Source organism: Rhinoderma darwinii, unplaced genomic scaffold (assembly GCF_050947455.1).
Source record: "Rhinoderma darwinii isolate aRhiDar2 unplaced genomic scaffold, aRhiDar2.hap1 Scaffold_1016, whole genome shotgun sequence".
Lineage (NCBI taxonomy): Eukaryota > Metazoa > Chordata > Amphibia > Anura > Rhinodermatidae > Rhinoderma > Rhinoderma darwinii.
Genome location: NW_027461897.1, coordinates 1,463 through 73,551, shown reverse-complemented (window position 1 = coordinate 73,551; position 72,089 = coordinate 1,463). Strand labels below are relative to the sequence as shown.

The following is a 72,089-nucleotide window of genomic DNA, read 5'->3' as shown; positions in this document are numbered from 1 at the left end:
CTCCCCATACAGTGTCAGCCAGTGTTTACTCCCCATACAGTGTCAGCCAGTGTGTCCTCCCCATACAGTGTCAGCCAGTGTTTCCTCCACATACAGTGTCAGCCAGTGTGTCCTCCCCATACAGTCTCAGCCAGTGTTTCCTCCCCATACAGTGTCAGCCAGTGTTTCCTCCCCATACAGTGTCAGCCAGTGTTTCCTCCCCATACAGTGTCAGCCAGTGTTTCCTCCCCATACAGTGTCAGCCAGTGTTTCCTCCACATACAGTGTCAGCCAGTGTTTCCTCCCCATACAGTGTCAGCCAGTGTGCCCTCCCCATACAGTGTCAGCCAGTGTGTCCTCCCCATACAGTGTCAGCCAGTGTTTCCTCCCCATACAGTGTCAGCCAGTGTGCCCTCCCCATACAGTGTCAGCCAGTGTTTCCTCCCCATACAGTGTCAGCCAGTGTTTCCTCCCCATACAGTGTCAGCCAGTGTTTCCTCCACATACAGTGTCAGCCAGTGTTTCCTCCACATACAGTGTCAGCCAGTGTTTCCTCCACATACAGTGTCAGCCAGTGTTTCCTCCACATACAGTGTCAGTCACAGTGTAACAGGTTTCTTCTGTCTTGTGGGACATGTAACGCCATTGTTGCTCGCCTTATCTATAGAAATATTCCTAGTATAAAAAGTAGCACTTGATGGACTCGGTCGCCTACGTGTCAGTAGAAACTTCCATTACAGTGTGCTATCATTTCACTAGTTTACATGTCTGAGCAGATGAGACGTCATTGATCACATGGTCAGTCACGTGATCTTCACTTAGCGTTGTGTATGTTACGGTTATGTGTATTTGGCACAGATGGCGGATTCATTGTCTCTTTCTCTTCTACAGGTCGTGGCCTGGGTGCTGTTTGTGGGTGTTTTGTCCTATGTGAAGGTGATAATAGGAGTGATCCTGCGGGGTGAAGGACACAGCGCCCTCGTGTGGTGTGGTGCAGTGGTGCAGCTGGGCTCTATGTTGGGAGCTCTCACCATGTTCCCATTGGTAAACGTCTACGCCACGTTCCTGTCGGGTGATCATTGTAATCAGAGGTGCCCCTATTAAATGCACCCAAAGTGTCGTCCGCTCCAGTGAGTCAAGTTCTGTGGACATGAGATGAGATGACTTAGGACAGGGCAAGATCTGAGTGGGGGGGGGGGGGGACATGAGGTGTCATGTGATTATAGGAATAATTGAGACTTATAGGAGAAGTTATAGGAAGAGATGTATGGAGCATTGGAGAAGTTTCATGGAGTAGTGGGAGGAGTTACATGAGTAATAGGAGGAGTTACATGAGTAATGGGAGGAGTTACGTGAGTAATGGGAGGAGTTACATGAGTAATAGGAGGGGTTACATGAGTAATGGGGCGAGTTACATGGGTAATGGGAGGAGTTACATACGTAATGGGAGGAGTTACATGAGTAATGGGAGGAGTTACAAGGAGTAATGGGAACAGAGATAGGGAATATTGGGAAGAGTTGAATGGAATAGTGGGAGGAGTTACGTGAGTAATGGGAGGAGTTACATGAGTAATAGGAGTTACATGGAGTAATGGGAGGAGTTACATGAGTAATAGGAGTTACATGGAGTAATGGGAGGAGTTACATGGAGTAATGGGAGGAGTTACATGAGTAATAGGAGGAGTTACAAGGAGTAATGGGAGGAGTTACATTGAGTAGTGGGAGGAGTTACATGAGTAATAGGAGGAGTTACATGCCATAGTGGGAGGAGTTACACGAGTAGTGGGAGGAGTTACATGAGTAATAGGAGGCGTTACATGGCGTAGTGGGAGGAGTTACATGGAGTAATGTCCATGTAGACATGAACTGCTCATCCTGAGGGGTCTCTGAAGACGGTTGATGGGCAGTGTCCTGTACGTAGCTGTTGAAATAAAGGACTATGCTGGTAAATTGTATGCGTCTCAATTACTGAACTTATTAGGTAAAGAAAAAAAAATAATTAAAACACAAACACCGCAGCCTCCACCCCCCCCCCCAGCATCAGGCAGCGGGTGTACCATATATGACAGTAACGGTCAGGCAGATGACACTATGGGGATTGTGGTGTGGTCAGCGGAAGAAACAAACCCCATTCACACCACCTGGAGAGGACAATCCGCTGTATATGGGGGGGGCAGGTCCAGCACCCGACCAACGGATGGTGTTCATCATGACCGAGGACGGGCAACGTGGGGGGTTTTCACTTCAAGGGAATAGTCTTCTCTGGACAACATGGAAATACGTCGTAGGCGTCATCCACACAGTGCCGGGGTCACCAGGCCGTGCGGCTATATCAGCAGACATTGCCTGGAGTTAAGAAAATCCAAAAGGACTATATGAAGTATAAGACGGCTAGAAAAATGAGAACAAAAAAGGCGCCACATGGAGGGTCAGTCAGACCAGGGAGAACGTTCTCTGTCCAGCAGGGGGAGCGGAGGCTCACCGGTCATTGTGCGCGGATCGGCACCACACTATTGCAGAGCGTGATATTCGGTAGGTGCTGCTGGAGTCGCTTTCCTCAGGGGGCCTCAGGTGCCAACCTCACCGGGGAGTAGATGGAGGTAGATAAAGAATGGAGACCAAGTAAGGATCCGCTGTAAAGATAAGACGCCATCAGGCGAAAATCCGCCACGACAATAAAACTTTAAGGACTTCTATTTTATTGTGTTTTGTGCAATAAAAATCTTTCCCCAGCACCAGAGTGGTGTCAGATCGTGGCCTGGACGGTGTCTTGTTGTTACCGGGTCTCCATTCTTTATCTACCTCTGAGAAGACCGTATGGAGACAGTCCAAACCATGTCAAAAAAGGGGCTCCTTGTGAAACAGCCGTAGTGCCATGAAGGGGGCCGCCCGGCGAGGTACGGGCAATCCTGCGCACCAGCCACTGATAGATGTAAGGGAGGTCGAGCTGCCCCTGCGAATCCTCCGGGCCGGGGATATTACCCCTTCATTTGTGAATCCTCCTGGACCGGAGCTGCCATATTAAGGAGGGTTTTTACATGTGGACAGAGGTTTGGCCAGGCGGAGGTCCTCACAATCAGTACCATGGGGTGGCATTTTAGGTAATGTTACTCTCAGCATGAATCAAGAAGACATCTAAAAAAAGCAGAAGACTGTAAGGAGAGGACCGTCTCCGGTCTACAATCCCCCATGAAGAAAGACAGCGGGACCACTAAATCCCCCCCATCGCTGCCCCAAAATCATATCAGACTGGCGGCCCCATACTATGGGTATAACAAGAAGATAAGAGCATGGAAGCCGCGCTCACCGGAAAAGTGACTTTATTCACCCAACAGATGCAACGTTTCACTTCAAGCAAACAGTGGTAGTAACACAGAGGTATAAATACAAAGAACATAGGTCAGGAAACAAGGGTTATAATTAATAGAAATTTATACAAAACCTATAAAAATCGCACAGTGTGACCACGTACAAGAGACATGAGGCTTAAGAGTCCAACCTGGACGGGTAATGTTACAAAGTGTAAATGTGAAATGTCCGCCATATAGATGTGACGACGAATATTCTGTAGATCGGGTGTCAATAGTGAATAAATAATGAAACATAAAACAGGCGACACTCCGCAAGCTGCGCTGGATGATCCTCCGGCACTGATGACTCGTGTGCCGATTACTAGAATCTCGTACGGCGCGTCCCACGTCCCAGCCGTCTATTGGGTAAGGCCGTCCTCGTGTTCTATGGTCGCCATGACAAAGCACAATAACGAGGTGTCAAACAGCAGCTCAAAAGGCCGTTCCAGCCGCGCGGTCGCTTTCAGGTAAATGTGCTGTGCACCACCATCTTTATTAAGGGCAAAATGCCAATATATATCAATCTATGTGGATTTCATCACAAAGGGGTTATACCTGAATCAGGGATATCATCATGCCGTGCGGACTCCTGCCGTATATCATCATGCCGTGCGGACTCCTGCCGTATATCATCATGCCGTAAGGACTCCTGCCGTATATCATCCTGCCGTGCGGACTCCTGCCGTATATCATCATGCAGTGCGGACTCCTGCCGTATATCATCATGCCGTGCGGACTCCTGCAGTATATCATCCTGCCGTATATCATCCTGCCGTGCGGACTCCTGTCCTATATCATCATGCCGCGCGGACTCCTGCCGTATATCATCATGCCGCGCAGACTCCTGCCGTATATCATGCCGTGCGGACTCCTGCCGTATATCATCCTGCCGTGCGGACTCCTGCCCTATATCATCATGCCGTGCGGACTCCTGCCGTATATCATCATGCCGTGCGGACTCCTGCCGTATATCATCATGCCGTAAGGACTCCTGCCGTATATCATCCTGCCGTGCGGACTCCTGCCATATATCATCATGCCGTGCGGACTCCTGCCGTATATCATCATGCCGTGCGGACTCCTGCCGTATATCATCATGCCGTGCGGACTCCTGCAGTATATCATCCTGCCGTATATCATTCTGCCGTGCGGACTCCTGCCCTATATCATCATGCCGCGCGGACTCCTGCCGTATATCATCATGCCGCGCAGACTCCTGCCGTATATCATGCCGTGCGGACTCCTGCCGTATATCATCCTGCCGTGCGGACTCCTGCCCTATATCATCATGCCGTGCGGACTCCTGCCGTATATATCATCTTGCCGTGCGGACTCCCGCCGTATTTCATCATGCCGTGCGGACTCCTGCCATATATCATCCTGCCATGTGGACTCCTGCCCTATATCATCATGCCGTGCGGACTCCTGCCGCATATCATCATGCCGTGCGGACTCCTGCCGCATATCATCATGCCGTGCGGACTCCTGCCGTATATCATCCTGCCGTGTGGACTCCTGCCCTATATCATCATGCCGTGCGGACTCCTGCCGTATATCATCATGCCGTGCGGACTCCTGCCGTATATCATCATGCCGTGCGGACTCCTGCCGTATATCATCCTGCCGTGCGGACTCCTGCCCTATATCATCATGCTGAGCGGACTCCTGCCGTATATCATCATGCCGTGCGGACTCCTGCCATATATCATCATGCCGTGCGGACTCCTGCCGTATATCATCATGCCGTGCGGACTCCTGCCGTATATCATCATGCCGTGCGGACTCCTGCCCTATATCATCATGCCGTGCGGACTCCTGCCGTATATCATCCTGCCGTGCGGACTCCTGCCCTATATCATCATGCCGTGCGGACTCCTGCCGTATATCATCATGTTGTGCGGACTCCTGCCGTATATCATCATGCCGTGCGGACTCCTGCCGTATATCATCCTCCTGTGCGGACTCCTGCCCTATATCATCATGCCGTGCGGACTCCTGTCGTATATCATCATGCCGTGCGGACTCCTGTCGTATATGATCCTGCCGTGCGGACTCCTGTCGTATATCATCATGCCGTGCGGACTCCTGCCCTATATCATCATGCCGTGCGGACTCCTGCCGTATATCATCATGCCGTGCGGACTCCTGCCGTATATCATCATGCCGTGCGGACTCCTGCCGTATATCATCATGCCGTGCGGACTCCTGCCGTATATCATCCTGCCGTGCGGACTCCTGCCGTATATCATCCTGCCGTGCGGACTCCTGCCCTATATCATCATGCCGTGCGGACTCCCGCCGTATATCGTCATGCCGTGCGGACTTCCGCCGTATATCGTCATGCCGTGCGGACTCCTGCCGTATATCATCATGCCGTGCGGACGCCCGCCGTATATCATCATGCCGTGCGGACTCCCACCGTATATAATGCAGTGCGGACTCCCGCCGTATATCATCATGCCATGCGGACTCCCGCCGTATATCATCAAGCCGTGCGGACTCCTGCCGTATATCATCCTGCCGTGCGGACTCCTGCCCTATATCATCATGCCGTGCGGACTCCCGCCGTATATCATCATGCTGTGCGGACTTCCACCGTATATCGTCATGCCGTGCGGACTCCTGCCGTATATCATCATGCCGTGCAGACTCCCGCCGTATATCGTCATGCCCTGCGGACTTCCGCCGTATATCGTCATGCCGTGCGGACTCCTGCCGTATATCATCATGCCGTGCGGACTCCTGCCGTATATCGTCATGCCTTGCGGACTCCTGCCGTATATCATCATGCCGTGCGGACTCCTGCCGTATATCATCCTGCCGTGCGGACTCCTGCCGTATATCATCCTGCCGTGCGGACTCCTGCCCTATATCATCATGCCGTGCGGACTCCTGCCCTATATCATCATGCCGTGCGGACTCCTGCCCTATATCATCATGCCGTGCGGACTCCTGCCCTATATCATCATGCCGTATGGACTCCTGCCGTATATCATCATGCCGTGAGGACTCCTGCCGTATATCATCATGCCGTGCGGACTCCTGCCGTATATCATCATGCCGTGAGGACTCCTGCCGTATATCATCATGCCGTGAGGACTCCTGCCGTATATCATCATGCCGTGAGGACTCCTGCCGTATATCATCATGCCGTGCGGACTCCTGCCGTATATCATCATGCCGTGCGGACTCCTGTCGTATATCATCATGCCGTGCGGACTCCTGTCGTATATGATCCTGCCGTGCGGACTCCTGTCGTATATGATCCTGCCGTGCGGACTCCTGTCGTATATCATCATGCCGTGCGGACTCCTGTCGTATATCATCATGCCGTGCGGACTCCTGTCGTATATGATCCTGCCGTGCGGACTCCTGTCGTATATCATCATGCCGTGCGGACTCTTGTCGTATATCATCATGCCGTGCGGACTCCTGTCGTATATGATCCTGCCGTGCGGACTCCTGCCGTATATCATCATGCCGTGCGGACTCCTGTCGTATATCATCATGCCGTGCGGACTCCTGCCGTATATCATCATGCCGTGCGGACTCCTGTCGTATATCATCCTGCCGTGCGGACTCCTGTCGTATATCATCCTGCCGTGCGGACTCCTGCCGTATATCATTATGCCGTGCGGACTCCTGTCGTATATCATCCTGCCGTGCGGACTCCTGTCGTATATCATCCTGCCGTGCGGACTCCTGTCGTATATGATCCTGCCGTGCGGACTCCTGTCGTATATCATCGTGCCGTGCGGACTCCTGTCGTATATGATCCTGCCGTGCGGACTCCTGTCGTATATCATCATGCCGTGAGGACTCCTGTCGTATATCATCATGCCGTGCGGACTCCTGTCGTATATCATCATGCCGTGCGGACTCCTGTCGTATATGATCCTGCCGTGCGGACTCCTGTCGTATATCATCCTGCCGTGCGGACTCCTGTCGTATATCATCCTGCCGTGCGGACTCCTGCCGTATATCATCATGCCGTGCGGACTCCTGTCGTATATCATCCTGCCGTGCGGACTCCTGTCGTATATCATCCTGCCGTGCGGACTCCTGTCGTATATGATCCTGCAGTGCGGACTCCTGTCGTATATCATCATGCCGTGCGGACTCCTGTCGTATATAATCCTGCCATGCGGACTCCTGTCGTATATCATCATGCCGTGAGGACTCCTGTCGTATATCATCATGCCGTGCGGACTCCTGTCGTATATCATCATGCCGTGCGGACTCCTGTCGTATATGATCCTGCCGTGCGGACTCCTGCCCTATATCATCATGCCGTGCGGACTCCTGTCATATATGATCCTGCCGTGCGGACTCCTGTCGTATATCATCATGCCGTGCGGACTCCTGCCGTATATCATCCTGCCGTGCGGACTCCTGCCCTATATCATCATGCCGTGCGGACTCCTGTCGTATATGATCCTGCCGTGCGGACTCCTGTCGTATATCATCATGCCGTGCGGACTCCTGCCGTATATCATCCTGCCGTGCGGACTCCTGCCCTATATCATCATGCCGTGCGGACTCCTGTCGTATATCATCATGCCGTGCGGACTCCTGTCATATATGATCCTGCCGTGCGGACTCCTGTCGTATATCATCATGCCGTGCGGACTCCTGCCCTATATCATCATGCCGTGCGGACTCCTGCCGTATATCATCATGCCGTGCGGACTCCTGCCGTATATCATCATGCCGTGCGGACTCCTGCCGTATATCATCATGCCGTGCGGACTCCTGCCGTATATCATCCTGCCGTGCGGACTCCTGCCGTATATCATCCTGCCGTGCGGACTCCTGCCCTATATCATCATGCCGTGCGGACTCCCGCCGTATATCATGCCGTGCGGACTTCTGCCGTATATCGTCATGCCGTGCGGACTCCTGCCGTATATCATCCTGCCGTGCGGACTCCTGCCCTATATCATCATGCCGTGCGGACTCCCGCCGTATATCATCATGCCGTGCGGACTTCCGCCGTATATCGTCATGCCGTGCGGACTCCCACCGTATATAATGCAGTGCGGACTCCCGCCGTATATCATCATGCCATGCGGACTCCCGCCGTATATCATCAAGCCGTGCGGACTCCTGCCGTATATCATCCTGCCGTGCGGACTCCTGCCCTATATCATCATGCCGTGCGGACTCCCGCCGTATATCATCATGCCGTGCGGACTTCCGCCGTATATCGTCATGCCGTGCGGACTCCTGCCGTATATCATCATGCCGTGCGGACTCCCGCCGTATATCATCATGCCGTGCGGACTACCGCCATATATCGTCATGCCGTGCGGACTCCTGCCGTATATCATCATGCCGTGCGGACGCCCGCCGTATATCATCATGCCGTGCGGACTCCCACCGTATATCATGCCGTGCGGACTCCCGCCGTATATCATCATGCCATGCGGACTCCCGCCGTATATCATCAAGCCGTGCGGACTCCTGCCGTATATCATCATGGCGTGCGGACTCCTGCCGTATATCATCATGCCGTGCGGACTCCTGCCGTATATCATCATGCCGTGCGGACTCCTGCCGTATATCATCATGGCGTGCGGACTCCTGCCGTAGATCATCATGCCGTGCGGACTCCTGCCGTATATCATCATGCCGTGCGGACTCCTGCCGTATATCATCATGCCGTGCGGACTCCTGCCGTATATCGTCATGCCTTGCGGACTCCTGCCGTATATCATCATGCCGTGCGGACTCCTGCCGTATATCATCCTGCCGTGCGGACTCCTGCCGTATATCATCCTGCCGTGCGGACTCCTGCCCTATATCATCATGCCGTGCGGACTCCTGCCCTATATCATCATGCCGTGCGGACTCCTGCCCTATATCATCATGCCGTGCGGACTCCTGCCCTATATCATCATGCCGTATGGACTCCTGCCGTATATCATCATGCCCTGAGGACTCCTGCCGTATATCATCATGCCGTGAGGACTCCTGCCGTATATCATCATGCCGTGAGGACTCCTGCCGTATATCATCATGCCGTGAGGACTCCTGCCGTATATCATCATGCCGTGAGGACTCCTGCCGTATATCATCATGCCGTGCGGACTCCTGCCGTATATCATCATGCCGTGCGGACTCCTGTCGTATATCATCATGCCGTGCGGACTCCTGTCGTATATGATCCTGCCGTGCGGACTCCTGTCGTATATGATCCTGCCGTGGTGACTCCTGTCGTATATCATCATGCCGTGCGGACTCCTGTCGTATATCATCATGCCGTGCGGACTCCTGTCGTATATGATCCTGCCGTGCGGACTCCTGTCGTATATCATCATGCCGTGCGGACTCCTGTCGTATATCATCATGCCGTGCGGACTCTTGTCGTATATGATCCTGCTGTGCGGACTCCTGCCGTATATCATCATGCCGTGCGGACTCCTGTCGTATATCATCATGCCGTGCGGACTCCTGTCGTATATCATCATGCCGTGCGGACTCCTGTCGTATATGATCCTGCCGTGCGGACTCCTGTCGTATATCATCATGCCGTGCGGACTCCTGTCGTATATCATAATGCCGTGCGGACTCCTGCCGTATATCATCATGCCGTGCGGACTCCTGTCGTATATCATCATGCCGTGCGGACTCCTGTCGTATATCATAATGCCGTGCGGACTCCTGCCGTATATCATCATGCCGTGCGGACTCCTGTCGTATATCATCCTGCCGTGCGGACTCCTGTCGTATATATCATCCTGCCGTGCGGACTCCTGCCGTATATCATTATGCCGTGCGGACTCCTGTCGTATATCATCCTGCCGTGCGGACTCCTGTCGTATATCATCATGCCGTGCGGACTCCTGTCGTATATGATCCTGCCGTGCGGACTCCTGTCGTATATCATCATGCCGTGCGGACTCCTGTCGTATATGATCCTGCCGTGCGGACTCCTGTCGTATATCATCATGCCGTGAGGACTCCTGTCGTATATCATCATGCCGTGCGGACTCCTGTCGTATATCATCATGCCGTGCAGACTCCTGTCGTATATGATCCTGCCGTGCGGACTCCTGTCGTATATCATCCTGCCGTGCGGACTCCTGTCGTATATCATCCTGCCGTGCGGACTCCTGCCGTATATCATCATGCCGTGCGGACTCCTGTCGTATATCATCCTGCCGTGCGGACTCCTGTCGTATATCATCCTGCCGTGCGGACTCCTGTCGTATATGATCCTGCCGTGCGGACTCCTGTCGTATATCATCATGCCGTGCGGACTCCTGTCGTATATGATCCTGCCGTGCGGACTCCTGTCGTATATCATCATGCCGTGAGGACTCCTGTCGTATATCATCATGCCGTGCGGACTCCTGTCGTATATCATCATGCCGTGCGGACTCCTGTCGTATATGATCCTGCCGTGCGGACTCCTGCCCTATATCATCATGCCGTGTGGACTCCTGTCGTATATGATCCTGCCGTGCGGACTCCTGTCGTATATCATCATGCCGTGCGGACTCCTGCCGTATATCATCCTGCCGTGCGGACTCCTGCCCTATATCATCATGCCGTGCGGACTCCTGTCGTATATGATCCTGCCATGCGGACTCCTGTCGTATATCATCATGCCGTGCGGACTCCTGCCGTATATCATCCTGCCGTGCGGACTCCTGCCCTATATCATCATGCCGTGCGGACTCCTGTCGTATATCATCATGCCGTGCGGACTCCTGTCGTATATGATCCTGCCGTGCGGACTCCTGTCGTATATCATCATGCCGTGCGGACTCCTGCCCTATATCATCATGCCGTGTGGACTCCTGCCGTATATCATCATGCCGTGCGGACTCCTGCCGTATATCATCATGCCGTGCGGACTCCTGCCGTATATCATCATGCCGTGCGGACTCCTGCCGTATATCATCCTGCCGTGCGGACTCCTGCCGTATATCATCCTGCCGTGCGGACTCCTGCCCTATATCATCATGCCGTGCGGACTCCCGCCGTATATCATCATGCCGTGCGGACTTCTGCCGTATATCGTCATGCCGTGCGGACTCCTGCCGTATATCATCCTGCCGTGCGGACTCCCGCCCTATATCATCATGCCGTGCGGACTCCCGCCGTATATCATCATGCCGTGCGGACTTCCGCCGTATATCGTCATGCCGTGCGGACTCCCACCGTATATAATGCAGTGCGGACTCCCGCCGTATATCATCATGCCATGCGGACTCCCGCCGTATATCATCAAGCCGTGCGGACTCCTGCCGTATATCATCCTGCCGTGCGGACTCCTGCCCTATATCATCATGCCGTGCGGACTCCCGCCGTATATCATCATGCCGTGCGGACTTCCGCCGTATATCGTCATGCCGTGCGGACTCCTGCCGTATATCATCATGCCGTGCGGACTCCCGCCGTATATCATCATGCTGTGCGGACTTCCGCCGTATATCGTCATGCCGTGCGGACTCCTGCCGTATATGATCATGCCGTGCGGACGCCCGCCGTATATCATCATGCCGTGCGGACTCCCACCGTATATCATGCCGTGCGGACTCCCGCCGTATATCATCATGCCATGCGGACTCCCGCCGTATATCATCAAGCCGTGCGGACTCCTGCCGTATATCATCATGGCGTGCGGACTCCTGCCGTATATCATCATGCCGTGCGGACTCCTGCCGTATATCATCATGCCGTGCGGACTCATGCCGTATATCATCATGGCGTGCGGACTCCTGCCGTAGATCATCATGCCGTGCGGACTCCTGCCGTATATCATCATGCCGTGCGGACTCCTGCCGTATATCATCATGCCGTGCGGACTCCTGCCGTATATCGTCATGCCTTGCGGACTCCTGCCGTATATCATCATGCCGTGCGGACTCCTGCCGTATATCATCCTGCCATGCGGACTCCTGCCCTATATCATCATGCCGTGCGGACTCCTGCCCTATATCATCATGCCGTGCGGACTCCTGCCCTATATCATCATGCCGTATGGACTCCTGCCGTATATCATCATGCTGTGAGGACTCCTGCCGTATATCATCATGCCGTGAGGACTCCTGCCGTATATCATCATGCCGTGAGGACTCCTGCCGTATATCATCATGCCGTGAGGACTCCTGCCGTATATCATCATGCCGTGCGGACTCCTGCCGTATATCATCATGCCGTGCGGACTCCTGTCGTATATCATCATGCCGTGCGGACTCCTGTCATATATGATCCTGCCGTGCGGACTCCTGTCGTATATCATCATGCCGTGCGGACTCCTGTCGTATATCATCATGCCATGCGGACTCCTGTCATATATGATCCTGCCGTGCGGACTCCTGTCGTATATCATTATGCCGTGCGGACTCCTGTCGTATATCATAATGCCGTGCGGACTCCTGCCGTATATCATCCTGCCGTGCGGACTCCTGCCGTATATCATCATGCCGTGAGGACTCCTGCCGTATATCATCATGCCGTGAGGACTCCTGCCGTATATCATCATGCCGTGAGGACTCCTGCCGTATATCATCATGCCGTGCGGACTCCTGCCATATATCATCATGCCGTGCGGACTCCTGTCGTATATCATCATGCCGTGCGGACTCCTGTCGTATATGATCCTGCCGTGCGGACTCCTGTCGTATATCATCATGCCGTGCGGACTCCTGTCGTATATCATCATGCCGTGCGGACTCCTGTCATATATGATCCTGCCGTGCGGACTCCTGTCGTATATCATCATGCCGTGCGGACTCCTGTCGTATATCATCATGCCGTGCGGACTCCTGTCGTATATGATCCTGCCGTGCGGACTCCTGCCGTATATCATCATGCCGTGCGGACTCCTGTCGTATATCATCATGCCGTGCGGACTCCTGTCGTATATCATCATGCCGTGCGGACTCCTGTCGTATATATGATCCTGCCGTGCGGACTCCTGTCGTATATGATCCTGCCGTGCGGACTCCTGCCATATATCATCATGCGGTGCGGACTCCTGTCGTATATCATCATGCCGTGCGGACTCCTGTCGTATATCATAATGCCGTGCGGACTCCTGCCGTATATCATCCTGCCGTGCGGACTCCTGTCGTATATCATCCTGTCGTGCGGACTCCTGCCGTATATCATCATGCCGTGCGGACTCCTGTCGTATATCATCCTGCCGTGCGGACTCCTGTCGTATATCATCCTGCCGTGCGGACTCCTGTCGTATATGATCCTGCCGTGCGGACTCCTGTCGTATATCATCATGCCGTGCGGACTCCTGTCATATATGATCCTGCCGTGCGCACTCCTGCCCTATATCATCATGCCGTGCGGACTCCTGACGTATATGATCCTGCCGTGCGGACTCCTGTCGTATATCATCATGCCGTGCGGACTCCTGCCGTATATCATCATGCCGTGCGGACTCCTGTCGTATATCATCATGCCGTGCGGACTCCTGTCGTATATGATCCTGCCGTGCGGACTCCTGTCGTATATCATCATGCCGTGCGGACTCCTGCCGTATATCATCCTGCCGTGCGGACTCCTGCCGTATATCATCCTGCCGTGCGGACTCCTGTCGTATATCATCATGCCGTGCGGACTCCTGCCCTATATCATCATGCCGTGCGGACTCCTGCCGTATATCATCATGCCGTGCGGACTCCTGTCGTATGTCATCATGCCGTGCGGACTCCTGCCGTATATCATCATGCCGTGCGGACTCCTGCCCTATATCATCATGCCGTGCGGACTCCTGTCGTATATGATCCTGCCGTGCGGACTCCTGCCGTATATCATCATGCCGTGCGGACTCCTGCCGTATATCATCCTGCCGTGCGGACTCCTGCCGTATATCATCCTGCCGTGCGGACTCCTGTCGTATATCATCATGCCGTGCGGACTCCTGCCCTATATCATCATGCCGTGCGGACTCCTGTCGTATGTCATCATGCCGTGCGGACTCCTGTCATATATCATCATGCCGTGCGGACTCCTGTCGTATGTCATCATGCCGTGCGGACTCCTGTCGTATATCATGATGCCGTGCGGACTCCTGTCGTATGTCATCATGCCGTGCGGACTCCTGCCCTATATCATCATGCCGTGCGGACTCCTGTCGTATATGATCCTGCCGTGCGGACTCCTGCCGTATATCATCATGCCGTGCGGACTCCTGCCGTATATCATCCTGCTGTGCGGACTCCTGCCGTATATCATCCTGCCGTGCGGACTCCTGTCGTATATCATCATGCCGTGCGGACTCCTGCTCTATATCATCATGCCGTGCGGACTCCTGTCGTATGTCATCATGCCGTGCGGACTCCTGTCGTATATCATCATGCCGTGCGGACTCCTGTCGTATGTCATCATGCCGTGCGGACTCCTGTCGTATATCATGATGCCGTGCGGACTCCTGTCGTATGTCATCAAGCCGTGCGGACTCCTGTCGTATATCATCATGCCGTGCGGACTCCTGTCGTATGTCATCATGCCGTGCGGACTCCTGCCCTATATCATCATGCCGTGCGGACTCCTGTCGTATGTCATCATGCCGTGCGGACTCCTGTCGTATATGATCCTGCCGTGCGGACTCCTGCCCTATATCATCATGCCGTGCGGACTCCTGTCGTATATGATCCTGCCGTGCGGACTCCTGTCGTATATCATCATGCCGTGCGGACTCCTGCCGTATATCATCCTGCCGTGCGGACTCCTGCCGTATATCATCCTGCCGTGCGGACTCCTGTCGTATATCATCATGCCGTGCGGACTCCTGCCCTATATCATCATGCCGTGCGGACTCCTGTCGTATATCATCATGCCGTGCGGACTCCTGTCGTATATGATCCTGCCGTGAGGACTCCTGTCGTATATCATCATGCCGTGCAGACTCCTGTCGTATATCGTCATGCCGTGCGGACTCCTGTCGTATGTCATCATGCCGTGCGGACTCCTGTCGTATATGATCCTGCCGTGAGGACTCCTGTCGTATATCATCATGCCGTGCGGACTCCTGTCGTATATGATCCTGCCGTGAGGACTCCTGTCGTATATCATCATGCCGTGCAGACTCCTGTCGTATATCATCATGCCGTGCGGACTCCTGTCGTATGTCATCATGCCGTGCGGACTCCTGTCGTATATGATCCTGCCGTGAGGACTCCTGTCGTATATCATCATGCCTTGCGGACTCCTGTCGTATATCATCCTGCCGTGCGGACTCCTGTCGTATATCATCATGCCGTGCGGACTCCTGTCGTATATCATCATGCCGTGCGGACTCCTGTCGTATATCATCATGCCGTGCGGACTCCTGTCGTATATCATCATGCCGTGCGGACTCCTGTCGTATATCATCATGCCGTGCGGACTCCTGTCGTATATCATCATGCCGTGCGGACTCCTGTCGTATATCATCATGCCGTGCGGACTCCTGTCGTATATCATCATGCCGTGCGGACTCCTGTCCTATATTATCATGCCGTGCGGACTCCTGTCGTATATGATCCTGCCGTGAGGACTCCTGTCGTATATCATCATGCCGTGCGGACTCCTGTCGTATATCATCATGCCGTGCGGACTCCTGTCGTATATGATCCTGCCGTGCGGACTCCTGCCCTATATCATCATGCCGCGCGGACTCCTGCCGTATATCATCATGCCGTGCGGACTCCTGTCGTATATCATCATGCCGTGCGGACTCCTGTCGTATATCATCATGCCGTGCGGACTCCTGTCGTATATCATCATGCCGTGCGGACTCCTGTCGTATATCATCATGCCGTGAGGACTCCTGTCGTATATCATCATGCCGTGCGGACTCCTGTCGTATATCATCATGCCGTGCGGACTCCTGTCGTATATCATCATGCCGTGCGGACTCCTGTCGTATATCATCATGCCGTGCGGACTCCTGTCGTATATCATCATGCCGTGCGGACTCCTGTCGTATATCATCATGCCGTGCGGACTCCTGTCGTATATCATCATGCCGTGCGGACTCCTGCCGTATATCATCATGCCGTGCGGACTCCTGTCGTATATCATCATGCCGTGCGGACTCCTGTCGTATATCATCATGCCGTGCGGACTCCTGTCGTATATCATCATGCCGTGCGGACTCCTGTCGTATATCATCATGCCGTGAGGACTCCTGCCGTATATCATCATGCCGTGCGGACTCCTGCCGTATATCATCATGCCGTGCGGACTCCTGCCCTATATCATCATGCCGTGCGGACTCCTGTCGTATATCATCATGCCGTGCGGACTCCTGTCGTATATGATCCTGCCGTGAGGACTCCTGTCGTATATCATCATGCCGTGCGGACTCCCGCCGTATATCATCATGCCGAGCGGACTCCTGCCGTATATCATCATGCCGTGCGGACTCCCGCCGTATATCATCATGCCGTGCGGACTTCCGCCGTATATTATCATGCCGTGCGGACTCCTGTCGTATATGATCCTGCCGTGAGGACTCCTGTCGTATATCATAATGCCGTGCGGACTCCTGTCGTATATCATCATGCCGTGCGGACTCCTGTCGTATATGATCCTGCCGTGCGGACTCCTGCCCTATATCATCATGCCGCGCGGACTCCTGCCGTATATCATCATGCCGTGCGGACTCCTGTCGTATATCATCATGCCGTGCGGACTCCTGTCGTATATCATCATGCCGTGCGGACTCCTGTCGTATATCATCATGCCGTGCGGACTCCTGTCGTATATCATCATGCCGTGAGGACTCCTGTCGTATATCATCATGCCGTGCGGACTCCTGTCGTATATCATCATGCCGTGCGGACTCCTGTCGTATATCATCATGCCGTGCGGACTCCTGTCGTATATCATCATGCCGTGCGGACTCCTGTCGTATATCATCATGCCGTGCGGACTCCTGTCGTATATCATCATGCCGTGCGGACTCCTGTCGTATATCATCATGCCGTGCGGACTCCTGCCGTATATCATCATGCCGTGCGGACTCCTGTCGTATATCATCATGCCGTGCGGACTCCTGTCGTATATCATCATGCCGTGCGGACTCCTGTCGTATATCATCATGCCGTGCGGACTCCTGTCGTATATCATCATGCCGTGAGGACTCCTGCCGTATATCATCATGCCGTGCGGACTCCTGCCGTATATCATCATGCCGTGCGGACTCCTGCCGTATATCATCCTGCCGTGCGGACTCCTGTCGTATATCATCATGCCGTGCGGACTCCTGTCGTATATGATCCTGCCGTGAGGACTCCTGTCGTATATCATCATGCCGTGCGGACTCCCGCCGTATATCATCATGCCGTGCGTACTCCCGCCGTATATCATCATGCCGTGCGGACTCCCGCCGTATATCATCATGCCGTGCGGACTTCCGCCGTATATCGTCATGCCGTGCGGACTCCTGCCGTATATCATCATGCCGTGCGGACGCCCGCCGTATATCATCATGCCGTGCGGGCTCCCACCGTATATCATGCCGTGCGGACTCCCGCCGTATATCATCATGCCATGCGGACTCCCGCCGTATATCATCAAGCCGTGCGGACTCCTGCCGTATATCATCATGGCGTGCGGACTCCTGCCGTATATCATCATGCCGTGCGGACTCCTGCCGTATATCATCATGCCGTGCGGACTCCTGCCGTATATCATCATGGCGTGCGGACTCCTGCCGTAGATCATCATGCCGTGCGGACTCCTGCCGTATATCATCATGCCGTGCGGACTCCTGCCGTATATCATCATGCCGTGCGGACTCCTGCCGTATATCGTCATGCCTTGCGGACTCCTGCCGTATATCATCATGCCGTGCGGACTCCTGCCGTATATCATCCTGCCATGCGGACTCCTGCCCTATATCATCATGCCGTGCGGACTCCTGCCCTATATCATCATGCCGTGCGGACTCCTGCCCTATATCATCATGCCGTATGGACTCCTGCCGTATATCATCATGCCGTGAGGACTCCTGCCGTATATCATCATGCCGTGAGGACTCCTGGCGTATATCATCATGCCGTGAGGACTCCTGCCGTATATCATCATGCCGTGAGGACTCCTGCCGTATATCATCATGCCGTGCGGACTCCTGCCGTATATCATCATGCCGTGCGGACTCCTGTCGTATATCATCATGCCGTGCGGACTCCTGTCGTATATGATCCTGCCGTGCGGACTCCTGTCGTATATCATCATGCCGTGCGGACTCCTGTCGTATATCATCATGCCGTGCGGACTCCTGTCATATATGATCCTGCCGTGCGGACTCCTGTCGTATATCATCATGCCGTGCGGACTCCTGTCGTATATCATAATGCCGTGCGGACTCCTGCCGTATATCATCCTGCCGTGCAGACTCCTGCCGTATATCATCATGCCGTGAGGACTCCTGCCGTATATCATCATGCCGTGAGGACTCCTGCCGTATATCATCATGCCGTGAGGACTCCTGCCGTATATCATCATGCCGTGCGGACTCCTGCCGTATATCATCATGCCGTGCGGACTCCTGTCGTATATCATCATGCCGTGCGGACTCCTGTCGTATATGATCCTGCCGTGCGGACTCCTGTCGTATATCATCATGCCGTGCGGACTCCTGTCGTATATCATCATGCCGTGCGGACTCCTGTCATATATGATCCTGCCGTGCGGACTCCTGTCGTATATCATCATGCCGTGCGGACTCCTGTCGTATATCATCATGCCGTGCGGACTCCTGTCGTATATGATCCTGCCGTGCGGACTCCTGCCGTATATCATCATGCCGTGCGGACTCCTGTCGTATATCATCATGCCGTGCGGACTCCTGTCGTATATCATCATGCCGTGCGGACTCCTGTCGTATATGATCCTGCCGTGCGGACTCCTGTCGTATATGATCCTGCCGTGCGGACTCCTGCCATATATCATCATGCGGTGCGGACTCCTGTCGTATATCATCATGCCGTGCGGACTCCTGTCGTATATCATAATGCCGTGCGGACTCCTGCCGTATATCATCCTGCCGTGCGGACTCCTGTCGTATATCATCCTGCCGTGCGGACTCCTGCCGTATATCATCATGCCGTGCGGACTCCTGTCGTATATCATCCTGCCGTGCGGACTCCTGTCGTATATCATCCTGCCGTGCGGACTCCTGTCGTATATGATCCTGCCGTGCGGACTCCTGTCGTATATCATCATGCCGTGCGGACTCCTGTCGTATATGATCCTGCCGTGCGCACTCCTGCCCTATATCATCATGCCGTGCGGACTCCTGACGTATATGATCCTGCCGTGCGGACTCCTGTCGTATATCATCATGCCGTGCGGACTCCTGCCGTATATCATCATGCCGTGCGGACTCCTGTCGTATATCATCATGCCGTGCGGACTCCTGTCGTATATGATCCTGCCGTGCGGACTCCTGCCGTATATCATCATGCCGTGCGGACTCCTGCCGTATATCATCCTGCCGTGCGGACTCCTGCCGTATATCATCCTGCCGTGCGGACTCCTGTCGTATATCATCATGCCGTGCGGACTCCTGCCCTATATCATCATGCCGTGCGGACTCCTGTCGTATGTCATCATGCCGTGCGGACTCCTGTCGTATATCATCATGCCGTGCGGACTCCTGTCGTATGTCATCATGCCGTGCGGACTCCTGTCGTATATCATGATGCCGTGCGGACTCCTGTCGTATGTCATCATGCCGTGCGGACTCCTGCCCTATATCATCATGCCGTGCGGACTCCTGTCGTATATGATCCTGCCGTGCGGACTCCTGCCGTATATCATCATGCCGTGCGGACTCCTGCCGTATATCATCCTGCCGTGCGGACTCCTGCCGTATATCATCCTGCCGTGCGGACTCCTGTCGTATATCATCATGCCGTGCGGACTCCTGCCCTATATCATCATGCCGTGCGGACTCCTGTCGTATGTCATCATGCCGTGCGGACTCCTGTCGTATATCATCATGCCGTGCGGACTCCTGTCGTATGTCATCATGCCGTGCGGACTCCTGTCGTATATCATGATGCCGTGCGGACTCCTGTCGTATGTCATCATGCCGTGCGGACTCCTGTCGTATATCATCATGCCGTGCGGACTCCTGTCGTATGTCATCATGCCGTGCGGACTCCTGTCGTATATGATCCTGCCGTGAGGACTCCTGTCGTATATCATCATGCCGTGCGGACTCCTGCCGTATATCATCATGCCGTGCGGACTCCTGCCGTATATCATCCTGCCGTGCGGACTCCTGCCGTATATCATCCTGCCGTGCGGACTCCTGTCGTATATCATCATGCCGTGCGGACTCCTGCCCTATATCATCATGCCGTGCGGACTCCTGTCGTATGTCATCATGCCGTGCGGACTCCTGTCGTATATCATCATGCCGTGCGGACTCCTGCCCTATATCATCATGCCGTGCGGACTCCTGTCGTATGTCATCATGCCGTGCGGACTCCTGTCGTATATCATCATGCCGTGCGGACTCCTGTCGTATGTCATCATGCCGTGCGGACTCCTGTCGTATATCATGATGCCGTGCGGACTCCTGTCGTATGTCATCATGCCGTGCGGACTCCTGCCCTATATCATCATGCCGTGCGGACTCCTGTCGTATATGATCCTGCCGTGCGGACTCCTGCCGTATATCATGCCGTGCGGACTCCTGCCGTATATCATCCTGCCGTGCGGACTCCTGCCGTATATCATCCTGCCGTGCGGACTCCTGTCGTATATCATCATGCCGTGCGGACTCCTGCCCTATATCATCATGCCGTGCGGACTCCTGTCGTATGTCATCATGCCGTGCGGACTCCTGTCGTATATCATCATGCCGTGCGGACTCCTGTCGTATGTCATCATGCCGTGCGGACTCCTGTCGTATATCATGATGCCGTGCGGACTCCTGTCGTATGTCATCATGCCGTGCGGACTCCTGTCGTATATCATCATGCCGTGCGGACTCCTGTCGTATGTCATCATGCCGTGCGGACTCCTGTCGTATATGATCCTGCCGTGAGGACTCCTGTCGTATATCATCATGCCGTGCGGACTCCTGTCGTATATCATCCTGCCGTGCGGACTCCTGTCGTATATCATGATGCCGTGCGGACTCCTGTCGTATGTCATCATGCCGTGCGGACTCCTGCCCTATATCATCATGCCGTGCGGACTCCTGTCGTATATGATCCTGCCGTGCGGACTCCTGCCGTATATCATCATGCCGTGCGGACTCCTGCCGTATATCATCCTGCCGTGCGGACTCCTGCCGTATATCATCCTGCCGTGCGGACTCCTGTCGTATATCATCATGCCGTGCGGACTCCTGCCCTATATCATCATGCCGTGCGGACTCCTGTCGTATGTCATCATGCCGTGCGGACTCCTGTCGTATATCATCATGCCGTGCGGACTCCTGTCGTATGTCATCATGCCGTGCGGACTCCTGTCGTATATCATGATGCCGTGCGGACTCCTGTCGTATGTCATCATGCCGTGCGGACTCCTGTCGTATATCATCATGCCGTGCGGACTCCTGTCGTATGTCATCATGCCGTGCGGACTCCTGTCGTATATGATCCTGCCGTGAGGACTCCTGTCGTATATCATCATGCCGTGCGGACTCCTGTCGTATATCATCCTGCCGTGCGGACTCCTGTCGTATATCATCATGCCGTGCGGACTCCTGTCGTATATCATCATGCCGTGCGGACTCCTGTCGTATATCATCATGCCGTGCGGACTCCTGTCGTATATCATCATGCCGTGCGGACTCCTGTCGTATATCATCATGCCGTGCGGACTCCTGTCGTATATCATCATGCCGTGCGGACTCCTGTCGTATGTCATCATGCCGTGCGGACTCCTGTCGTATATCATGATGCCGTGCGGACTCCTGTCGTATGTCATCATGCCGTGCGGACTCCTGTCGTATATCATCATGCCGTGCGGACTCCTGTCGTATGTCATCATGCCGTGCGGACTCCTGTCGTATATGATCCTGCCGTGAGGACTCCTGTCGTATATCATCATGCCGTGCGGACTCCTGTCGTATATCATCCTGCCGTGCGGACTCCTGTCGTATATCATCATGCCGTGCGGACTCCTGTCGTATATGATCATGCCGTGCGGACTCCTGTCGTATATCATCATGCCGTGCGGACTCCTGTCGTATATCATCATGCCGTGCGGACTCCTGTCGTATATCATCATGCCGTGCGGACTCCTGTCGTATATCATCATGCCGTGCGGACTCCTGTCGTATATCATCATGCCGTGCGGACTCCTGTCGTATATCATCATGCCGTGCGGACTCCTGTCGTATATCATCATGCCGTGCGGACTCCTGTCCTATATTATCATGCCGTGCGGACTCCTGTCGTATATGATCCTGCCGTGAGGACTCCTGTCGTATATCATCATGCCGTGCGGACTCCTGTCGTATATCATCATGCCGTGCGGACTCCTGTCGTATATGATCCTGCCGTGCGGACTCCTGCCCTATATCATCATGCCGCGCGGACTCCTGCCGTATATCATCATGCCGTGCGGACTCCTGTCGTATATCATCATGCCGTGCGGACTCCTGTCGTATATCATCATGCCGTGCGGACTCCTGTCGTATATCATCATGCCGTGCGGACTCCTGTCGTATATCATCATGCCGTGCGGACTCCTGTCGTATATCATCATGCCGTGCGGACTCCTGTCGTATATCATCATGCCGTGCGGACTCCTGTCGTATATCATCATGCCGTGCGGACTCCTGTCGTATATCATCATGCCGTGCGGACTCCTGTCGTATATCATCATGCCGTGCGGACTCCTGCCGTATATCATCATGCCGTGCGGACTCCTGTCGTATATCATCATGCCGTGCGGACTCCTGTCGTATATCATCATGCCGTGCGGACTCCTGTCGTATATCATCATGCCGTGCGGACTCCTGTCGTATATCATCATGCCGTGAGGACTCCTGCCGTATATCATCATGCCGTGCGGACTCCTGCCGTATATCATCATGCCGTGCGGACTCCTGCCCTATATCATCATGCCGTGCGGACTCCTGTCGTATATCATCATGCCGTGCGGACTCCTGTCGTATATGATCCTGCCGTGAGGACTCCTGTCGTATATCATCATGCCGTGCGGACTCCTGTCGTATATGATCCTGCCGTGAGGACTCCTGTCGTATATCATCATGCCGTGCGGACTCCTGTCGTATATCATCATGCCGTGCGGACTCCTGTCCTATATCATCATGCCGTGCGGACTCCTGTCGTATATCATCCTGCCGTGCGGACTCCTGCCGTATATCATCATGCCGTGCGGACTCCTGTCGTATATCATCATGCCGTGCGGACTCCTGTCCTATATCATCATGCCGTGCGGACTCCTGTCGTATATCATCATGCCGTGCGGACTCCTGTCGTATATCATCATGCCGTGCGGACTCCTGTCGTATATCATCATGCCGTGCGGACTCCTGTCGTATATCATCATGCCGTGCGGACTCCTGTCGTATATCATCATGCCGTGCGGACTCCTGCCGTATATCATCATGCCGTGCGGACTCCTGTCGTATATCATCATGCCGTGCGGACTCCTGTCGTATATCATCATGCCGTGCGGACTCCTGTCGTATATCATCATGCCGTGCGGACTCCTGTCGTATATCATCATGCCGTGAGGACTCCTGCCGTATATCATCATGCCGTGCGGACTCCTGCCGTATATCATCATGCCGTGCGGACTCCTGCCCTATATCATCATGCCGTGCGGACTCCTGTCGTATATCATCATGCCGTGCGGACTCCTGTCGTATATGATCCTGCCGTGAGGACTCCTGTCGTATATCATCATGCCGTGCGGACTCCTGTCGTATATGATCCTGCCGTGAGGACTCCTGTCGTATATCATCATGCCGTGCGGACTCCTGTCGTATATCATCATGCCGTGCGGACTCCTGTCCTATATCATCATGCCGTGCGGACTCCTGTCGTATATCATCCTGCCGTGCGGACTCCTGCCGTATATCATCATGCCGTGCGGACTCCTGTCGTATATCATCATGCCGTGCGGACTCCTGTCCTATATCATCATGCCGTGCGGACTCCTGTCGTATATCATCATGCCGTGCGGACTCCTGTCGTATATCATCATGCCGTGCGGACTCCTGTCGTATATCATCATGCCGCGCTGACTTATTTGAAGAGTTTGTAAATGTTTATACAGAAAGGAAATCAAATGATCTAATTGAAAACGCATTCAGAAGAATCGTGGCCTCACAAGAAGACGGGAGAAAAGAAAGGTCATCACCGCGTCCGGCGCCGGCAAGAGATTCATTCCAAACTCCAGGGAGGCGCCTGAACCCCCGACTCTCAGTAAGAAAATCCCTAAAAATCCGATCCAATATCACTAAAGAGGAACTGACTATAAAACCCTTTATGAACCGTCGCTCGGACTATGTGGTGTCGGATACATTGGGAGAACGACCCAACCTTCACGGTGCGGACGGAGCAGCCGCCGCACCACAGCCGGGCATCTGAAGCTCAGATTATACAGACACAATATCAGAACTCATCATTTGCCAATATTCAAATCTCTCCAATAGAACAAATCTCACTGAATACACAGAACCGTTGCTTGTGGTGTTCCCTTGTTCTGCGGCGTGGCCAAACGCAGGTGTGAACAGGGAGCAGGACAACGGAATGACAGGAGATCACAGCAGTGACGTCAGACAGGGGCGGGGCTCCTCCGTCAGGGGCGGGGCTCCTCAGTCAGGGGGACGGTGCTCCTTCGTCAGGGGGCGGGGCTCCTCTGTCAGGGGGCGGGGCTCCTTCGTTAGGGGCGGTGCTCCTCCGTCACGGGGCGGGACTCCTCAGTCAGGGGGCGGGGCTCCTTCGTCAGGGGTCTGTCATTCACTTCAGTTTCATCTTTCCCGCCGCTTCCTAGTTTGCTTTCTCTCGTACGCTTGATCACGTGGTGCACACAGATCAGCTGACCTCGCGTCTACGACCTACTGCAGGTCGGGGGTGTGGTCACTATTGAGTCTGCGCAGTCAAATGACCAGAGGAAGACAGGCATGTTCCCGATACCGGTGAGTACGGAGAGAGACGGACAGAGCCTGAGAGACGGGCGGCCACAGGGAGATAGACAGCGAGAGAGACGGACAGGGAGAGAGACGGACAGGGAGATAGACAGGGAGAGAGACGGACAGAGCCTGAGAGACGGGCGGTGACAGTGAGATAGACAGCGAGAGAGACGGACAGAGCCTGAGAGACAGCGAAAGAGACGGACAGAGCCTGAGAGACGGGCGGCGACAGGGAGATAGACAGCGAGAGAGACGGACAGAGCCTGAGAGACGGGCGGCGACAGGGAGACGGACAGAGCCTGAGAGACGGGCGGCGACAGGGAGATAGACAGCGAGAGAGACGGACAGGGAGATAGACAGCGAGAGAGACGGACAGGGAGATAGACAGCGAGAGTCGGACGGAGACGGAGGCAGCCAGCGAGACATCTGGGGACCTGTGAGACGTTTGTGTTCCGCTCTCTCCCATTATTCATGATGATAACTCGTCCTCCAGCGCTGCACACAATCCTGATCCCTGTCCCCAGGAGCTGACACTCTAAACATGACCACACACCTACGATAAAAGAATGGAAGAGAGTACATGGGTGTGTGGTGGGGGGACGGTGGGGTCTGGAGGGGGTACGTGGGTGTGTGGAGGGGGTACGTGGGTGTGTGGAGGGGGACGGTGGGGTCTGGAGGGGGTACGTGGGTGTGTGGAGGGGGGACGTGGGTGTGTGGAGGGGGACGGTGGGGTCTGGAGGGGGCACGTGGGTGTGTGGTGGGGGGACGGTGGGGTCTGGAGGGGGTACGTGGGTGTGTGGAGGGGGACGGTGGGGTCTGAAGGGGGTACGTGGGTGTGTGGAGGGGGACGGTGGGGTGTGTGGAGGGGGTACGTGGGTGTGTGGAGGGGGATGGTGGGGTCTGGAGGGGGCACGTGGGTGTGTGGAGGGGGACGGTGGGGTGTGTGGAGGGGGTACGTGGGTGTGTGGAGGGGGACGGTGGGGTCTGGAGGGGGTACGTGGGTGTGTGGAGGGGGACGGTGGGGTGTGTGGAGGGGGTACGTGGGTGTGTGGAGGGGGATGGTGGGGTCTGGAGGGGGCACGTGGGTGTGTGGAGGGGGACGGTGGGGTGTGTGGAGGGGGTACGTGGGTGTGTGGAGGGGGACGGTGGGGTCTGGAGGGGGCACGTGGGTGTGTGGAGGGGGGACGTGGGTGTGTGGAGGGGGACGGTGGGGTCTGGAGGGGGCACGTGGGTGTGTGGAGGGGGACGGTGGGGTGTGTGGAGGGGGACGGTGGGGTGTGTGGAGGGGGACGGTGGGGTCTGGAGGGGGACGGTGGGGTCTGGAGGGGGCACGTGGGTGTGTGGAGGGGGGACGTGGGTGTGTGGAGGGGGACGGTGGGGTCTGGAGGGGGCACGTGGGTGTGTGGAGGGGGACGGTGGGGTCTGGAGGGGGCACGTGGGTGTGTGGTGGGGGGACGGTGGGGTCTGGAGGGGGTACGTGGGTGTGTGGAGGGGGACGGTGGGGTCTGAAGGGGGTACGTGGGTGTGTGGAGGGGGACGGTGGGGTGTGTGGAGGGGGTACGTGGGTGTGTGGAGGGGGATGGTGGGGTCTGGAGGGGGCACGTGGGTGTGTGGAGGGGGACGGTGGGGTGTGTGGAGGGGGTACGTGGGTGTGTGGAGGGGGACGGTGGGGTCTGGAGGGGGTACGTGGGTGTGTGGAGGGGGACGGTGGGGTGTGTGGAGGGGGTACGTGGGTGTGTGGAGGGGGATGGTGGGGTCTGGAGGGGGCACGTGGGTGTGTGGAGGGGGACGGTGGGGTGTGTGGAGGGGGTACGTGGGTGTGTGGAGGGGGACGGTGGGGTCTGGAGGGGGCACGTGGGTGTGTGGAGGGGGGACGTGGGTGTGTGGAGGGGGACGGTGGGGTCTGGAGGGGGCACGTGGGTGTGTGGAGGGGGACGGTGGGGTGTGTGGAGGGGGACGGTGGGGTGTGTGGAGGGGGACGGTGGGGTCTGGAGGGGGACGGTGGGGTCTGGAGGGGGCACGTGGGTGTGTGGAGGGGGGACGTGGGTGTGTGGAGGGGGACGGTGGGGTCTGGAGGGGGCACGTGGGTGTGTGGAGGGGGACGGTGGGGTGTGTGGAGGGGGACGGTGGGGTGTGTGGAGGGGGACGGTGGGGTGTGTGGAGGGGGACGGTGGGGTGTGTGGAGGGGGACGGTGGGGTGTGTGGAGGGGGTACGTGGGTGTGTGGAGGGGGACGGTGGGGTGTGTGGAGGGGGACGGTGGGGTGTGTGGAGGGGGCACGTGGGTGTGTGGAGGGGGACGGTGGGGTGTGTGGAGGGGGACGGTGGGGTGTGTGGAGGGGGACGGTGGGGTGTGTGGAGGGGGTACGTGGGTGTGTGGAGGGGGACGGTGGGGTGTGTGGAGGGGGACGGTGGGGTGTGTGGAGGGGGTACGTGGGTGTGTGGAGGGGGACGGTGGGGTGTGTGGAGGGGGACGGTGGGGTGTGTGGAGGGGGTACGTGGGTGTGTGGAGGGGGACGGTGGATGTGTGGAGGGGGACGGTGGGGTCCGGAGGGGGACGGTGGGGTCCGGAGCGGGTACGTGGGTGTGTGGAGGGGGACGGTGGGGTCCGGAGGGGGTACGTGGGTGTGTGGAGGGGGATGGTGGGGTGTGTGGAGGGGGATGGTGGGGTGTGTGGAGGGGGGCGGTGGGGTCTGGAGGGGGTATGTGGGTGTGTGGAGGGGGTACGTGGGTGTGTGGAGGGGGACGGTGGGGTCTGGAGGGGGTACGTGGGTGTGTGGAGGGGGACGGTGGGGTGTGGAGGTGGTACGTGGGTGTGTGGAGGGGGACGGTGGGGTGTGGAGGTGGTACGTGGGTGTGTGGAGGGGGACGGTGGGGTGTGGAGGTGGTACGTGGGTATGTGGAGGGGGTACGTGGGTGTGTGGAGGGGGATGGTGGGGTGTGTGGAGGGGGTGTGTGGAGGGGGACGGTGGGGTCTGGAGGGGGTACGTGGGTGTGTGGAGGGGGACGGTGGGGTCTGGAGGGGGTACGTGGGTGTGTGGAGGGGGACGGTGGTGTGTGGAGGGGGTACGTGGGTGTGTGGAGGGGGACGGTGGTGTGTGGAGGGGGTACGTGGGTGTGTGGAGGGGTTACGTGGGTGTGTGGAGGTGGTACGTGGGTGTGTGGAGGTGGTACGTGGGTGTGTGGAGGGGGTACGTGGGTGTGTGGAGGGGGTACGTGGGTGTGTGGAGGGGGACGGTGGGGTGTGGAGGGGGTACGTGGGTGTGTGGAGGGGGACGGTGGGGTGTGTGGAGGGGGACGGTGGGCTCTGGAGGGGACGGTTGGGTCTGGAGGGGATAGGTGGGTGTGTGGAGGGGGACGGTTGGGTCTGGAGGGGATAGGTGGGTGTGTGGAGGGGGACGGTTGGGTCTGGAGGGGATAGGTGGGTGTGTGGAGGGGGACGGTGGGGTCTGGAGGGGGTACGTGGGTGTGTGGAGGGGGACGGTGGGTGTGTGGAGGGGGACGGTGGGGTCTGGAGGGGGTACGTGGGTGTGTGGAGGGGGACGGTGGGGTCTGGAGGTGGTACGTGGGTGTGTGGAGGTGGTACGTGGGTGTGGAGGTGGTACGTGGGTATGTGGAGGTGGTACGTGGGTGTGTGGAGGGGGTACGTGGGTGTGTGGAGGTGGTACGTGGGTGTGTGGAGGTGGTACGTGGGTGTGGAGGTGGTACGTGGGTATGTGGAGGTGGTACGTGGGTGTGTGGAGGGGGTACGTGGGTGTGTGGAGGTGGTACGTGGGTGTGTGGAGGGGGTACGTGGGTGTGTGGAGGGGGTAAGTGGGTGTGTGGAGGGGGTACGTGGGTGTGTGGAGGGGGACGGGTGGGTGTGTGGAGGGGGACGGTGGGGTGTGTGGAGGGGGACGGTGGGCTCTGGAGGGGACGGTTGGGTCTGGAGGGGATAGGTGGGTGTGTGGAGGGGGACGGTTGGGTCTGGAGGGGATAGGTGGGTGTGTGGAGGGGGACGGTTGGGTCTGGAGGGGGTACGTGGGTGCGTGGAGGGGGACGGTGGGGTCTCTCCGCGCCCGCGCGCTCTCTCCGCGCGCGCTCTCTCTCTCCGCGCGCGCTCTCTCTCTCCGCGCGCGCTCTCTCTCTCCGCGCGCGCTCTCTCTCTCCGCGCGCGCTCTCTCTCTCCGCGCGCGCTCTCTCTCTCCGCGCGCGCGCTCTCTCTCTCCCCGCGCGCTCTCTCTCTCCCCGCGCGCTCTCTCTCTCCCCGCGCGCTCTCTCTCTCCCCGCGCGCTCTCTCTCTCCCCGCGCGCTCTCTCTCTCTCTCGCGCCCTCTCTCTCTCGCGCTCTCGATTCGCGGCCCCAGCACAGATCCGTAAAAACCACTGTTGTTAGCACGAGGCCTAAAGTGTATGAAATGTTTTCTATGTATTTGGGTTCTGGTGATTTGATATGCGCGATCATTATTAGTAGTATTTGTATTATTGTTATTATTATTCTCAGTATTATCCTCAGTATTATTAGTACTCTTAGTATTATTCTCAGTATTATTATTATTATTATTCTCAGTATTATCCTCAGTATTATTAGTACTCTTAGTATTATTCTCAGTAGTATATTGGTATTATTATTATTATTATTATTCTCAGTATTATCCTCAGTATTATTAGTACTCTTAGTATTATTCTCAGTAGTATATTGGTATTATTATTATTATTATTATTCTCAGTATTATCCTCAGTATTATTAGTACTCTTAGTATTATTCTCAGTATTATTATTATTATTATTCTCAGTATTATCCTCAGTATTATTAGTACTCTTAGTATTATTCTCAGTAGTATATTGGTATTATTATTATTATTATTATTCTCAGTATTATCCTCAGTATTATTAGTACTCTTAGTATTATTCTCAGTATTATTATTATTATTATTATTCTCAGTATTATCCTCAGTATTATTAGTACTCTTAGTATTATTCTCAGTATTATTATTATTATTATTCTCAGTATTATCCTCAGTATTATTAGTACTCTTAGTATTATTCTCAGTATTATTATTATTATTATTCTCAGTATTATTAGTACTCTTAGTATTATTCTCAGTAGTATATTGGTATTATTATTATTATTATTATTATTATTCTCAGTATTATCCTCAGTATTATTAGTACTCTTAGTATTATTCTCAGTATTATTATTATTATTATTATTCTCAGTATTATCCTCAGTATTATTAGTACTCTTAGTATTATTCTCAGTATTATTATTATTATTATTCTCAGTATTATCCTCAGTATTATTAGTACTCTTAGTATTATTCTCAGTATTATTATTATTATTATTCTCAGTATTATTAGTACTCTTAGTATTATTCTCAGTAGTATATTGGTATTATTATTATTATTATTATTATTATTCTCAGTATTATCCTCAGTATTATTAGTACTCTTAGTATTATTCTCAGTATTATTATTATTATTATTCTCAGTATTATTCTCAGTATTATTCTCAGTATTATTATTATTATTATTATTCTCAGTATTATCCTCAGTATTATTAGTACTCTTAGTATTATTCTCAGTATTATTATTATTATTATTATTCTCAGTATTATCCTCAGTATTATTAGTACTCTTAGTATTATTCTCAGTATTATTATTATTATTATTCTCAGTATTATCCTCAGTATTATTAGTACTCTTAGTATTATTCTCAGTATTATTATTATTATTATTCTCAGTATTATTAGTACTCTTAGTATTATTCTCAGTAGTATATTGGTATTATTATTATTATTATTATTATTATTCTCAGTATTATCCTCAGTATTATTAGTACTCTTAGTATTATTCTCAGTATTATTATTATTATTATTCTCAGTATTATTCTCAGTATTATTCTCAGTATTATTATTATTATTATTATTCTCAGTATTATCCTCAGTATTATTAGTACTCTTAGTATTATTCTCAGTATTATTATTATTATTATTATTCTCAGTATTATCCTCAGTATTATTAGTACTCTTAGTATTATTCTCAGTATTATTATTATTATTATTCTCAGTATTATCCTCAGTATTATTAGTACTCTTAGTATTATTCTCAGTATTATTATTATTATTATTCTCAGTATTATTAGTACTCTTAGTATTATTCTCAGTAGTATATTGGTATTATTATTATTATTATTATTCTCAGTATTATCCTCAGTATTATTAGTACTCTTAGTATTATTCTCAGTATTATTATTATTATTATTATTCTCAGTATTATCCTCAGTATTATTAGTACTCTTAGTATTATTCTCAGTATTATTATTATTATTATTCTCAGTATTATCCTCAGTATTATTAGTACTCTTAGTATTATTCTCAGTATTATTATTATTATTATTCTCAGTATTATTAGTACTCTTAGTATTATTCTCAGTAGTATATTGGTATTATTATTATTATTATTATTATTATTCTCAGTATTATCCTCAGTATTATTAGTACTCTTAGTATTATTCTCAGTATTATTATTATTATTATTCTCAGTATTATTCTCAGTATTATTCTCAGTATTATTATTATTATTATTATTCTCAGTATTATCCTCAGTATTATTAGTACTCTTAGTATTATTCTCAGTATTATTATTATTATTATTCTCAGTATTATTCTCAGTATTATTAGTACTCTCAGTATTATCCTCAGTATTATTAGTACTCTTAGTATTATTCTCAGTAGTATATTGGTATTATTATTATTATTATTATTCTCAGTATTATCCTCAGTATTATCCTCAGTATTATTAGTACTCTTAGTATTATTCTCAGTAGTATATTGGTATTATTATTATTATTAGTATTATTATTAACAAAACTGAACGGAGCCGCATGAATCAATAATAACCACTAAATTATGCAAAATGAAAAATAAGTAAAGTCGAATAACGGGGGCTGATCCCCAAAAGCATCGCAATGGAATATATATAACCTAGAAAGGGAGGACGCTCAGAAAGAAACACGATGTACAAAGAGTAGAAAAAAACTTTATTAACATATATAATAAAAGACAGTAAACAATGTATAAAAAGAATCCATAGACCGACAGCTAAAAAGGGCCACGAGGCTGCGTGTCTATCAAACATACGTAAATGGCAGACGAATATCTATAATTAGACTTCCAAACAGAGACATATGTAATGCAAGGCCAAAACATGAGAGATGTATAATGTGTAATGTGTATAAAGTCCAACCCTCAGAATAATGACAGATATATGACATGGCCATGATCTGTATAGCAGTACACAGGAGTAAACAGACCGCGCATCTAGCACAGCCATAACATTGTATACATATATGTAGTCACCGTGCACGTAAGGGTATGTTCACACAGCGGGGGTCCGTAACGGCTGAAATTACGGGGATGTTTCAGCCTGAAAACATCCCCGTAATTTCAGCCGTACCGGCATGTGCAGGCGCTTGAACGCCGCGTCAATTACGGCCGTAATTGGCGCTGCTATTCATTGGAGTCAATGAATAACGGCTCCAATTACGGCCAAAGAAGTGACAGGTCACTTCTTTGACGCGGGCGTCTATTTGCGCGCCGTCATTTGACAGCGGCGCGTAAATATACGCCTCGTGTGAACAGACAAACGTCTGCCCATTGCTTTCAATGGGCAGATGTTTGTCAGCGCTATTGAGGCGCTCTTTTCGGGCGTAATTCGGGGCAAAAACGCCCGATTTACGTCCGTAAATAGGCCGTGTGAACATACCCTTAGAAAGGAAGTCCATATACATGCAATAGAAATGGCCTATGTAAGGGATCAAACATACCCATATTGAGGTGCCAGGAGAGACACAGCCAGCGTCCACCACAACACGCGTTTCGGCGCTAACGCCTTCGTCTGGGGGTGTCGTTACAATGTAAACAGAGGCCATTTAAATGAGACATGACCAATAAGGAAAGCCTGCATGACCTGCAATATGTTCCAATCAACCGCACCGCATAATTATCGCTGTCCTGGACCGCAGGTGGCCACGCCTCCGAAACTGCCAGCCGCGAGGCGCCAGAACCGGAAGCCATTTTCTGAGTCGACGGGACCATTCTACTAAGTCGATGGTCAATACTGCTGAATTCTAGTCTAATTGCTGCCGATCCATTGTAAGAAGTGAGGATTCATCTTCACGCTGCGTGTCTATACATGTGTATTTCTATATGGGTGGATGTCTTTGTTATTTACTAGGTATGTTTGTGCTATAGATCACTGGCACTTCATAGATCACTGGCACTTCATAGATCACTGGCACTTCATAGATCACTGGCACTTCATAGATCACTGGCACTTCATAGATCACTGGCACTTCATAGATCACTGGCACTTCATAGATCACCGGCACTTCATAGATCACCGGCACTTCATAGATCACTGGCACTTCATAGATCACTGGCACTTCATAGATCACTGGCACTTCATAGATCACTGGCACTTCATAGATCACTGGCACTTCATAGATCACTGGCACTTCATAGATCACTGGCACTTCATAGATCACTGGCACTTCATAGATCACTGGCACTTCATAGATCACTGGCACTTCATAGATCACTGGCACTTCATAGATCACTGGCACTTCATAGATCACCGGCACTTCATAGATCACCGGCACTTCATAGATCACCGGCACTTCATAGATCACTGGCACTTCATAGATCACTGGCACTTCATAGATCACTGGCACTTCATAGATCACTGGCACTTCATAGATCACTGGCACTTCATAGATCACTGGCACTTCATAGATCACTGGCACTTCATAGATCACTGGCACTTCATAGATCACTGGCACTTCATAGATCACTGGCACTTCATAGATCACTGGCACTTCATAGATCACTGGCACTTCATAGATCACTGGCACTTCATAGATCACTGGCACTTCATAGATCACCGGCACTTCATAGATCACCGGCACTTCATAGATCACCGGCACTTCATAGATCACCGGCACTTCATAGATCACCGGCACTTCATAGATCACCGGCACTTCATAGATCACCGGCACTTCATAGATCACCGGCACTTCATAGATCACCGGCACTTCATAGATCACCGGCACTTCATAGATCACCGGCACTTCATAGATCACCGGCACTTCATAGATCACCGGCACTTCATAGATCACCGGCACTTCATAGATCACCGGCACTTCATAGATCACCGGCACTTCATAGATCACTGGCACTTCATAGATCACTGGCACTTCATAGATCACTGGCACTTCATAGATCACCGGCACTTCATAGATCACCGGCACTTCATAGATCACCGGCACTTCATAGATCACCGGCACTTCATAGATCACCGGCACTTCATAGATCACCGGCACTTCATAGATCACCGGCACTTCATAGATCACCGGCACTTCATAGATCACCGGCACTTCATAGATCACCGGCACTTCATAGATCACCGGCACTTCATAGATCACCGGCACTTCATAGATCACCGGCACTTCATAGATCACCGGCACTTCATAGATCACCGGCACTTCATAGATCACCGGCACTTCATAGATCACCGGCACTTCATAGATCACTGGCACTTCATAGATCACCGGCACTTCATAGATCACCGGCACTTCATAGATCACCGGCACTTCATAGATCACCGGCACTTCATAGATCACCGGCACTTCATAGATCACCGGCACTTCATAGATCACCGGCACTTCATAGATCACTGGCACTTCATAGATCACCGGCACTTCATAGATCACCGGCACTTCATAGATCACTGGCACTTCATAGATCACTGGCACTTCATAGATCACTGGCACTTCATAGATCACCGGCACTTCATAGATCACCGGCACTTCATAGATCACCGGCACTTCATAGATCACCGGCACTTCATAGATCACCGGCACTTCATAGATCACCGGCACTTCATAGATCACCGGCACTTCATAGATCACCGGCACTTCATAGATCACCGGCACTTCATAGATCACCGGCACTTCATAGATCACTGGCACTTCATAGATCACCGGCACTTCATAGATCACTGGCACTTCATAGATCACTGGCACTTCATAGATCACCGGCACTTCATACTCTTGTATTTCACTCTTGTTCACCTAGGCTCGTGCTACTTTCTTTCCTCGGTAATTTATTCTATATTTACACATGTTGAGTTCTCTATTTATTTACACCTTCATGATCTTACTCTTTTCCCCCTTTCACTTTTTGTTGCGCCCACATTTTATGTCTTTTCTCCGGCATCTCCCCTTCTTTCACATCCTCGTTCACACACATGGCGTTTGCATGTTTTATTGTCATTTCAATACATTATTGCAGTAATTGCCCTTTCTTTGTGAACACTTTGTAACAATATCGCACTCATAACATTGAAATCTGATCTTTCTAACAAGTTGCTATGTGGCCTTGTGACTTTATTACATACACAGGGCTCTCGGCATAAGAATCCTCTTCTCCTCTGGCAGCGTCCCTTATTTACCTGCGTTCTATGTATCCTGCCTCACTGTGTCACTTTTCATTGGTCCGGGATGACCGGCCTCTGTCTCTTGTCACCCGTGACGCGTCGGTTTCTGCATTCACGTGACTGGGTCTTCTGACGCGGTTGCGTGTTTCCGGCGCCTCGCGGCTGGCAGTTTCGGAGGCGTGGCCACCTGCGGTCCAGGACAGCGATAATTATGCGGTGCGGTTGATTGGAACATATTGCAGGTCATGCAGGCTTTCCTTATTGGTCATGTCTCATTTAAATGGCCTCTGTTTACATTCTAACGACACCCCCAGACGAAGGCATTAGCGCCGAAACGCGTGTTGTGGTGGACGCTGGCTGTGTCTCTCCTGGCACCTCAATATGGGTATGTTTGATCCCTTACATAGGCCATTTCTATTGCATGTATATGGACTTCCTTTCTTACGTGCACGGTGACTACATATATGTATACAATGTTATGGCTGTGCTAGATGCGCGGTCTGTTTACTCCTGTGTACTGCTATACAGATCATGGCCATGTCATATATCTGTCATTATTCTGAGGGTTGGACTTTATACACATTACACATTATACATCTCTCATGTTTTGGCCTTGCATTACATATGTCTCTGTTTGGAAGTCTAATTATAGATATTCGTCTGCCATTTACGTATATTTGATAGACACCCAGCCTCGTGGCCCTTTTTAGCTGTCGGTCTATGGATTCTTTTTATACATTGTTTACTGTCTTTTATTATATATGTTAATAAAGTATTTTTCTACTCTTTGTACATCATGGTATTAGTATTAGTATTAGTATTATTAGTATTATTATTATTAGTAATTATTAGCAATTCACGATATAGACTGGGAAGAACTAATGTCAAATAATGGAACAAATGATAAATGGGAGATTTTCAAATCTACTTTGAGTTATTATAGTGCAAAATGTATTCCTACAGGTAATAAGTATAAACGACTCAAATTAAACCCCACATGGCTTACACCTTCTGTGAAAGGGGCAATACATGACAAAAAAAGGGCATTTAAAAAATACAAATCTGAGGGTACAGCTGTAGCCTTTGTAAAATATAAAGAGCTTAATAAAATCTGTAAAAATGTAATAAAATTAGCAAAAATACAAAATGAAAGGCAGGTGGCCAAGGATAGTAAAACAAATCCTAAAAAATTCTTCAAGTATATAAATGCAAAAAAGCCAAGGTCTGAACATGTAGGACCCCTAGATAATGGTAATGGGGAGTTGATCACAGGGGATCAAGAGAAGGCAGAGTTACTAAATGGGTTCTTTAGCTCTGTATATACAACAGAAGAAAGAGCAGCTGATGTAGCCGGTGCCAGTGCTGAGGAGCTGATGTAGCCGCTGCCAGTGCTGAGGAGCTGATGTAGCCGGTGCCAGTGCTGAGGAGCTGATGTAGCCGGTGCCAGTGCTGAGGAGCTGATGTAGCCGGTGCCAGTGCTGAGCAGCTGATGTAGCCGGTGCCAGTGCTGAGCAGCTGATGTAGCCGGTGCCAGTGCTGAGCAGCTGATGTAGCCGGTGCCAGTGCTGAGGAGCTGATGTAGCCGGTGCCAGTGCTGAGCAGCTGATGTAGCCGGTGCCAGTGCTGAGCAGCTGATGTAGCCGGTGCCAGTGCTGAGCAGCTGATGTAGCCGGTGCCAGTGCTGAGCAGCTGATGTAGCCGGTGCCAGTGCTGAGGAGCTGATGTAGCCGGTGCCAGTGCTGAGGAGCTGATGTAGCCAGTGCCAGTGCTGAGGAGCTGATGTAGCCGCTGCCAGTGCTGTTAATATATCAGTTGATATACTGAATTGGATGAATGTAGATATGGTCCAAGCTAAATTAAATAAAATAAATGTACACAAGGCCCCGGGACCAGATGGGTTACACCCTAGAGTTCTTAAAGAGCTTAGTTCAGTTATTTCTGTCCGCCTCTTCATAATATTTAGAGAGTCTCTCATGAGTGGTATAGTGCCAAGGGACTGGCGCAGGGCAAATGTGGTGCCTATTTTCAAAAAGGGCTCTAGGTCTTCCCCGGGTAATTATAGACCAGTAAGCTTAACATCCATCGTGGGGAAAATGTTTGAGGGGCTATTGAGGGACTATATACAGGATTATGTGACAATAAATAGCATTATAAGTGACAGCCAACACGGTTTTACTAAGGACAGAAGTTGTCAAACTAACCTAATCTGTTTTTATGAAGAGGTGAGCAGAAGTCTAGACAGAGGGGCCGCTGTGTATATAATGATTATATGAGGGGTGAGCAGAAGTCTAGACAGAGGGGCCGCTGTGGATATAATGATTATATGAGAGGTAAGCAGAAGCCTAGACAGAGGGGCCGCTGTGGATATAGTGTTTATATGAAGAGGTAAGCAGAAGCCTAGACAGAGTGGCCGCTGTGGATATAATGATTATATGAGAGGTGAGCAGAAGCCTAGACAGAGGGGCCGCTGTGGATATAATGATTATATGAGAGGTGAGGAGAAGCCTAGACAGAGTGGCCGCTGTGGATATAATGATTATATGAGAGGTGAGCAGAAGCCTAGACAGAGGGGCCGCTGTGGATTTAGTGTTTTTGGACTTTGCTAAGGCATTTGACACTGTCCCCCATAGATGTCTAATGGGTAAATTAAGGACTATAGGTTTAGAAAATATAGTTTGTAATTGGATTGAGAATTGGCTCAAGGACCGTATCCAGAGAGTTGTGGTCAATGATTCCTACTCTGAATGGTCCCCGGTTATAAGTGGTGTACCCCAGGGTTCAGTGCTGGGACCCCTATTATTCGATTTATTTATTAATGATATAGAGGATGGGATTAATAGCACTATTTCTATTTTTGCAGATGACACCAAGCTATGTAATATAGTTCAGACTATGGAAGATGTTCATGAATTACAGGCAGATTTAAACAAACTAAGTGTTTGGGCGTCCACTTGGCAGATGAAGTTTAATGTAGATAAATGTAAAGTTATGCATCTGGGTACCAACAACCTGCATGCATCATATGTCCTAGGGGGAGCTACACTGGGAGTAATAATCTGCAGCATCATATGTCCTAGGGGGAGCTACACTGGGGGAGTCACTTGTTGAGAAGGATCTGGGTGTAATAATCTGCAGCATCATATGTCCTAGGGGGAGCTACACTGGCGGATTCACTTGTTGAGAAGGATCTGGGTGTAATAATCTGCAGCATCATATGTCCTAGGGGGCGCTACACTGGGGGAGTCACTTGTTGAGAAGGATCTGGGTGTAATAATCTGCAGCATCATATGTTTCTAGGGGGCGCTACACTGGGGGAGTCACTTGTTGAGAAGGATCTGAGTGTACTTGTAAATCATAAACTCAATAACAGCATGCAGTGTCAATCAGCTGCTTCAAAGGCCAGCAGGATATTGTCGTGTATTATAGAGGCCTGGACTCGCGGGACAGAGATGTAATAATGCCACTTTACAAAGCATTAGTGAGGCCTCATCTAGAATATGCAGTCCAGTTCTGGGCTCCAGTTCATAGAAAGGATGCCCTGGAGTTGGAAAAAATACAAAGAAGAGCAACGAAGCTAATTAGGGGCGCGGAGAATCTAAGTTATGAGGAAAGATTGAAAGAATTAAACCTATTTAGCCTTGAGAAAAGACGACTAAGGGGGGACATGATTAACTTATATAAATATATGAATGGCGCATACAAAAAATATGGTGAAATCCTGTTCCTTGTAAAACCCCCTCAAAAAACAAGGGGGCGCTCCCTCCGTCTGGAGAAAAAAAGGTTCAACCTGGTCGCAGCAGGGACAGTAGACACCGCAGGAGCCGTCACAGCAGGGACAGTAGACACCGCAGGAGCCGTCACAGCAGGGACAGTAGACACCGCAGGAGCCGTCACAGCAGGGACAAGAGATACCGCAGGAGCCGTCACAGCAGGGACAGGAGACACCGCAGGAGCCGTCACAGCAGGGACAGTAGACACCGCAGGAGCCGTCACAGCAGGGACAGTAGACACCGCAGGAGCCGCCACAGCAGGGACAGGAGACACCGCAGGAGCTGGTCGCAGCAGGGACAGGAGACACCGCAGGAGCCGTCACAGCAGGGACAGGAGACACCGCAGGAGCCGTCACAGCAGGGACAGGAGACACCGCAGGAGCCGTCAAAGCAGGGACAGGAGACACCGCAGGAGCCGTCACAGCAGGGACAGTAGACACCGCAGGAGCAGGGACAGTAGACACCGCAGGAGCCGTCACAGCAGGGACAGTAGACACCGCAGGAGCAGGGACAGTAGACACCGCAGGAGCTGGTCGCAGCAGGGACAGTAGATGGCTTTAAAAAAGGCTTAGATAATTTCCTAGAACAAAAAAATATTAACTCCTATGTGTAGAAATTTTTTACTTCCCCTTTCCCTTCCCTTGGTTGAACTTGATGGACATGTGTCTTTTTTCAACCGTACAAACTATGTAACTATGTAACTATATGTAACTACTATGTAACTCTTAGTAGTATTATTAGCAGTAGTATATTATTATTAGTATTATTATTAGTAGTATTAGTATTATTATTCTTATTCTTAGTATTATTATTATTAGTACTCGTAGTAGTAGTATTATTAGCAGTAGTATATTAGTATTATTATTAGTAGTAGTATTATTAGTAGTATTATTATTATTATTATTAGTAGTAGTAGTATATTAGTAGCAGTATTAGTAGTAGTAGTAGTATTATTATTAGTAGCAGTATTATTAGTAGTAGTAGTATTATTATTAGTAGTAGCAGTATTATTAGTAGCAGTATTATTAGTAGTAGTAGTAGTAGTATTATTATTATTATTAGTAGTAGTAGTATATTAGTAGCAGTATTATTAGTAGTAGTAGTATTATTATTAGTAGCAGTATTATTATTAGTAGTATTATTATTATTAGTAGTAGTAGTAGTAGTAGTAGTATATTAGTAGTAGTATTATTATTATTAGTAGTATATTAGTAGTAGTGTAGTATTATTATTAGTATTATTAGTAGTAGTAGTAGTAGTAGTGGTAGTAGTAGTATTATTAGTAGTAGTATTATTAGTAGTAATATTAGTAGTAGCAGTATTATTAGTAGTAGCAGTATTATTATTATTATTAGTAGTAGTAGTAGTAGTAGTAGTAGTAGTAGTAGTATTATTATTAGTAGTAGCAGTATTATTATTATTATTAGTAGTATTAGTAGTATTAGTAGTATTAGTAGTAGCAGTATTATTAGTAGTAGCAGTATTATTATTAGTAGTAGCAGTATTATTATTATTATTAGTAGTATTAGTAGTATTAGTAGTAGCAGTATTATTAGTAGTATTATTATTAGTAGTAGTATATTAGTAGTAGTAGTAGTAGTAGTATATTAGTAGTAGTATTATTATTAGTAGTAGTGTAGTATTATTATTATTAGTAGTAGTAGTAGTATATTAGTAGTAGTATTAGTAGTATATTAGTAGTAGTATTATTATTAGTAGTAGTATATTAGTAGTAGTGTAGTATTATTATTAGTATTATTATTATTAGTAGTAGTAGTAGTAGTGGTAGTGGTGGTAGTAGTAGTATATTAGTAGTAGTATTATTAGTAGTAGTAGTATTAGTAGTAGTAGTATATTAGTAGTAGTAGTAGTAGTAGTAGTATTATTAGTAGTATTATTATTAGTAGTAGTATTATTAGTATTAGTAGTAGTAGTATTAGTAGTATTATTATTATTATTAGTAGTAGCAGTATTATTAGTAGTAGCAGTATTATTATTAGTAGTAGTATTAGTAGTAGCAGTATTATTAGTAGTAGCAGTATTATTAGTAGTAGTAGTAGTAGTAGTATTATTATTAGTAGTAGCAGTATTAGTAGTATTAGTAGTAGCAGTATTATTAGTAGTAGCAGTATTATTATTAGTAGTAGCAGTATTATTATTATTATTATTAGTAGTATTAGTAGTAGCAGTATTATTAGTAGTAGCAGTAGTATTATTATTAGTAGTAGTAGTAGTAGTAGTAGTATATTAGTAGTAGTATTATTATTAGTAGTAGTATATTAGTAGTAGTGTAGTATTATTATTAGTATTATTATTAGTAGTAGTAGTAGTAGTAGTAGTGGTAGTAGTAGTATATTAGTAGTAGTATTATTAGTAGTAGTATTATTAGTAGTAGTATTATTATTAGTAGTATTATTATTAGTAGTAGTATTAGTAGTAGTAGTATTATTTGTAGTAGTATTAGTAGTATATTAGTAGTAGTATTATTATTAGTAGTAGAAGTAGTAGTATTGGTAGTGAGTAGTAGTAGTAACAGTAGTAGTAGTATTAGTATTATTATTAGTAGTAACAGTAGTAGTAGTATTAGTAGTAACAGTAGTAGTAGTAGTAGTAGTAGTATATTAGTAGCAGTATTAGTAGTAGTAGTATTATTATTAGTAGTAGTATTAGTAGTAGCAGTATTATCAGTAGTAGTAGTATTATTATTAGTAGTAGCAGTATTATTAGTAGTAGCAGTATTATTATTAGTTGTAGTATTATTAGTAGTAGTAGTATTAGTATTATTATTATTATTATTAGTAGTAGTATATTAGTAGCAGTATTATTAGTAGTAGTAGTATTATTATTAGTAGCAGTATTATTAGTAGTAGCAGTATTATTATTATTAGTAGTAGTAGTAGTAGTAGTATATTAGTAGTAGTATTATTATTAGTAGTAGCAGTATTATTAGTAGCAGTATTATTAGTAGTAGTAGTAGTAGTATTATTATTAGTAGTAGTATTATTAGTAGTAGTAGTATTAGTAGTATTATTATTATTAGTAGTAGTAGTATATTAGTAGCAGTATTATTAGTAGTAGTAGTATTATTATTAGTAGCAGTATTATTATTAGTAGTATTATTATTATTAGTAGTAGTAGTAGTAGTAGTAGTAGTATATTAGTAGTAGTATTATTATTAGTAGTAGTATATTAGTAGTAGTGTAGTATTATTATTAGTATTATTAGTAGTATTATTATTAGTAGTAGTAGTAGTAGTAGTAGTAGTAGTAGTAGTATATTAGTAGTAGTAGTATTAGTAGTAGTAGTATTATTAGTAGTAGTAGTATTATTAGTAGTAATATTAGTAGTAGCAGTATTATTAGTAGTAGCAGTATTATTATTAGTAGTAGTAGTAGTAGTAGTATTATTATTAGTAGTATTAGTAGTAGCAGTATTATTATTATTATTAGTAGTATTAGTAGTATTATTAGTAGTAGCAGTATTATTATTAGTAGTAGCAGTATTATTATTAGTAGTATTAGTAGTATTAGTAGTAGCAGTATTATTAGTAGTATTATTATTAGTAGTAGTATATTAGTAGTAGTAGTAGTAGTATATTAGTAGTGGTATTATTATTAGTAGTAGTGTAGTATTATTATTATTATTAGTAGTAGTAGTATATTAGTAGTAGTAGTAGTATTAGTAGTATATTAGTAGTAGTATTATTATTAGTAGTAGTATATTAGTAGTAGTGTAGTATTATTATTAGTATTATTATTAGTAGTAGTGGTAGTAGTGGTAGTAGTAGTAGTATATTAGTAGTAGTATTATTAGTAGTAGTAGTAGTATTAGTAGTAGTAGTAGTATATTAGTAGTAGTAGTAGTATTATTATTAGTAGTAGTATTATTATTATTAGTAGTAGTAGTATTAGTAGTAGTAGTATTAGTAGTATTATTATTATTATTAGTAGTAGCAGTATTATTAGTAGTAGCAGTATTATTATTAGTAGTAGTATTAGTAGTAGCAGTATTATTAGTAGTAGCAGTATTATTAGTAGTAGTAGTAGTAGTAGTATTATTATTAGTAGTAGCAGTATTAGTAGTATTAGTAGTAGCAGTATTATTAGTAGTAGCAGTATTATTAGTAGTATTATTATTAGTAGTAGCAGTATTATTATTATTATTATTAGTAGTATTAGTAGTGTTAGTAGTAGCAGTATTATTAGTAGTAGCAGTATTATTATTATTAGTAGTAGCAGTATTATTATTAGTAGTAGTAGTAGTAGTAGTAGTAGTATATTAGTAGTAGTATTATTATTAGTAGTAGTATATTAGTAGTAGTGTAGTATTATTATTAGTATTATTATTAGTAGTAGTAGTAGTAGTAGTAGTGGTAGTAGTAGTATATTAGTAGTAGTATTATTAGTAGTAGTATTATTAGTAGTAGTATTATTAGTAGTAGTAGTATTAGTAGTAGTAGTATATTATTAGTAGTATTATTATTAGTAGTATTATTATTAGTAGTAGTATTAGTAGTAGTAGTATTATTTGTAGTAGTATTAGTAGTATATTAGTAGTAGTATTATTATTAGTAGTAGAAGTAGTAGTATTGGTAGTGAGTAGTAGTAGTAGTAACAGTAGTAGTAGTATTAGTATTATTATTAGTAGTAACAGTAGTAGTAGTATTAGTAGTAACAGTAGTAGTAGTATTATTATTAGTAGTAACAGTAGTAGTAGTATTATTATTAGTAGTAACAGTAGTAGTAGTATTATTAGTAGTAGTAGTAGTAGTATTATTAGTAGTATTAGTAGTATATTAGTAGTAGTATTATTATTAGTAGTAGTAGTATTATTAGTAGTAGTGTAGTATTATTATTATTAGTAGTAGTAGTAGTAGTAGTAGTAGTATTAGTAGTATATTAGTAGTAGTATTATTATTAGTAGTAGTAGTATATTAGTAGTAGTGTAGTATTATTATTATTAGTAGTATATTAGTAGTAGTATTTTATTAGTAGTAGTATATTATTAGTAGTATATTAGTAGTAGTAGTATTATTAGTAGTATATTAGTAGTAGTATTATTAGTAGTAGAAGTAGTAGTATAGTAGTAGTAGTATTAGTATTATTATTAGTAGTAACAGTAGTAGTAGTAGTAGTAGTATTATTAGTAGTAACAGTAGTAGTAGTATTATTATTAGTAGTAACAGTAGTAGTAGTATTATTAGTAGTAACAGTAGTAGTAGTAGTATTATTAGTAGTAACAGTAGTAGTAGTAGTATTATTATTAGTAGTATTATTATTAGTAGTAACAGTAGTAGTAGTATTATTATTAGTAGTAACAGTAGTAGTAGTATTATTATTAGTAGTATTATTATTAGTAGTAACAGTAGTATTAGTATTATTATTAGTAGTAACAGTAGTAGTAGTATTATTAGTAGTAGTAACAGTAGTAGTAGTATTATTATTAGTAGTAACAGTAGTAGTAGTATTATTATTAGTAGTAACAGTAGTAGTAGTATTATTAGTAGTAGTAACAGTAGTAGTAGTATTATTATTAGTAGTAACAGTAGTAGTAGTATTATTATTAGTAGTAACAGTAGTAGTAGTATTATTGTTAGTAGTAACAGTAGTAGTAGTAGTATTATTAGTAGTAACAGTAGTAGTAGTATTATTATTAGTAGTAACAGTAGTAGTAGTATTATTAGTAGTATTATTATTATTAGTAGTAACAGTAGTAGTAGTATTATTATTAGTAGTAGTATATTAGTAGTAGTAGTAGTATATTAGTAGTAGTATTATTAGTAGTAGTGTAGTATTATTATTATTAGTAGTAGTAGTAATAGTATATTAGTAGTAGTAGTAGTAGTAGTAGTAGTATATTAGTAGTAGTGTATTATTAGTAGTAGTAGTATATTAGTAGTAGTATTATTATTAGTAGTAGTATATTAGTAGTAGTAGTAGTAGTAGTAGTATTATTAGTAGTGGTATATTAGTAGTAGTAGTATATTAGTAGTAGTATTATTAGTAGTAGTATATTAGTAGTAGTAGTATTAGTAGTAGTATATTAGTAGTAGTATTATTATTAGTAGTAGTATTATTATTAGTAGTAGTATATTATTATTAGTAGTAGTATATTAGTAGTAGTAGTATTATTAGTAGTAGTATTATTATTAGTAGTAGTATTATTTGTAGTAGTATTAGTAGTATATTAGTAGTAGTATTATTAGTAGTAGAAGTAGTAGTATAGTAGTAGTAGTAGTAGTAACAGTAGTAGTAGTATTAGTATTATTATTAGTAGTAACAGTAGTAGTAGTATTAGTATTATTATTAGTAGTAACAGTAGTAGTAGTAGTATTATTAGTAGTAACAGTAGTAGTAGTATTAGTATTATTATTAGTAGTAACAGTAGTAGTAGTAGTATTATTATTAGTAGTAACAGTAGTAGTAGTAGTAGTAGTAGTAGTAGTAGTAGTAGTAGTAGTATTATTAGTAGTAACAGTAGTAGTAGTATTATTATTATTAGTATTATTATTAGTAGTAACAGTAGTAGTAGTAGTAGTAGTATTATTATTAGTAGTATTATTATTAGTAGTAACAGTAGTATTAGTATTATTATTAGTAGTAACAGTAGTAGTAGTAGTAGTATTAGTAGTAGTAACAGTAGTAGTAGTATTATTATTAGTAGTAACAGTAGTAGTATTATTATTAGTAGTAACAGTAGTAGTAGTAGTAGTAGTATTAGTAGTAACAGTAGTAGTATTATTAGTAGTATTATTATTAGTAGTAGTAGTATTATTATTAGTAGTAGTATATTAGTAGTAGTAGTAGTATATTAGTAGTAGTATTATTATTATTATTAGTAGTAGTAGTATTATTAGTAGTAACAGTAGTAGTAGTAGTAGTATTATTATTAGTAGTATTATTATTAGTAGTAACAGTAGTAGTAGTATTATTATTAGTAGTAACAGTAGTAGTAGTAGTAGTAGTAGTAGTAGTAGTAGTAGTATTATTATTAGTAGTAACAGTAGTAGTAGTATCATTATTAGTAGTATTATTATTAGTAGTAACAGTAGTAGTAGTAGTAGTATTATTATTAGTAGTAACAGTAGTAGTAGTAGTAGTATTATTATTAGTAGTATTATTATTAGTAGTAACAGTAGTAGTAGTATTATTATTAGTAGTATTATTATTATTAGTAGTAACAGTAGTAGTAGTATTATTATTAGTAGTAACAGTAGTAGTAGTAGTAGTAGTATTAGTAGTAGTAACAGTAGTAGTAGTATTATTATTAGTAGTAACAGTAGTAGTAGTAGTATTATTAGTAGTATTATTATTAGTAGTAACAGTAGTAGTAGTATTATTATTAGTAGTATTATTATTAGTAGTAACAGTAGTAGTAGTAGTATTAGTAGTATTATTATTAGTAGTAGCAGTATTATTATTAGTAGTATTATTATTAGTAGTAGTATTATTAGTAGTAGTAGTATTATTATTAGTAATATTATTATTAGTAGTAACAGTAGTAGTAGTATTATTATTAGTAGTATTATTATTAGTAGTAACAGTAGTAGTATTATTATTATTAGTAGTAACAGTAGTAGTAGTAGTATTATTATTAGTAGTAACAGTAGTAGTAGTATTATTATTAGTAGTATTATTATTAGTAGTAACAGTAGTAGTAGTATTATTATTAGTAGTATTATTATTATTAGTAGTAGTAGTAGTATTATTATTAGTAGTAACAGTAGTAGTAGTATTATTATTAGTAGTAACAGTAGTAGTAGTAGTATTATTAGTAGTATTATTATTAGTAGTAACAGTAGTAGTAGTATTATTATTAGTAGTATTATTATTAGTAGTAACAGTAGTAGTAGTATTATTATTATTAGTAGTAACAGTAGTAGTATTATTATTAGTAGTAACAGTAGTAGTAGTAGTAGTATTATTAGTAGTATTATTATTAGTAGTAACAGTATTAGTAGTATATTAGTAGTAGTATTATTATTAGTAGTAACAGTAGTAGTAGTAGTAGTATTATTAGTAGTATTATTATTAGTAGTAACAGTATTAGTAGTATATTAGTAGTAGTATTATTATTAGTAGTAACAGTATTAGTAGTATATTAGTAGTATTATTATTATTAGTAGTAGTAGTAGTATTATTATTAGTAGTAACAGTAGTAGTAGTATTATTATTAGTAGTAACAGTAGTAGTAGTAGTATTATTAGTAGTATTATTATTAGTAGTAACAGTAGTAGTAGTATTATTATTAGTAGTATTATTATTAGTAGTATTATTAGTAGTAGTAACAGTAGTAGTATTATTATTATTAGTAGTAACAGTAGTAGTAGTAGTAGTATTATTATTAGTAGTAACAGTAGTAGTAGTAGTAGTATTATTATTAGTAGTAACAGTATTAGTAGTATATTAGTAGTAGTATTATTATTAGTAGTAACAGTAGTAGTAGTATTATTATTAGTAGTAACAGTAGTAGTATTATTATTAGTAGTAACAGTAGTAGTAGTATTATTATTAGTAGTATTATTATTAGTAGTAACAGTAGTAGTAGTATTATTATTAGTAGTAACAGTAGTAGCAGTATTATTATTATTATTATTAGTAGTAGTAGTATTATTAGTAGTAACAGTAGTAGTAGTATTATTATTAGTAGTAACAGTAGTAGTAGTATTATTATTAGTAGTATTATTATTAGTAGTAACAGTAGTAGTAGTATTATTATTATTAGTAGTAGTAGTATTATTAGTAGTAACAGTAGTAGTAGTATTATTATTAGTAGTAACAGTAGTAGTAGTATTATTATTAGTAGTATTATTATTAGTAGTAACAGTAGTAGCAGTATTATTATTATTATTATTAGTAGTAGTAGTATTATTAGTAGTAACAGTAGTAGTAGTATTATTATTAGTAGTAACAGTAGTAGTAGTATTATTATTAGTAGTATTATTATTAGTAGTAACAGTAGTAGTATTATTATTAGTAGTAACAGTAGTAGTAGTATTATTATTAGTAGTAACAGTAGTAGTAGTAGTAGTAGTAGTAGTAGTAGTAGTAGTAGTAGTAGTAGTAGTAGTATTATTAGTAGTAGTAGTATTATTATTAGTAGTAACAGTAGTAGTAGTAGTATTATTAGTAGTAGTAACAGTAGTAGTAGTATTATTAGTAGTAGTAACAGTAGTAGTAGTATTATTATTAGTAGTAACAGTAGTAGTATTATTATTAGTAGTAACAGTAGTAGTAGTAGTATTATTAGTAGTAGTAACAGTAGTAGTAGTATTATTAGTAGTAGTAACAGTAGTAGTAGTATTATTATTAGTAGTAACAGTAGTAGTATTATTATTAGTAGTAACAGTAGTAGTAGTATATTATTATTATTATTATTATTAGTACTCTTAGTTTTAGTATTATTAGCAGTAGTATATTAGTATTATATTATTAGTATTCGTATTCTTAGTATTATTATTATTATTATTAGTAGTATTATTAGTAGTATTATATTATTAGTATTCGTATTCTTAGTATTATTATGATGATGCACTTTCTCGGTATCCCATATGATGCGTCTGGTGCGTGCGTTGCTCCTCCTGTAACATTGTGCAGCTTCTCTCCTGTTTTTGGATGTCTCTTTATATACGGGACGCTCTTCTTGCTCTAGTACGCTACGTTGCTTTGTTGGGGTGTCTGTACATTTTTATGATTTCCATTCGTTTCTCTTCTGCAGCTTCTTTTATGTCGCTATCACCGCTTGCTGCTGAGCCGATGTCTCCCCAAAATGCCACGGACTGTGAGGAGACTCAGCGCCCAGACCCCGGGGTAAGATCACCAGTCCCTCACCTCTCCCTAACTCCACCCGGAGACCGTCCCGTTACTCCTCCATCCAGAGTGCTCATAAGACCACCGGACTGTCTTCTCTGACAGAGCACTCACTGAGAGACCGCTCCTTTTTTCTTTTACTCTCTGAGATCGCCACACTGTCTCTTCTCTATACAGAGTGCTGAGACCGCTCCTCTCTTCTGTTACTCTCTATGAGATCTCCACACTGTCTCTCCTCTATACAGAGTGCTGAGACCGCTCCTCTCTCCTGTTACTCTATGAGATCTCCACACTGTCTCTTCTCTATACAGAGCGCTGAGACCTCTCCTCTCTCCTGTTACTCTCTATGAGATCTCCACACTGTCTCTTCTCTATACAGAGTGCTGAGACCGCTCCTCTCTCCTCTGTTACTCTCTATGAGATCTCCACACTGTCTCTTCTCTATACAGAGCGCTGAGATCGCTCCTCTCTCCTCTGTTACTCTCTATGAGATCTCCACACTGTCTCTTCTCTATACAGAGCGCTGAGACCGCTCCTCTCTCCTGTTACTCTCTATGAGATCTCCACACTGTCTCTTCTCTATACAGAGCGCTGAGACCGCTCCTCTCTCCTGTTACTCTCTATGAGATCTCCACACTGTCTCTTCTCTATACAGAGCGCTGAGACCGCTCCTCTCTCCTGTTACTCTGAGATCTCCACACTGTCTCTTCCCTATACAGAGCGCTGAGACCGCTCCTCTCTCCTGTTACTCTCTATGAGATCTCCGCACTGTCTCTTCTCTATACAGAGTGCTGAGACCGCTCCTCTCTCCTGTTACTCTCTATGAGATCTCCACACTGTCTCTTCTCTATACAGAGTGCTGAGACCGCTCCTCTCTCCTCTGTTACTCTCTATGAGATCTCCACACTGTCTCTTCTCTATACAGAGCGCTGAGACCGCTCCTCTCTCCTCTGTTACTCTCTATGAGATCTCCACACTGTCTCTTCTCTATACAGAGCGCTGAGACCGCTCCTCTCTCCTCTGTTACTCTCTATGAGATCTCCACACTGTCTCTTCTCTATACAGAGCGCTGAGACCGCTCCTCTCTCCTGTTACTCTCTATGAGATCTCCACACTGTCTCTTCTCTATACAGAGCGCTGAGACCGCTCCTCTCTCCTGTTACTCTGAGATCTCCACACTGTCTCTTCCCTATACAGAGCGCTGAGACCGCTCCTCTCTCCTGTTACTCTCTATGAGATCTCCGCACTGTCTCTTCTCTATACAGAGTGCTGAGACCGCTCCTCTCTCCTGTTACTCTCTATGAGATCTCCACACTGTCTCTTCTCTATACAGAGCGCTGAGACCGCTCCTCTCTTCTGTTACTCTATGAGATCTCCACACTGTCTCTCCTCTATACAGAGCGCTGAGACCTCTCCTCTCTTCTGTTACTCTCTATGAGATCTCCACACTGTCTTTTCTCTATACAGAGCGCTGAGACCGCTCCTCTCTCCTGTTACTCTGAGATCTCAACACTGTCTCTTCTCTATACAGAGCGCTGAGACCGCTCCTCTCCTGTTACTCTCTATGAGATCTCCACACTGTCTCTTATCTATACAGAGCGCTGAGACCGCTCCTCTCTCCTGTTACTCTGAGATCTCCACACTGTCTCTTCGCTATACAGAGCGCTGAGACCGCTCCTCTCTCCTGTTACTCTCTATGAGATCTCCACACTGTCTCTTCTCTATACAGAGTGCTGAGACCGCTCCTCTCTCCTGTTACTCTCTATGAGATCTCCACACTGTCTCTTCTCTATACAGAGCACTGAGACCTCTCCTCTCTCCTGTTACTCTCTATGAGATCTCCACACTGTCTCTTCTCTATACAGAGCGCTGAGACCGCTCCTCTCTTCTGTTACTCTCTATGAGTTCTCCGCACTGTCTCTTCTCTATACAGAGCGCTGAGACCGCTCCTCTCTTCTGTTACTCTCTATGAGATCTCCACACTGTCTCTCCTCTATACAGATCGCTGAGACCGCTCCTCTCTCCTGTTACTCTCTATGAGATCTCCGCACTGTCTCTTCTCTATACAGAGCGCTGAGACCGCTCCTCTCTTCTGTTACTCTCTATGAGATCTCCGCACTGTCTCTTCTCTATACAGAGCGCTGAGACCTCTCCTCTCTCCTGTTACTCTCTGAGATCTCCACACTGTGTCTTCTCTATACAGAGTGCTGAGACCGCTCCTCTCTCCTGTTACTCTCTGAGATCTCCACACTGTCTCTTCTCTATACAGAGTGCTGAGACCGCTCCTCTCTCCTGTTACTCTCTATGAGATCTCCACACTGTCTCTTCTCTATACAGAGCGCTGAGACCGCTCCTCTCTCCTCTGTTACTCTCTATGAGATCTCCACACTGTCTCTTCTCTATACAGAGCGCTGAGACCGCTCCTCTCTCCTGTTACTCTCTATGAGATCTCCGCACTGTCTCTTCTCTATACAGAGCGCTGAGACCGCTCCTCTCTCCTCTGTTACTCTCTATGAGATCTCCACACTGTCTCTCCTCTATACAGAGCGCTGAGACCGCTCCTCTCTCCTGTTACTCTCTATGAGATCTCCACACTGTCTCTTCTCTATACAGAGCGCTGAGACCGCTCCTCTCTCCTGTTACTCTGAGATCTTTACACTGTCTCTTCTCTATACAGAGCGCTGAGACCGCTCCTCTCTTCTTTTACTCTATGAGATCTCCACACTGTCTCTTCTCTATACAGAGCGCTGAGACCGCTCCTCTCTTCTGTTACTCTCTATGAGATCTCCACACTGTCTCTTCTCTATACAGAGTGCTGAGACCGCTCCTCTCTCCTGTTACTCTCTATGAGATCTCCACACTGTCTCTTCTCTATACAGAGCGCTGAGACCGCTCCTCTCTCCTCTGTTACTCTCTATGAGATCTCCACACTGTCTCTTCTCTATACAGAGCGCTGAGACCGCTCCTCTCTCCTGTTACTCTCTATGAGATCTCCACACTGTCTCTTCTCTATACAGAGCGCTGAGACCGCTCCTCTCTCCTGTTACTCTCTATGAGATCTCCACACTGTCTCTTCTCTATACAGAGTGCTGAGACCGCTCCTCTCTCCTGTTACTCTATGAGATCTCCACACTGTCTCTTCTCTATACAGAGCGCTGAGACCGCTCCTCTCCTGTTACTCTCTATGAGATCTCCACACTGTCTCTTCTCTATACAGAGCGCTGAGACCGCTCCTCTCTCCTGTTACTCTCTATGAGATCTCCACACTGTCTCTTCTCTATACAGAGCGCTGAGACCGCTCCTCTCTCCTGTTACTCTGAGATCTCCACACTGTCTCTTCCCTATACAGAGCGCTGAGACCGCTCCTCTCTCCTGTTACTCTCTATGAGATCTCCGCACTGTCTCTTCTCTATACAGAGTGCTGAGACCGCTCCTCTCTCCTGTTACTCTCTATGAGATCTCCACACTGTCTCTTCTCTATACAGAGTGCTGAGACCGCTCCTCTCCTCTGTTACTCTCTATGAGATCTCCACACTGTCTCTTCTCTATACAGAGCGCTGAGACCGCTCCTCTCTCCTGTTACTCTATGAGATCTCCACACTGTCTCTTCTCTATACAGAGTGCTGAGACCGCTCCTCTCTCCTGTTACTCTCTATGAGATCTCCACACTGTCTCTCCTCTATACAGAGCGCTGAGACCGCTCCTCTCTCCTGTTACTCTCTATGAGATCTCCACACTGTCTCTTCTCTATACAGAGCGCTGAGACCGCTCCTCTCTCCTGTTACTCTCTATGAGATCTCTGCACTGTCTCTTCTCTATACAGAGTGCTGAGACCGCTCCTCTCTCCTGTTACTCTCTATGAGATCTCCGCACTGTCTCTTCTCTATACAGAGCGCTGAGACCGCTCCTCTCTCCTCTGTTACTCTCTATGAGATCTCCACACTGTCTCTTCTCTATACAGAGCGCTGAGACCTCTCCTCTCTCCTGTTACTCTCTATGAGATCTCCACACTGTCTCTTCTCTATACAGAGCGCTGAGACCGCTCCTCTCTCCTCTGTTACTCTCTATGAGATCTCCACACTGTCTCTTCTCTATACAGAGCGCTGAGACCTCTCCTCTCTCCTGTTACTCTCTATGAGATCTCCACACTGTCTCTCCTCTATACAGAGTGCTGAGACCGCTCCTCTCTCCTGTTACTCTCTATGAGATCTCCACACTGTCTCTTCTCTATACAGAGTGCTGAGACCGCTCCTCTCTCCTGTTACTCTCTATGAGATCTCCACACTGTCTCTTCTCTATACAGAGCGCTGAGACCGCTCCTCTCCTCTGTTACTCTCTATGAGATCTCCACACTGTCTCTTCTCTATACAGAGTGCTGAGACCGCTCCTCTCTCCTGTTACTCTCTATGAGATCTCCACACTGTCTCTTCTCTATACAGAGCGCTGAGACCGCTCCTCTCTCCTCTGTTACTCTCTATGAGATCTCCACACTGTCTCTTCTCTATACAGAGCGCTGAGACCTCTCCTCTCTCCTGTTACTCTCTATGAGATCTCCACACTGTCTCTCCTCTATACAGAGCGCTGAGACCGCTTCTCTCTCCTCTGTTACTCTCTATGAGATCTCCACACTGTCTCTCCTCTATACAGAGCGCTGAGACCGCTCCTCTCTCCTGTTACTCTCTATGAGATCTCCACACTGTCTCTTCTCTATACAGAGTGCTGAGACCGCTCCTCTCTCCTGTTACTCTCTATGAGATCTCCACACTGTCTCTTCTCTATACAGAGCTCTGAGACCGCTCCTCTCTCCTGTTACTCTCTATGAGATCTCCGCACTGTCTCTTCTCTATACAGAGTGCTGAGACCGCTCCTCTCTCCTGTTACTCTCTATGAGATCTCCACACTGTCTCTTCTCTATACAGAGCTCTGAGACCGCTCCTCTCTCCTGTTACTCTCTATGAGATCTCCGCACTGTCTCTTCTCTATACAGAGTGCTGAGACCGCTCCTCTCTCCTCTGTTACTCTCTATGAGATCTCCACACTGTCTCTTCTCTATACAGAGCGCTGAGACCGCTCCTCTCTCCTGTTACTCTCTATGAGATCTCCACACTGTCTCTTCTCTATACAGAGTGCTGAGACCGCTCCTCTCCTCTGTTACTCTCTATGAGATCTCCACACTGTCTCTTCTCTATACAGAGCGCTGAGACCGCTCCTCTCTCCTGTTACTCTATGAGATCTCCACACTGTCTCTTCTCTATACAGAGTGCTGAGACCGCTCCTCTCTCCTGTTACTCTCTATGAGATCTCCACACTGTCTCTCCTCTATACAGAGCGCTGAGACCGCTCCTCTCTCCTGTTACTCTCTATGAGATCTCCACACTGTCTCTTCTCTATACAGAGCGCTGAGACCGCTCCTCTCTTCTGTCTCTCTGTATGAGATCTCCACACTGTCTCTCCTCTATACAGAGTGCTGAGACCGCTCCTCTCTCCTGTTACTCTCTATGAGATCTCCGCACTGTCTCTTCTCTATACAGAGTGCTGAGACCGCTCCTCTCTCCTCTGTTACTCTCTATGAGATCTCCACACTGTCTCTTCTCTATACAGAGCGCTGAGACCGCTCCTCTCTCCTGTTACTCTCTATGAGATCTCCACACTGTCTCTTCTCTATACAGAGTGCTGAGACCGCTCCTCTCCTCTGTTACTCTCTATGAGATCTCCACACTGTCTCTTCTCTATACAGAGCGCTGAGACCGCTCCTCTCTCCTGTTACTCTATGAGATCTCCACACTGTCTCTTCTCTATACAGAGTGCTGAGACCGCTCCTCTCTCCTGTTACTCTCTATGAGATCTCCACACTGTCTCTCCTCTATACAGAGCGCTGAGACCGCTCCTCTCTCCTGTTACTCTCTATGAGATCTCCACACTGTCTCTTCTCTATACAGAGCGCTGAGACCGCTCCTCTCTCCTGTTACTCTCTATGAGATCTCCACACTGTCTCTCCTCTATACAGAGCGCTGAGACCGCTCCTCTCTCCTGTTACTCTGAGATCTCCACACTGTCTCTTCTCTATACAGAGTGCTGAGACCGCTCCTCTCCTCTGTTACTCTCTATGAGATCTCCACACTGTCTCTTCTCTATACAGAGTGCTGAGACCGCTCCTCTCTCCTGTTACTCTCTATGAGATCTCCACACTGTCTCTCCTCTATACAGAGCGCTGAGACCGCTCCTCTCTCCTGTTACTCTCTATGAGATCTCCACACTGTCTCTTCTCTATACAGAGCGCTGAGACCGCTCCTCTCTCCTGTTACTCTCTATGAGATCTCCGCACTGTCTCTTCTCTATACAGAGTGCTGAGACCGCTCCTCTCTCCTCTGTTACTCTCTATGAGATCTCCACACTGTCTCTTCTCTATACAGAGCGCTGAGACCGCTCCTCTCTTCTGTCTCTCTGTATGAGATCTCCACACTGTCTCTCCTCTATACAGAGTGCTGAGACCGCTCCTCTCCTCTGTTACTCTCTATGAGATCTCCACACTGTCTCTTCTCTATACAGAGCGCTGAGACCGCTCCTCTCTCCTGTTACTCTATGAGATCTCCACACTGTCTCTTCTCTATACAGAGTGCTGAGACCGCTCCTCTCTCCTGTTACTCTCTATGAGATCTCCACACTGTCTCTCCTCTATACAGAGCGCTGAGACCGCTCCTCTCTCCTGTTACTCTCTATGAGATCTCCACACTGTCTCTCCTCTATACAGAGCGCTGAGACCGCTCCTCTCCTCTGTTACTCTCTATGAGATCTCCACACTGTCTCTTCTCTATACAGAGCGCTGAGACCGCTCCTCTCTCCTGTTACTCTATGAGATCTCCACACTGTCTCTTCTCTATACAGAGTGCTGAGACCGCTCCTCTCTCCTGTTACTCTCTATGAGATCTCCACACTGTCTCTCCTCTATACAGAGCGCTGAGACCGCTCCTCTCTCCTGTTACTCTCTATGAGATCTCCACACTGTCTCTCCTCTATACAGAGCGCTGAGACCGCTCCTCTCCTCTGTTACTCTCTATGAGATCTCCACACTGTCTCTTCTCTATTCAGAGCGCTGAGACCGCTCCTCTCTCCTGTTACTCTATGAGATCTCCACACTGTCTCTTCTCTATACAGAGTGCTGAGACCGCTCCTCTCCTCTGTTACTCTCTATGAGATCTCCACACTGTCTCTTCTCTATACAGAGCGCTGAGACCGCTCCTCTCTCCTGTTACTCTATGAGATCTCCACACTGTCTCTTCTCTATACAGAGTGCTGAGACCGCTCCTCTCTCCTGTTACTCTCTATGAGATCTCCACACTGTCTCTCCTCTATACAGAGCGCTGAGACCGCTCCTCTCTCCTGTTACTCTCTATGAGATCTCCACACTGTCTCTTCTCTATACAGAGTGCTGAGACCGCTCCTCTCCTCTGTTACTCTCTATGAGATCTCCACACTGTCTCTTCTCTATACAGAGCGCTGAGACCGCTCCTCTCTCCTGTTACTCTATGAGATCTCCACACTGTCTCTTCTCTATACAGAGTGCTGAGACCGCTCCTCTCTCCTGTTACTCTCTATGAGATCTCCACACTGTCTCTCCTCTATACAGAGCGCTGAGACCGCTCCTCTCTCCTGTTACTCTCTATGAGATCTCCACACTGTCTCTTCTCTATACAGAGCGCTGAGACCGCTCCTCTCTCCTGTTACTCTCTATGAGATCTCCACACTGTCTCTTCTCTATACAGAGTGCTGAGACCGCTCCTCTCTCCTGTTACTCTATGAGATCTCCACACTGTCTCTTCTCTATACAGAGTGCTGAGACCGCTCCTCTCCTCTGTTACTCTCTATGAGATCTCCACACTGTCTCTTCTCTATACAGAGCGCTGAGACCGCTCCTCTCTCCTGTTACTCTATGAGATCTCCACACTGTCTCTTCTCTATACAGAGTGCTGAGACCGCTCCTCTCTCCTGTTACTCTCTATGAGATCTCCACACTGTCTCTCCTCTATACAGAGCGCTGAGACCGCTCCTCTCTCCTGTTACTCTCTATGAGATCTCCACACTGTCTCTTCTCTATACAGAGCGCTGAGACCGCTCCTCTCTCCTGTTACTCTCTATGAGATCTCTGCACTGTCTCTTCTCTATACAGAGTGCTGAGACCGCTCCTCTCTCCTGTTACTCTCTATGAGATCTCTGCACTGTCTCTTCTCTATACAGAGTGCTGAGACCGCTCCTCTCTCCTGTTACTCTCTATGAGATCTCCACACTGTCTCTTCTCTATACAGAGTGCTGAGACCGCTCCTCTCCTCTGTTACTCTCTATGAGATCTCCACACTGTCTCTTCTCTATACAGAGCGCTGAGACCGCTCCTCTCTCCTGTTACTCTATGAGATCTCCACACTGTCTCTTCTCTATACAGAGTGCTGAGACCGCTCCTCTCTCCTGTTACTCTCTATGAGATCTCCACACTGTCTCTCCTCTATACAGAGCGCTGAGACCGCTCCTCTCTCCTGTTACTCTCTATGAGATCTCCACACTGTCTCTTCTCTATACAGAGCGCTGAGACCGCTCCTCTCTCCTGTTACTCTCTATGAGATCTCCACACTGTCTCTTCTCTATACAGAGTGCTGAGACCGCTCCTCTCTCCTGTTACTCTATGAGATCTCCACACTGTCTCTTCTCTATACAGAGTGCTGAGACCGCTCCTCTCCTCTGTTACTCTCTATGAGATCTCCACACTGTCTCTTCTCTATACAGAGCGCTGAGACCGCTCCTCTCTCCTGTTACTCTATGAGATCTCCACACTGTCTCTTCTCTATACAGAGTGCTGAGACCGCTCCTCTCTCCTGTTACTCTCTATGAGATCTCCACACTGTCTCTCCTCTATACAGAGCGCTGAGACCGCTCCTCTCTCCTGTTACTCTCTATGAGATCTCCACACTGTCTCTTCTCTATACAGAGCGCTGAGACCGCTCCTCTCTCCTGTTACTCTCTATGAGATCTCTGCACTGTCTCTTCTCTATACAGAGTGCTGAGACCGCTCCTCTCTCCTGTTACTCTCTATGAGATCTCTGCACTGTCTCTTCTCTATACAGAGTGCTGAGACCGCTCCTCTCTCCTCTGTTACTCTCTATGAGATCTCCACACTGTCTCTTCTCTATACAGAGCGCTGAGACCGCTCCTCTCTCCTGTTACTCTCTATGAGATCTCCACACTGTCTCTTCTCTATACAGAGTGCTGAGACCGCTCCTCTCCTCTGTTACTCTCTATGAGATCTCCACACTGTCTCTTCTCTATACAGAGCGCTGAGACCGCTCCTCTCTCCTGTTACTCTATGAGATCTCCACACTGTCTCTTCTCTATACAGAGTGCTGAGACCGCTCCTCTCTCCTGTTACTCTCTATGAGATCTCCACACTGTCTCTCCTCTATACAGAGCGCTGAGACCGCTCCTCTCTCCTGTTACTCTCTATGAGATCTCCACACTGTCTCTTCTCTATACAGAGCGCTGAGACCGCTCCTCTCTCCTGTTACTCTCTATGAGATCTCTGCACTGTCTCTTCTCTATACAGAGTGCTGAGACCGCTCCTCTCTCCTGTTACTCTCTATGAGATCTCCACACTGTCTTTTCTCTATACAGAGCGCTGAGACCGCTCCTCTCTCCTGTTACTCTCTATGAGATCTCCACACTGTCTCTTCTCTATACAGAGCGCTGAGACCGCTCCTCTCTCCTGTTACTCTGAGATCTCCACACTGTCTCTTCCCTATACAGAGCGCTGAGACCGCTCCTCTCTCCTGTTACTCTCTATGAGATCTCCGCACTGTCTCTTCTCTATACAGAGTGCTGAGACCGCTCCTCTCTCCTCTGTTACTCTCTATGAGATCTCCACACTGTCTCTTCTCTATACAGAGCGCTGAGACCGCTCCTCTCTTCTGTCTCTCTGTATGAGATCTCCACACTGTCTCTCCTCTATACAGAGTGCTGAGACCGCTCCTCTCTCCTGTTACTCTCTATGAGATCTCCGCACTGTCTCTTCTCTATACAGAGTGCTGAGACCGCTCCTCTCTCCTCTGTTACTCTCTATGAGATCTCCACACTGTCTCTTCTCTATACAGAGCGCTGAGACCGCTCCTCTCTCCTGTTACTCTCTATGAGATCTCCACACTGTCTCTCCTCTATACAGAGCGCTGAGACCGCTCCTCTCTCCTGTTACTCTATGAGATCTCCACACTGTCTCTCCTCTATACAGAGCGCTGAGACCGCTCCTCTCTCCTGTTACTCTATGAGATCTCCACACTGTCTCTTCTCTATACAGAGTGCTGAGACCGCTCCTCTCTCCTGTTACTCTCTATGAGATCTCCACACTGTCTCTCCTCTATACAGAGCGCTGAGACCGCTCCTCTCTCCTGTTACTCTCTATGAGATCTCCGCACTGTCTCTTCTCTATACAGAGCGCTGAGACCGCTCCTCTCTCCTGTTACTCTCTATGAGATCTCCACACTGTCTCTCCTCTATACAGAGCGCTGAGACCGCTCCTCTCTCCTGTTACTCTCTATGAGATCTCTGCACTGTCTCTTCTCTATACAGAGTGCTGAGACCGCTCCTCTCTCCTGTTACTCTCTATGAGATCTCCACACTGTCTCTTCTCTATACAGAGCGCTGAGACCGCTCCTCTCTCCTGTTACTCTCTATGAGATCTCCACACTGTCTCTCCTCTATACAGAGCGCTGAGACCGCTCCTCTCTCCTGTTACTCTCTATGAGATCTCCGCACTGTCTCTTCTCTATACAGAGTGCTGAGACCGCTCCTCTCTCCTGTTACTCTCTATGAGATCTCCACACTGTCTCTTCTCTATACAGAGTGCTGAGACCGCTCCTCTCTCCTGTTACTCTCTATGAGATCTCCACACTGTCTCTCCTCTATACAGAGCGCTGAGACCGCTCCTCTCTCCTGTTACTCTCTATGAGATCTCTGCACTGTCTCTTCTCTATACAGAGTGCTGAGACCGCTCCTCTCTCCTGTTACTCTCTATGAGATCTCCACACTGTCTCTCCTCTATACAGAGCGCTGAGACCGCTCCTCTCTCCTGTTACTCTCTATGAGATCTCCACACTGTCTCTTCTCTATACAGAGTGCTGAGACCGCTCCTCTCTCCTGTTACTCTCTATGAGATCTCCACACTGTCTCTTCTCTATACAGAGCGCTGAGACCGCTCCTCTCTCCTGTTACTCTCTATGAGATCTCCACACTGTCTCTCCTCTATACAGAGCGCTGAGACCGCTCCTCTCTCCTGTTACTCTCTATGAGATCTCCACACTGTCTCTTCTCTATACAGAGCGCTGAGACCGCTCCTCTCTCCTGTTACTCTATGAGATCTCCACACTGTCTCTTCTCTATACAGAGCGCTGAGACCGCTCCTCTCTCCTGTTACTCTCTATGAGATCTCCACACTGTCTCTTCTCTATACAGAGTGCTGAGACCGCTCCTCTCTCCTGTTACTCTCTATGAGATCTCTGCACTGTCTCTTCTCTATACAGAGTGCTGAGACCGCTCCTCTCTCCTGTTACTCTCTATGAGATCTCCACACTGTCTCTTCTCTATACAGAGCGCTGAGACCGCTCCTCTCTCCTGTTACTCTCTATGAGATCTCTGCACTGTCTCTTCTCTATACAGAGTGCTGAGACCGCTCCTCTCTCCTGTTACTCTCTATGAGATCTCCACACTGTCTCTTCTCTATACAGAGCGCTGAGACCGCTCCTCTCTCCTGTTACTCTCTATGAGATCTCCACACTGTCTCTTCTCTATACAGAGCGCTGAGACCGCTCCTCTCTCCTCTGTTACTCTCTATGAGATCTCCACACTGTCTCTCCTCTATACAGAGCGCTGAGACCGCTCCTCTCTCCTGTTACTCTCTATGAGATCTCCACACTGTCTCTTCTCTATACAGAGCGCTGAGACCGCTCCTCTCTCCTGTTACTCTATGAGATCTCCACACTGTCTCTTCTCTATACAGAGTGCTGAGACCGCTCCTCTCTCCTGTTACTCTCTATGAGATCTCCACACTGTCTCTCCTCTATACAGAGCGCTGAGACCGCTCCTCTCTCCTGTTACTCTCTATGAGATCTCCGCACTGTCTCTTCTCTATACAGAGTGCTGAGACCGCTCCTCTCTCCTCTGTTACTCTCTATGAGATCTCCACACTGTCTCTTCTCTATACAGAGCGCTGAGACCGCTCCTCTCTCCTGTTACTCTCTATGAGATCTCCACACTGTCTCTTCTCTATACAGAGCGCTGAGACCGCTCCTCTCTCCTGTTACTCTCTATGAGATCTCCACACTGTCTCTTCTCTATACAGAGCTCTGAGACCGCTCCTCTCTCCTGTTACTCTCTATGAGATCTCTGCACTGTCTCTTCTCTATACAGAGTGCTGAGACCGCTCCTCTCTCCTGTTACTCTCTATGAGATCTCCACACTGTCTCTTCTCTGTATAAGAGTTGTGGTTCCTATTGAAAATTGAAAAAAATTATAAATTTTATTAATATATTTAATTTAAAATATTCCTAAAATGTTTATTTCTGAATGTAGGTCAATTATTCCGCAGTGCAGAGGAGCCCTTGTCCTGCACTCTTTTCTGCTACTATCATACAACAATAGAGTTAGACTTGGTTAGTAGCGGAGGTAAGTATAAATCCATCCCATAGGCGTAGTGTATGCTCTGTGTGAATCAGTGTTAGCTGTCAATCATGAAACATTGGATCAGTTTTGTATGCGCTGACATTTGTAATGTTTTCTATTTGTAAATAGACTTTGTATCAAATCATTTGCTGCGCGGCACGCACTTTATCTGTTTCTTTTGTGCTTTGCACTGATTGTTATAAACCTGCTATTGCTCTCTGATTTCTGTAAACCAGCAGACAGCAGCAGATTGTAATTTGTATCAGTGTTGGCTGTTGATTCGTATTTTTAGGATAATTTGCAACAGTCAATGTTGGTATTGAATTGTCATTTTTATTATTTCTTTTATAGGTATTGTTGTCTATCATACAATTTCTCAGCAGTCCACATTTTGTTCTAACACGCTGGCTTCCTCTGACAGAAGTAGTACCAGTGCGGTGGCGTGTATGAGTGAGCACTATAGAGAATGCTAGGATTGTGATGTGCTCTCATTTAGTTCACAGTGGCACTATGCGGTATTTCAGCTGGTTAGCTTGTGTGTATATAGAGCTTGCAACACGATCCTCTGTATTGGGATCAGCAGCAAATTTAGCCGCTTGTTTCTCTTTTATTATGGACTAATTGCTGTCTGTTTTCTGTGAAAAGCAGCGAACAGCAGCAGATTACAATTATATAACAGGCTGCTTGTATATATCGACGTGCTATGTTGTGACCAGGCCACTTTTATATATCCTCATGTTTTATAAGCATTGTATATTCAGTTAGGATTCCGCTCTCTTAGAAAGCGACTTGCTTCTTTATTTCCTTATACCCCAAGAGGAAGCCGGAATGCCGGCGAAACGCGCGTCGGGTGTCCAGTCATATTAATGAACTCAATGCATAAGGTCTTAGCCTAATTCAATGCTGCTACCAACAACAATTTAAGAACTATAAGTCTGCAAAGACTCCCTTATAAAAGCACTGCTCCCTGTAGGAGAGCGGGACGTGAATTTTTGAAATTTGACAAACGCTGCAGGGTGAATCCCTGACAGCGCGTACAAAGACAGCGGACTTACAGAGCAAGTTAATCAGACCACCAGTAATGCTGCCACTGACGGCCTTTTCTGTAAAAACTGAGATATAAGGAAATAAAGAAGCAAGTAGCTTTCTAAGAGAGCGGAATCCTAACTGAATATACAATGCTTATAAAACATGAGGATATATAAAAGTGGCCTGGTCAGAACATAGCACGTCGGTATATACAAGCAGCCTGTTACATAATTGTAATCTGCTGCTGTCTGCTGGTTTACAGAAATCAGAGAGCAATAGCAGGTTTATAACAATCAGTGCAAAGCACAAAAGAAACAGATAAAGTGCGTGCCGCGCAGCAAATGAATTGATACAAAGTCTATTTACAAATAGAAAACATTACAAATGTCAGCGCATACAAAACTGATCCAATGTTTCATGATTGACAGCCAACACTGATTCACACAGAGCATACAATACGCCTATGGGATGGATTTATACTTACCTCCGCTACTAACCAAGTCTAACTCTATTGTTGTATGATAGTAGCAGAAAAGAGTGCAGGACAAGGGCTCCTCTGCACTGCGGAATAATTGACCTACATTCAGAAATAAACATTTTAGGAATATTTTAAATTAAATATATTAATAATTATTTTATTTTTTTCAATTCTCAATAGGAACCACAACTCTTTTCCTTTCCCCTACTTCCAAAATATATGAATGACATTATTTGGTGGTGTACACCTTGTGGTTCCCCATAACTCACTTTGTATATATAAATAAGTGAGGGTATCAGCAAAATCTATATTTTGGCTCTTCTCTGTATAGACTGCTTGTAGCTGGTGGAGTTCCTGGGGTGGATGAGCATTGACCTCTCGCCCCATCATTCATGTGATGTCCTTCTCTGTGATCTGGAGGACAGATGCGGAGATAGTGGCGGTCGGGGCTGTCACTTATTTCAGGCTTTATTCACTATTTGTGTGCTGGATTTTAATGGTTGGGGGTTTCTGTCTCCTATTCAAGAATGACTTGTGAGCTGCAAGGAGACCCCCAGCCTCTCAATGAGACCCCCAGCCTCTCAATGAGACCCCCAGTCTCTCGATGAGACCCCCAGCCTCTCAATGAGACCCCCAGCCTCTCGATGAGGCCCCCCCGGCCTCTCAATGAGACCCCCAGCCTCTCAATGAGACCCCCGGCCTCTCGATGAAGCCCCCCCCCGGCCTCTCGATGAAGCCCCCCCCCGGCCTCTCGATGAAGCCCCCCCCCGGCCTCTCGATGAAGCCCCCCCCCCCGGCCTCTCGATGAAGCCCCCCCCCCCGGCCTCTCGATGAAGCCCCCCCCCCGGCCTCTCGATGAAGCCCCCCCCCGGCCTCTCGATGAAGGCCCCCCCGGCCCCTCGATGAAGCCCCCCCCCGGCCCCTCGATGAAGCCCCCCCCGGCCCCTTGATGAAGGCCCCCCGGCCCCTCTGAGGCCCCCCCGGCCCCTCGATGAGGCCCCCCCGGCCCCTCGATGAGGCCCCCCCGGCCCCTCGATGAGGCCCCCCCGGCCCCTCGATGAGGCCCCCCCGGCCCCTCGATGAGCACCCCCCCCGGCCCCTCGATGAGACCCCCCCGGCCTCTCGATGAGATCCCTGTGGCGAAACCGGGTCAGTGGGGGTCGGTTTACGCCAAGAGAATGTGGGCGATAGATTCAGGCGACACAGATTAACAGGGGAGGTAGATAGCCCCTGCCTGCAGCTCACACTGCTATCTCATCCTCTCCTGGACAGGAACTAACTGAGATCTCACACAGCACCACTATATCCCTCACTCACCCCTCCCTCAGGCATCAGGCCATGTGCTTTCTGCTCTTGCCCCCTCCTTTTTCATATTTACATTCAGACAAGTTCCCGCTTGCAGCCTGTGACTCATTCTCCTACAGTGTAAGATTAACCCTAGAGGGGAGGACAGTGGAGCAGCACTGAATACAATACAATACAAATCAACTGGTTATCAAACATAACGTAATGCAATATGAGGGGACATATCCCCATCTAGCACCGGGCGCAATCTAAGCTATGGCACCCGGATGGCGGGAGTGCGACGGTTTGCGGCAGGCTTAACCTTTATCTGGGTACAATGCCTGTAACCGTCACCCGTTCCGCCACAATCCCCCCCGGCCTCTCAATGAGACCCCCCCGGCCCCCTGGCCTCTCAATGAGATCCCCCCCCCCCTGGCCTCTCAATGAGATCCCCCCCCCCCGGCCTCTCAATGAGATCCCCCCCGGCCCCTCAATGAGATCCCCCCCGGCCCCCCGGCCTCTGAATGAAATCCCCCCCCCACGGCCTCTCAATGAGATCCCCCCCCCCGGCCTCTCAATGAGATCCCCCCCCCCGGCCTCTCAATGAGATCCCCCCCCCGGCCTCTCAATGAGATCCCCCCCCCCCCCCGGCCTCTCAATGAGATCCCCCCCCCCCGGCCTCTCAATGAGATCCCCCCCGGCCTCTCAATGAGATTCCCCCCCCCAGGCCTCTCAGTGATATCCCCCCCAGGCCTCTCAGTGATATCCCCCCCCCCGGCCTCTCAGTGAGATCCCCCCCCCGGCCTCTCAGTGAGATCCCCCCCCCCGGCCTCTCAGTGAGATCCCCCCCCCCCCCGGCCTCTCAGTGAGATCCCCCCCCCCCGGCCTCTCAGTGAGATCCCCCCCCCCCGGCCTCTCAGTGAGATCCCCCCCCCCCGGCCTCTCAGTGAGATCCCCCCCCCCGGCCTCTCAGTGAGATCCCCCCCCCCCGGCCTCTCAGTGAGATCCCCCCCTCCGGCCTCTCAGTGAGATCCCCCCCCCGGCCTCTCAATGAGATCCCCCCCCCCGCCGGCCTCTCATTGAGACCCCCCCGCCGGCCTCTCAATGAGATCCCCCCCCCCCCCCCCCGGCCTCTCAATCCTATCCCCCCCCCGGCCTCTCAATGAAATCCCCCCCCCCCCCCCCCCCGCCTCTGACTAAGATTTACAGACATTCGATCCCAGCCTGCGGCTCCTGGGGGCGTGTGGCGCCCTCTTGTGGTCACACAGTCAGGCTGTTTATTTGATAGCTTTGTCGGTTATTTCGGTAATGGCGAGCGCTGTCGGTCACACAAGTATAAACCTCAGAGGGGAAATCCTTCTGGAAAATAGCACAAAATCTGCTGTGAAGTTCATTTGGTTTTCTTACAGGTCGCCTCCTAGGAGATGGTTCCGGGTCATCTGCTTGGGCTCCTTGGTTGGGGCCCCATCAGTAGGGGCCCTTGTATATTACGGCTCTGATGGGCCCCAGAGGAGGAGAATAAGGATCTCGCTGCAGGGGATTCTCAGATTCTGCAGGTGAGGATATTATATCTCTCATGTTATATCATTTACCTCCATGTGCTGGGGGGCGATGTCTGCTCCATAGACCAGCATCACTCCGGAGGGTGCGGAGCTGCGTGCTAGAGGCAAATACTACAGTATGGACCGGGGGAGGGGGTGTTATACAGTATAGACCGGGGGGGGGGGTTGTTATACAGTATAGACCGGGGGGGGGGGTTGTTATACAGTATGGACCGGGGGGGGTTGTTATACAGTATAGACCGGGGGGAGTTGTTATACAGTAATACAGTATAGACCGGGGGGGGTTGTTATACAGTATGGACCGGGGGGGGTTGTTATACAGTATAGACCGGGGGGGGGGTATTATATAGTATAGACCGGGGGGGGGTTGTTATACAGTATAGACCGGGGGAGGGTGTGTCATACAGTATGGACCGGGGGGGGTTGTTATACAGTATAGACCGGGGGGGGGTTGTTATACAGTATAGACCGGGGGGGGTTGTTATACAGTATGGACCGGGGGGGGTTGTTATACAGTATAGACCGGGGGGGGGTATTATATAGTATAGACCGGGGGGGGTTGTTATACAGTATGGACCGGGGGGGTGTATTATAGAATATGGACCGGGGGGGTGTATTATACAGTATGGACCGGGGTGGGGGGGTGTATTATACAGTATGGACCGGGGTGGGGGGGTGTATTATACAGTATGGACCGGGGTGGGGGGGGTGTATTATACAGTATAGACCGGGGGGGTTGTTATCCAGCACAGACCGGGGGGGGGGGTATTATACAGTATAGACGGGGGGGGGGGTGTTATATTATACAGTATAGACCGGGGGGCTGCTTTTGGCAGTGGGGTGAACTCATCCGTTCCTCCTGTGTTACTCCATCTTGAATATCCCGTCTGTTGGGAGCGTCATAGTCTGAGTTCCCCAGATCCAGGAGCGGCTGCCGCCCCCTGAGATGCAGAATTGGCGTAAGAACACATGAAAGAGAATCCGCTTTACGATCCATTCGATCTTTTAGAAATTCTGAGATCTATGAGTGATAAGTTGATGGGACTCTCCTGGGCCCCAAACTCCGGATCCAGCTTGTATAGAGAGCGGAGCCCAGTCCCGGGATCGGCTCTTGTCTGGCCGTTTCCACTTTCTCTTTCTTGAATCCTTTTATGAACAGAACGTCCTGGAAGAGCTCGGGCCTAATGTTTGGGGAAGTAAAACGGCTCTTACAATCCTCAGCCGGAGCTCTTCACTTCTCTCCTGAAAATCCCGGTTGTGGATCACTATAGAGGACTGAGGATCAGAGTCTGACCAGGAGGTTTCTGATGAGGCTGCTTTTTAGTTGATGAAGCCTTGACCCCATTAAAGTCTGACATTTTCTAATTTATCCATTGAAAAGACTATTATTGCCTGTGAATTTAGTGGGGATTCTATCTTAATCAAGTTCCACCAATGGATGGGAGAAACTATAGAAATGTTTTCTCATGTCATGCCGAAGCCAAGACTAGTACACCCACCAACCAGTGCTGACAGGCCGAAGCCAAGACTAGTACACCCACCAACCAGTGCAGACAGGCCGAAGCCAAGACCAGTACACCCACCAACCAGTGCAGACAGGCCGAAGCCAAGACCAGTACACCCACCAACCAGTGCAGACAGGCCGAAGCCAAGACCAGTACACCCACCAACCAGTGCAGACAGGCCGAAGCCAAGACCAGTACACCCACCAACCAGTGCAGACAGGCCGAAGCCAAGACCAGTACACCCACCAACCAGTGCAGACAGGCCGAAGCCAAGACTAGTACACCCACCAACCAGTGCAGACAGGCCGAAGCCAAGACTAGTACACCCACCAACCAGTGCAGACAGGCCGAAGCCAAGACCAGTACACCCACCAACCAGTGCAGACAGGCCGAAGCCAAGACTAGTACACCCACCAACCAGTGCAGACAGGCCGAAGCCAAGACTAGTACACCCACCAACCAGTGCAGACAGGCCGAAGCCAAGACCAGTACACCCACCAACCAGTGCAGACAGGCCGAAGCCAAGACTAGTACACCCACCAACCAGTGCAGACAGGCCGAAGCCAAGACTAGTACACCCACCAACCAGTGCAGACAGGCCGAAGCCAAGACCAGTACACCCACCAACCAGTGCAGACAGGCCGAAGCCAAGACTAGTACACCCACCAACCAGTGCAGACAGGCCGAAGCCAAGACTAGTACACCCACCAACCAGTGCAGACAGGCCGAAGCCAAGACTAGTACACCCACCAACCAGTGCAGACAGGCCGAAGCCAAGACCAGTACACCCACCAACCAGTGCAGACAGGCCGAAGCCAAGACCAGTACACCCACCAACCAGTGCAGACAGGCCGAAGCCAAGACTAGTACATCCACCAACCAGTGCAGACAGGCCGAAGCCAAGACTAGTACACCCACCAACCAGTGCAGACAGGCCGAAGCCAAGACTAGTACACCCACCAACCAGTGCAGACAGGCCGAAGCCAAGACCAGTACACCCACCAACCAGTGCAGACAGGCCGAAGTCAAGACTTGAGACCCTGGAATAAATGAATCCCCACACTTAAACGACGTTGACTCAGCTTTTTACTGCATAGCAGATACATAGTGCTGTAGTTTTTAGTATGGTTGAAAAAGACGTGTCCATCAAGTTCAACCAATGGATGGCAGTCCACTGAGGTACAAGTGCAAACAGGATGTTCCAGATAGTGGAATCGCTCTTAACGGGGTTGCTGTTCTGCTGCAGGCAGGGTCCGGTAGAAGAAGGATATATTTAGGGTGAGATTTCCCTTTCTACCATATATACCATCCCCTTCCTGTATTTCCCCCCTTTCTTTATCAAGTGTTGATTTTGTGCGACCCGACTGTACAAACCGCCTGTCACGGTCACTGGGTTTGTGGACCCACTAGGCCACTCCGCCGTAGCGGGGAGGCAGCTGACCAGGTCACAGTCTATGTGAAAGTAAGATAGACAGTAATTCTTAGGTACCTGAAATAGTCCGGACGGTGACTGTGGTTTCAGCACGGATGGAGGCAGGTGCGGAAAGTGGCACCAGACGTGGCGGGCAGTATCCGATGAGCAGATAGCACTTGACGTGGCAGATGGCACTTGAGGTGGCAGATGGCACTTGAGGTGGCAGATGGCACTTGACGTGGCAGATGGCACTTGACGTGGCAGACGGCACTTGACGTGGCAGGCGACGCTTGACGTGGCAGGCGACGCTTGACGTGGCAGACGGCACTTGACCGTGGCAGACGGCGCTTGACGTGGCAGACGGCGCTTGACGTGGCAGACGGCGCTTGACGTGGCAGATGGCGCTTGACGTGGCAGATGGCGCTTGACGTGGCAGATGACGCTTGACGTGGCAGATGACGCTTGACGTGGCAGATGACGCTTGACTTGGCAGATGACACTTGAACACGGGTAGGCACAGGAACAATGCGGAATACAGGAACGGTAACAGGGCACGGGGTAACAGCTGGAACGGGAGACACTTAAGGGACCATTTGCGAGACACGTGGGCAGGGAATCACGTGGGTTAATGATAATTGTTTTCATGTGCGCGCGCTGGCCCTTTAAGCGCGAGCGCGAGCGCGCACCCTACGGGACCCGGCCGGACGGAGCTGAAGTGAGCGCTGGCATCTCCTAGGAGGGAGACGGAGGCCAGCGCTCACAGATCCATGGCTGCGGGCGTCGGGAGGTGAGTGAACCCGACGGCCCGCGGCCATGGGCGCTACAGTATCCCCCCTCTTACACCCCCTCTTCTTGGGGCCATAGTGAGAGAGGAACTTTTTAATAAGAGCAGGAGCACTGAGGTTCTCTTCTGGCTCCCAGGATCTCTCCTCAGGACCAAACCCTCTCCAGTCCACCAGATAGAAAGTCCTTCCTCCTACCCTCTTGCGGTCCAGGATCTCCTTTACCTCGAATACATCAGAAGGACCGCTGGAAGCAACTGTGGAACTAGAGGTCTTGCTGTAGCGGTTCAGGACCACTGGTTTCAGGAGGGACACATGGAAGGAGTTAGGGATTCTGAGGGTAGGGGGCAGCCGCAGCTTATAGGAAACAGGGTTAATTTTTTGCAGGATCTCGAAGGGACCAAGGAACCTGGGAGCAAACTTGTATGAAGGCACCCTCAAGCGAATGTTCCGAGAGGACAGCCAGACTTTAGTTCCAGGAAGATACTGAGGCGGCTCTCTTCTCTTAGTATCTGCCTTTCGGTTCATGCGATCTACCGCCTGCAAAATAGAGGACCGGGTCTGTTGCCAGATTTGCAGGAAGTCCCCATATGCAGAGTCAGCAGCGGGTACCTGAGATGAAGTCGACACTGGAAGAGGAACTCTGGGATGTTGACTGTACACGATGTGAAACGGAGTGGAGGTGGTGGACTCACTTGTGTGGTTATTATATGAAAATTCCGCTCATTGTAGAAGCTGTACCCAGTTATCGTGCTGTGAAGAGATGAAGTAGCGGAGGTAATTTTCCATGATCTGGTTGATCCTCTCAACTTGCCCATTGGACTGGGGGTGATAGGCAGAGGAAAAGTCCAAACTCACATCCAGGAGTTTACAGAGGGCTCTCCAGAACTTGGAGGTAAACTGAACCCCCCGGTCGGACACAATGTGAAGAGGCAAGCCATGCAAGCGGAAGATGTGCTGAATGAAGAAGCTTGCCAGTCGAGGAGCAGAGGGTAGGCCGGTTAGCGGGATAAAATGTGCCATCTTAGAGAACCGGTCCACCACCACCCAGATGGTGTTGCATCCTGCTGAGAGAGGAAGGTCCGTGACGAAGTCCATAGCGATGTGCTGCCAGTGGGCACTGAGTACAGGCAGGGGTTGAAGCAGGCCGGCAGGCTTGCTGTGAGCCACCTTGTTAGAGGCACACACCGTGCAAGCAGAGACAAAGTCCAGAACATCTTTAGGTAGCGTGGGCCACCAGAAGTGACGAGCGACCAGGTCTTGGGTTTTACGGACACCAGCGTGCCCAGCCAGTTTAGAACTGTGTCCCCAGCGGAGAATCCTTTTTCTGTCAGCCAACCGAACAAAAGTTCTCCCTGGAGGGATATTTCTAAGCTGCAGAGGATTGGCGGTGACAACGCAGGATGGGTCTATGATCGTCTGAAGGGACTCCACCGTGTCTTCCGTTTCGAATGATCTGGACAGGGCATCGGCCCTCACGTTCTTGTCCGCGGGACGGTAGTGGAGCAGAAATTGGAAACGGGTGAAGAACAGTGACCACCTGGTTTGACGAGAATTCAATCTTTGAGCGGACTGAAGGTAAGTGAGATTCTTGTGGTCGGTGAAGATCAGGATGGGGTGAGCAGCGCCCTCCAGAAGATGTCTCCACTCCTCCAGGGCCAATTTGATAGCCAGTAGCTCCCGATCTTCAATGGAATAATTGCGCTCAGCAGAGGAAAACAGTCTTGAGTAGTAGCCACACACTACTGCCTTTCCTTTGGAGCTCCTCTGGAACAGAAGTGCGCCTGCACCAACAGGAAGCGTCACTTCCAGTGAGAACTGCCGAGATATGTCAGGGTGATGGAGGATCGAAGCTGAAGTGATGGCTT

The 72,089-nt window shown here is 48.2% G+C and overlaps 1 long non-coding RNA gene across 1 annotated transcript; it reads left to right on the top strand.

Moving 5' to 3' along the window:
* The first annotated feature begins 25,268 nt into the window (after positions 1-25,268).
* On the top strand, positions 25,269-66,508 carry LOC142698248 (uncharacterized). The gene is made up of 3 exons (XR_012865741.1): positions 25,269-25,428; positions 49,383-49,474; positions 66,368-66,508. It is a non-coding gene; the product is annotated as an uncharacterized LOC142698248 (long non-coding RNA).
* Positions 66,509-72,089: the final 5,581 nt, after the last annotated feature.